This window comes from Vigna radiata, chromosome 6 (genome assembly GCF_000741045.1).
Source record: "Vigna radiata var. radiata cultivar VC1973A chromosome 6, Vradiata_ver6, whole genome shotgun sequence".
Lineage (NCBI taxonomy): Eukaryota > Viridiplantae > Streptophyta > Magnoliopsida > Fabales > Fabaceae > Vigna > Vigna radiata.
This window is the reverse complement of record NC_028356.1, coordinates 16787317-16859405: the sequence shown is the minus strand read 5'-3', so window position 1 is coordinate 16859405 and position 72089 is coordinate 16787317. Positions and strand designations below refer to the sequence as shown.

Below are 72089 nucleotides of genomic sequence, written 5' to 3'. Positions count from 1 at the left end.
TACGGCAAGCACAAATATATATAATTTATTCTAATCAAAGGGTATTTTCATATCTATCTTTGCTATAAAATATCCTTTTGCCACATCATAGGGACATTTAACGTTGTTCTTACCAACTTAACGGATAGGACTGATTTGATACATTTTCCATATCATAGGGACCAAAAGTATACACTTTTAAAAGCGGGGACTAAACTGAACATTAACACTTAACGTAGGGACAAAAAAATATTTAAACCTATATTTATTAGTGCTACCATTGTCATTTAAACAATTATTTATATGAATAGGATTGTATAGGAGTCATTAGTGGAACTCATGTTTGAGTAAATATTCCAAGATCAGATGTTGTCTGATATCGAGGGAGGAAAGATTGATACACACAAAATTTGCAACAAATGACTTCAACATGAAATTCACATATGTATTAGGTGGGTGAGTGGAGAGAATGTAACAACCTAAATCAGGTCATTACTAGATAATAATATTCAGTACAAAAGTGTAAATCTATATAATATGTATTTAGAGTTCTCCAAATTTTCAAGTAAATTTTTTTTAAATAATAATATCTCTTCTTAAGAAGGAGACACTATCAAATTTATGAGTACATAAATATATACATGCATTCATTCTATTTAGAACATCACAAGGTCATTGTAGATTCTAAATACTATTTGTGAAATATTTACTTCCGTATATATAAACATACATATATGATTATCGTAGATGAAAATCACAATCATAAAATGTAATAATAAACTAATGAAATTAAAATAATACTATAAAAAAATAAATTAAATTTATTTAATTTAATATTGACAAATAATATACTATAATAATTTCACACACATTAATTCAATATTATAAATCACTCATTATTTAAATTCTAGGATTATTTCAATAAATTTATCCACATTGAATTACCTATACACCTCAAACTACAATAAATCAAATTATATATTGTATTTTGTGATGGGTTGTTAGGATAAACGATATTATTTAAATCCCAAAGGTTTATACCTCCGACTACAATAGATATGTATTATATTTTATAATGACTAGTCAAGATAAATGAGCTAATACTACTTGGTCTTACCAAGATCTTGAGCGTAGATTTGTAGACAAATGACAATATCCTATCGGTGGCTTGAATGCTCTTGAAAGTCGAAATGAGATTCTTTACTACTTAAAGGGGGGAGATTGACTTGCAAAAAATTCTCTAATGTTTAAGTTAGTAAGAGAGTTTAGGATCTATGAATATGAGTATAAGATATTGGGTGAGTATTAAGTGAGTATTCCTTGAGAAATACTAGCTGTATTTATAAAATCAACATGAGTAAACATGAGTCGTGGGTCTATGTTCCCATTAGAGTAATACTTATCTCAAACATATAATAACAATGCAGTTAATAATAACAAAATGATATCTCATCATAAATAATAACTGTAATACCAAATTGTCAAGATTAATTATTATATATAAATATTACTCAAATAGATGTTATTGAAACACTACTTATTTAAATCTCCAACTTTTCACACCTTCTACTACAATAAATCAAATTATATATTGAATTTTGTAATAACTAATCATGATAAAGGAGTTGTTAATACTACTCATTTAAATCTCCAAGGTTTATACCTCCAACTACAATAAGTCGAATTATATATTATATTTTATACTAGCTAATCAGAATAAATAAACTAATACTACTCATTTAAATTCTTAAGGTTTATACCTCCAACTATAATAGATTAAATTATACATTATATTATGTAATGGCTAATCGAAATAAATGAACTAATATTACTTATTTAAATTCCCAAGATTTACCCATCTAATTACAATAATTAAAGGATGTACTTTTGTACATAGAATTTCTAATACTCATACATATATGAAAAGTCTCCGGAATTACTTTCAAAACAAATCACATTTATACGAATATACGTATTTTTTCTGGAATTACCTTTTAAGTATGCAAAACTAATTATGTACCAAGAAAAAATTATTGGATTATTTATTCTCATAATATATACGATTATTATTTTTTACAAAATTGTATATTAAAATAAAATTTTAAAAAACATGTAAATAACTTATATAAATTTTCATAATAAAATGTTATTTATATAAATTTACAAAAATTAAAATATTTATGCTACACTTTAATTATATTTTAAAAAGTATAAATTCATATAATAAATATATTATTTTTAAAAAAATGCACAGTTACAAAATACTCGTGATGTACATTTCTCTTGCCGATATACAAGGCAAGGGAATTTTATTCCAGTATATATATAATTCTTTTAGATCATTCCCTATTGTTGTGCATTGAAAAGTAGTATGACTGCATTAGTTTCCGTTTCTCCTCAAGTTCCAAGGCTATTTTTTAACCTTACATGTTTTTTTGAAGAAACTGAAGTATCATCTTCACTTGTGTCTATTTACTCATGATCCACCACCCTCTAAAATAAAACTGCTCTAGTATCAGCTACCTAATCCGTGGAAGACCCTTACAATCGGGTTGCAATTTGCATTTGAATTGAAAGAATACGTACAAATAATAATCTTGGCCTAAATTGACACGTGGTGTCAATTAATGTTGTCCCTTTTATTTTGTTCATGTAGATATCATCAAAAGATCCATGTACATCAAGAATGATTAAAACGGCATGACAGATTTACATATTTCAGAATCCATTAATTCTCTTTCAGGTGTATTTGTTCTACCAATAATCGTTACAAGAACAATGACCATCTTTAAAATGGTGTAAACAATTTGAATCGCTTAAATATATTTCACATCCATATGCCAACGATATGTATTTAGCTGTGTCATGGCAGTCCTTACACATTCTCAAATTCTTTACTATCCGTAAAATTTGAGGTGTGTGATGAGAACCTATTAATGCAAACGCAATCGCAAGCTTTTCACTATGTACACTACCAATCTCTTCCTTCTCCTCTTCCTCAATGCAAAGCCCATGGTCAGAAATATGTGCCTTGACATTTACACCTACCCGTTTTAGCCAAGAATGTAGCTTCTCCAAATATGGTTTTGACTGATCACCAACAACAAAAGTATGGACCATGTTATTCATTTCAATCCAGCTTTGCCCAACTATAAACTTTTCTTTCTCCAGCTTTGTCATTTTGGGAGCTTCCATAGACTTCCCACATAAAGTATATGCCTGTGAAAGTAAATGCTGAGTTATAATATTTTCAGGATCCAACTCAAGCAGACGTTCTCCAGCAAAGATTGCCATTCCGAAATTCTTATGAATTCTGCAGGCAGTCAGAAAGGCGGTCCATACAGAAAAATTTGGTTCAACGGGCATGTTCAGAATAAACTTCAATGCTTCGGCAAGCTTACCCGAACGACCCAGCAAATATACCATAGCGGAATAATGTTCCAGATCAAGTCTGATCTTAAAGTCTTCACTCATGTTGGAGAAAGCATGTTTTCCCTCATCCACCATTCCAGCATGACTATAAGCTGAGATAATACTTGCAAGAGTAACTCTATTTGGATGGAGTCTATCATCCTTCTTCATCTGATCAAAAAGATCAAGTGCAGACTCTGAACAGCCGTGTAAAACATAACCTGAAAGCAGAGAGTTCCAACTAATGATATCTTTTGGGGATAATCCATCAAATACTTTTCTGGAGTACATTATATTTCCCGACTTAGCATAATTATCAATGAATGTATTTGATACATAAAGTTCAGACACTATATTTCTACGTATTGCACAACAATGAATTTCTTTCACTTTCTTAGCAGCCACTAGGTTTGCACAGGCAGGAAGGATGGTAAGCACTGTAACTAAGTTGGGAGCCATATTGGAGAACTGCATCCGCCGAAATATCTGCAATGCCTTTTCCTTTTGTCCACTCAGCAAGAAACCAGAAATTAAAGAGTTCCATGATGCTACATTTGGTTTAATATTCCCATCTTTCTCAATTCTTTGAAAAAGATCCAATGCCTCGTCCTCGGCACCATTCTGCATAAATCCTGTGATCATTACATTCCATGTCACAACGTTAGGTGGTGAATCAGACTCCTGCATTTTCAGAAATAACTCGTGAGCTTTGCCACAGAAACCAGCTTGGCAATACCCTCCAATAATGGAGTTCCAAGAATATACATCTCTCTTTAACATCACATCAAAAATGCGTTGAGCAGCTTCCAGATTGCCACCTTTGGCATACATATCAATCAGTGAATTACCAATTAGCATATCATCAACCAAACCTATCTTAACAGCTAGAGAATGGACTTCTGATCCCATACTTAGTGATTTTACTGATGCACATGCCGACACTGCACTAGCAATTGTAATACTGTTGGCCTCAACCCCCACTATAAACATCTCCCTCAACAAATCTAAAGCATCATTGATCCTTCCCTTTTGAGTAAACCCAGAAATCAAAGAAGTCCAAGTATATACATCAGGAGTAATCCTAAAACTCTGCATCTTCCTCATTAAATCAATTGCAATCTCACAATGCCCCAACTGACTATAACTGGCGATCAAAATGTTCCATGTTACCAATCCTGGTTCAATCCCTTCCTCCTGCATTGCATCAAAATACTTCCGAGCTTGTTCGATCTCACCCTTCTGACAATATCCAGTTATTATCACATTCCAGGAAACATAGCTCTTCTCATCCATTCTTCTAAAAAGCTTCTCTGCATAACTCATCTCCCCACACTTAGCATACACAGCCAGAATTGAATTGATCACGCGCAAAGAAGAGCACCTTCCTCTACGGATCACCAAAGAATGGATCAACCTCCCGGCTTCAAAATCCCTGCACTTTCCGCAAGCTTTCAAAATCTTTGGTAACAAAAAATCATCAGGCAAAACCCCATTTTGCATCATATCATAAAAAAGCTCCACAACTTCCTCCCACTTAAGGTCTCTGGAGCAAGCACCAATCATAGCAGACCAAGTGAACAAATTCCTCTCACGCATTTCATCAAACACTTTCCGTGCTTCCTCCAAGAGCCCACATTTAGCATACATGCTGACCAACTTGGTCTCCACAAAAGGGTCCACCTTTCTCACCAACCCAACCCTGGCATGCAACTCCCTACCCACCCAAATGCAGTCTCTGTCTATACAAGCCTGAAGCAAGTTAATGAAGGTCATGGGTCTGACCTTAGACCCTTGTTGGGCCAAGGAGTCAAGAATTGCCACAGCCTCACTCAGCTGACCATTGACACATAGTTGATTCAACTGGGTATCTATCAATTTTGGGTGTGACAAATTGATCATAGAGACACTGTTGGAGCTTGCAAGGACCCTTGTCGAGCCCTGCCACTCTAAGTGGGTGGCACTGTGAGAAGGTATTAACAGGGAAGGCCATGGTTTACTATGTAGAATAATAAGGTTCTTCTCCATCGTCTTCTTTGTTTGCCACGCTTCCCAAATGCCCTTATCTCCTTTGGGCTTCACACAAACATGTGGAGATGAGTTTACCAAATAACATTAGATAAGATACATCTTTGTTTTTGCTTTAAATAAATAAATAAATACATTTTATATGTATATAATCAATAAACAACAAATACATATTATATATTTTGTTAATTCTTCAAAAATATTGGAATTTATTTTAAAAGTATTCAAATTTATTGTGAATACTTCTAAATATTTTGATCCTTCCTTATTTATATGAACAAATACCGATTCTTTTTGTGTTTGGATCCAAAAATGATGCTCCAAATTTAGTAAACTTTCATACCATTTGTCCAATTCAGAAATTAGAAACAAACACTTTTTAAGTAGTGATTTGTTTCTTTATTCATTGTGAATTAGGTTTGTGTGTTGTTTATTCATTGCGAATCACATTGTTCTTTCTTACAATAGGTTTCTTTTCTATTTCACCACTGGATTTCTGTATGTTCTAACGAGGCTGGTGTTGGGTGAAACTGAAATCTATCTTCTGTTAAAGATTTTCTTTTGATATGTTCGAAGATTGCTGAACCCTTTTGTAAGTTATTTTCTTATCATCCTATTTTTCACTTTCTTCCGATCTGTTGTGAACTTTTTCTATTGTTAATTGGCTGGTTCATACATCAAATTTCTTATCAGTGATTATCAACATGATTCATCAAATCGAGATTTTTCTTGTTTGGTTGAAGAGATTGAATAATTTGGTTTATAAACAGATCAGAATATGGAAATGTTGTCACAATACTTATACGAAAAGTTGAATATCTTGTTTGATGCAAACATTGAATTGTTTTTGTTTTTTATAATTTACTTCATGCATGCGTGATATCATTGAAAATTTCAATAGATGTTGATTAGTAGGAGTTAAATAAGTAATTGTAAATCCATTTATATCTGTTTAACTCATATTATCAAACTTCAATTGAAATCTTCAATGTTATTACTCTTCATTTATTGTTTTGTGTTTCATTATTTTTAAGTTATTATTATGATATGTAAATTAAATTAAAAATAATAGTTGTCTCTTTTTATGAAATTTTTTGTTAAATGACAACTAAATTAGATTTCCTTGTATTATTAGTTTAATATAAAAAATATCATTTTTAAAATTTCAATATTTCTCATGAATTAGTTTTCATAAACTAAATTATAAAAAAATATCATACATATTTTTAAAGTTTTAATTTTTATTTTAACATAAGTTAATTTTACTTTAAAATAATTTAATTTAATTTTTCTCTCATTCGGCCAAATAAACTACTTATATTTCTATAATACCCCAAAAAAAAGAGAAACAATTAGAAATAAAAAAAGTACCACGATGAGATTTCAAAACTATTTATGATTTTTTTAAAATTTTACATGTTGCTGAACACATTATATCTGCAAAGTTGCATAAAGTATTAAAATAGTCATTAAATGGTAAATTGACAGAATTAGAAATTAATTTAACACAAATCTCAAATCTTATGTGAAATAATAAGATTCAAATAGGTTGAATGAGTCAAATTGAAAATAATAGTAAAAAAAAGTGATGTTATATATTATATATATATATATATAATGTTTGACTGGTAGTGAACATTCACATTTAATGAATTTTTTTATTATGTGCATGTGACATTCAAATAGAGCATTAATTACGGGAAAACACATTAATGATGTTCATTGAATCTTTCATTCCTGGTAATAAATTCAAAGAGTGGGATTAATTTTGTTGAATAAATAAGTTTGATCCAAAATAAAAGGAAGAAAAAAAATATTTGCAAATGAGAAACACAATGTATGATCGTTGTTTTTCTAGAACTATCCGCCTTGGTTTGTGAGTTGTTATAGGCAAAGCAACGTAAATAGTGGAGAAGCAAATGAAGTAAAAGTAGAATGTATGTTTGAGTGTTATTATTATATTAATATTATTATTACTACTGTTACAAGCTGCGGTTATAGGTAAATTTTTCAAAGATTTATGCTTGTTGGATTGTTTGGACTCCAGAGCATAAAGCCACTACCCCACTCACCCACCACACATTCCTGAATCCGAGAAGCTCTGAACCTAGCAGCAATGGTTAAAGACACAGAGCCTTTAGCCTATGCTGCAAATGGGCACCCCAAAGATTTTGACCCTAGTGCTCCTCCACCGTTCAAGATTGCTGAGATAAGAGCAGCCATACCAGAACATTGCTGGGTCAAGAACCCTTGGAGATCTCTCAGTTATGTTCTCAGGGATGTGTTGGTTATTGCTGCATTGGCGGCGGCAGCAATTCGCTTCGACAACTGGTTTATCTGGCTCCTCTATTGGCCTATTCAGGGAACAATGTTCTGGGCTATATTTGTGCTTGGACATGATTGGTAATGTCTTGCTTTTGTTTTCAGTCTCGCACATTGTTTAGGATGTTTCTGTTTTCTACATGGTAAAGTTTTTCTTTCTGCATTCAACAGTGGCCATGGAAGCTTTTCAAACAGCTCTTTGCTCAACAACCTCGTCGGACACATCTTGCATTCCTCAATTCTTGTTCCATATAATGGATGGTTGGTTCTTCGCATCTCTTTTCTTTTTCATTTGTCCTTCGATTTGAAGTTCTTTAAGATTTTATAGCATGTTTTGAAAATCCGTTTGAGTAAAACTTACATCTGGGATGTGAAGGTTTTACTGCTATCAATTTCTGAGTGAACCTGAAAAATCACATCTGAGCTGTGTAACCGAACACTTTTGACAACCAAATTGATTCCGTTCTCATGGATTTTGCAGGAGAGTTAGTCACAGAACTCACCATCAAAACCATGGACACATTGAGAAGGACGAGTCATGGGTGCCAGTATGTGATTAATTGCCTCTATAGTGATTCAATTGTTACATATGTTTTGTAGTCCCAATAAAAAGGGCACCTTTATTATACTTCACGAGGCTGTTCTTGAACATGGTTTTCTTTATCTGTCATTGTCTTAGTTAACAGAGAAGATTTACAAGAATCTAGACTACATGACAAGACTTGCTAGATTCACTGTGCCATTTCCATTGTTTGCCTATCCAATTTATTTGGTGAGTCCTTTTTTTACCAGGAACCGAGACAACAATACATTGCTATTATTCTAAATACACAGTTCAAAGTAAGTATTGAGTTTTGTTTGTGATGGAAACTCATTTCAGTTTGGAAGAAGCCCCGGAAAGGAAGGATCTCACTTCAATCCCTACAGCAATCTGTTCCCACCTAATGAGAGAAAAGGAATAGCAATTTCAACACTGTGTTGGCTTATCATGTTTTCACTGCTTATCTATCTATCATTCATCATTAGTCCACTTCTGTTGCTCAAGGTCTATGGTATTCCATATTGGGTAAATCACCACTCCTACACTGTCACTTCTTTTTTCCTCTTCTTTTTTTAACTCTGCAATTGAAAATTTGAATCAGCTACCAATTCTTCTCCATTAACTATATAATTATTTGAGCATAGCAGATTTTTGTTATGTGGCTGGACTTTGTAACATACTTGCATCACCATGGTCACCCCAAGAAACTACCTTGGTACCGCGGCCAGGTAACAAATTCAGTTCATCCTATTGAAACTAGTTATAGATGTTTAGTTTAGGTGAGGGGTGTGTTTTGAATTGGACAGGAATGGAGTTATTTAAGAGGAGGTCTAACAACTGTGGATCGTGACTATGGCTGGATCAACAACATTCACCATGACATTGGAACCCACGTTATCCATCATCTCTTCCCTCAAATCCCTCACTATAACCTTGTTCAAGCGGTACAGTTTTTATTCCCCCAAAAAAGCATAAACACTATTGAATTGCTACTTTTGTTTTATCTCCTGTTACTCACTGTTTTCCATGTAAACTTTCCCTTGTTTTTAAACCCAGTTGGATTTTTATAATGAAAATTTGAAGTTGGTTTGAAGTGTGATGAATGTTTATTATTAGAGTTGTGAGATGTGTTTTGAAATGAGTGCAGACAAAGGCAGCAAAAGGAGTTCTTGGAGAGTATTACCGTGAGCCAGAGAGATCTGCACCAATTCCATTTCATCTAATAAAGTATTTGTTGCAGAGCATGAGAGAAGACCACTTTGTGAGTGACAGTGGAGACGTTGTTTATTATCAGACTGATCCTCACTTGCACCAAGACTGACTTCAAATTTTGGTCCATCTATTGTTTTCTAGCTACTCAACTTACTTCTTTCTTCAATGTTACATTTTGGAGTTTAACGTTTTCTGAACAACTTGCATAGAGAGAGAGACAGGAATATAGAGTGGGGCTCAATGGAATAATACTATTTCAAATTTGTGTGCTCAAATAAATATTGAACTGTCAGTTTTCATTTGTCACCATTTTCACAGACCCTTCACATGGGACCATTATAAACTTTCTAAACCCCCGTTACTCTTTTATTTATTTTTTTTTTATTTTTTTTTACTACATTCTAAACAAATTCAACTAATTCATACTTTTTTACTTTATTTTTTAATTTTAAATTACCCATCAATTAAATAAAATATTACTTTCCGTTGTTAGTTTTCTTACAAACAATTTAATATGTTTTTTTTAAACAACTATAATGCTAGATCCACAATAGTTATTTCAACAACCCGTTATTCTATTGACTAGGAAAACTTTCTCCAATTGATTCAGTTACTTTGAAACTAAGCAGCATCTAGGTTTGGAACATTATAAACCGTTTGATTAAATTAATGTTTTAAACTGTGCCGTGTGTTTTTTTTTGTAATAAAAATAATAATAAATGACTTGTTAATTGTTTTGCTTAGCTTGTATATTTTATTTGAGAATGGAAATCAGTTTTTAGTCCTGTGACATGAAAAATTATTGATAATGATGAAGTGAGTTCTAACCTAGTAGGTTAAGCTTGTTCATCATAGATTTTAGCTAGATTAAGTTAAAGAAAAAAAAATTAGTGTAAGCCAATTTAGGTTTGACTTATTTAGTCTGTGAGTTAGACAAATCAAATCAGGTTGAGATGAGTTCATCTGTAATTTATCACCAACAATTCTTTATTGATTATTTTATATTTTTTTATAACATTTTTATCATAATTATTTATTATTTTTAATTAGATTGACAATTTGATATTTTTAGATACTAAAATGATTATCAATATATTTAAATAGTATGAATATTTAATTTATTTATTTATTATGGAATTTGATATTTTAATTTTTAATTTATTTTTATAATAATATTTGATAAAATAGGTAAATCATTTCATTATCTTGCTGTAAAATAATGTTATAAATAAGGACTTTGATGTTTAATCAACATGTTTGAATCGAATTAATTTATTTTGACACTTCTACTAAAAAATTACGATGTAAATTTGATAATGAATACTTTTTAAAATAATTATTTCTTAAAAAAAAAGCATTTTATTAGCAAATTGGTAAAAAAAAAAAATAAGAAATTTTACTACTGAGTAAAATCAAATATACAGAAGAGTTTGATTTGTTAGCCACTATTTTGATTTAGTAAAGAAATGTGGGAGACTTGTATTAGCTAACTTTAATTTATTTATTTTAACTTACAGTAAATTATTATGATTAATGGTTGAATTCTATAGACAATAATAAAAGGTATAAAATTGTGAAACATGAATAACTTAAATGTGTAATTCTACATATACAATATAAAAGTAGTACATAAAATTGTTGGGTAATCTTAACTTCTATATATACATACATACATACATATATATATATATATATATATATATATATATATATATATATANAAGTATCTTATATATATATATATATATATATATATATATATATATATATATATATATATATATATATATATATATATATATATATATATATTAACATAGGAAGGAATAGAGTGGTGGTAAATGCTATGTTGTTAGCTTTAAGGATAAAATGCGTTAATAAAATTAAATATTAGTGGAAAAAAATAAATTAAGGGGATTGGTTTTGACGCTTATGTTTTGAATTTCGTATCACATAGTTTTTTTTTTTTAAATTATAAGAGATAAATTATAGGAGTTATTTGGTATTAGAAAAAAATATTAATAAATAATTTTTTTCTTGTGTAATTTTGACTTAGTGATTTCGTAACAAAGTAAAAGTATTAAAATCATTAAAGTATCTTAAGTTTTTCGAATAGCCGTATGTGTTTTGTTTTTGTACTAAATATCTTGCAATATCTATCTTCAAATGATATTTTGTGCTTGAGATAAATAATAAGATAGTGTTTTAAGTAAGAATGATAATAAGATGGGTTAAGTGGTTTGACTATCTTATCTCTATCTTTATTTATTAAGTAAAAATAGTTTACATTTTCATATTTGCTTTTAATTATATAATTTTTTTTTTTCATCTCCATTCTTATTGAGAAAAGGATATATTTGTCCACATCCATACTTATTACTTCACTATTTCAAATATTAATTAATTATATGTTTACAAAAATAAAAATTACAACAAATAAAATATGATATTATCAAGTATTTTATTGTTATAATGATACATATTTTTTCTCTATTGTAGAAAAAATTAAAATTGTAAGAATATCAAATAAGAGTATTAAATAACAATTAGATGATGATCAAATAATTATGAAAAAAAGTAAAAATATCAAATGAATGTTTTAGAAAATAAGTTATTAAACTAATAATAAACAAAAATGAATATAAGTTTTTTATATTATCTAATAAATTAAATATGTTTTAGTAATTTAGAATAGAGACGAGTTGAGAAATAAGAAGAGTATAAGGACATAGAACGGGATCATGTGGATATGGATATGTACATGTTCATCCCTATCTCCATATTTATTTAAAAATATAGATATTACTCATATTCATACCAGATATAGGATTATCTTTAGATCCTTTAGAAGAAGAACATAAAGAAAAAATTATTACAATTCAAAAGGACTTATGACAAGGTTAAGGGGTATACACTTGAAAGAACAAATCTCTTTGAAACTCATGATACTCCATGAATATTGAAATTCAAAGGATGTGAAGATCATGGCTTAGAGCACAATTACAGAATAGTTTATGTAATTAAAAGTATTTGTAATTTTCTTTTAATTTTTAAATAGTTCGATTTTTAAATTTTCAAGTTATTTTTAGGCTTGATGCCTTTGGACTTTCTTTTAGGGTTTATTATGTGGTTTAAACGTTTGTTCCTATATATAGGGACACCAAATACATATGTAGACACCTTGGTTGATCAATATATGAATTTTGAATTCAGTAAGAGAGGATTCTCTTAGTTCTTGGATTAAAATTCTGATTCTTATCAAATATGAATTTCTTTGTGGCAATCTTCCATGACTTATCAATTTGTTAGATTGTACTGTCTACAACTTTGGATCTTATCAAATATGACAATCTTTGTGGTGAATCTTTATTGACTTATCAATCTGCTAGATTGTGGCATCTTCATCTCTGTCTTATTATGTGTTTTTCTCTATTTTATTTTTGTTTGTCTCTTGAGAATTCAAATTCAAAAGGATTGTACTCTTTCCTAGATAGTATCATATCATTTGGCACCACAATGTATCATTTGGCACCATAACGTATCATTTGGTATGTATAACAAGGTTTCTGGTTTGATTTCCTCTTCTATCTATCTTATTTTATGTTGTATAAGGAAAACTTTTTTTTTTAATGTTAGTGTTATGAGTTTTGTTTTGAAATTTTGTTCCATTCATTGTTTCTAGAATTTGTATGGAGTAAAACCTTCAAGGTTTTATCCAATTTCGTTGTGTTTTTAATTTTTTGTGTTCTTCATTTAATTTGTGCATTCAACATTTGATTTGTGAAAATTAGTTGTTTTTGTGTTTTTTTGTTAATTGTACTCTCAATTAATTGTGTACTTTGATTTTGCATGAGTTTTGATGTTTGAAGGAAAATTTTTTTAGTTTTCTTTGTTTGTGTGTTGAACTACAAAATTGAAGATAAAAAAATAATAGTGGATCCAAGTCAAAAGAAAACAAATATATAATGAAAGAAAACAAAAAGTAAAGATCCAAGAGCAAAAAAAAAAACATAATTGAAGAGTTCAACACAAATTTTTGCTAAGAATTTTATTTGTGGTTTATTGATCTATTGAATTGCAGTCAGTCTTCTTTTAGAGTCTCTACATTGTCTCATTTAACTTTTTTTGGCAGTTTTATCATTTTCTAATTTTATTATTACTAAAAGTTTCTTGCAAGATATGGCTTCTTCCAAGAATAGTGATCCTCATCACCTAAGACTGTGATAATATTGGTTGCAGTTGAGAAGCTCCACTTACAAATGGCTTAAATGCAACAACACACTTAACTATAGTTTGAAAGGCTCCAAAAGTATAATAAAGATATGAATGTGAGATTAAAAGGAGTGGAGAGAAAGAGAAGGAGACATAATGATTCAGACTATTCTTTTCATCATGATGAAGAGGAGCATGTTTATAACCAAAGGAGTGACCAAAGATGAGAAGAGTTTGGAAACTGCATACCTATGACAATAATAATGAAGAGGAGCATGGTTTTAGACCAAGGCGAGGCCAAAGACGAGAAAAGTTTAGGAACCACATGCCTATAGATGAATTGTGTTTTTATTATGTATGTGAATGGGGTATTTATACAAGATGAGCACTACATAATAGGAAGAGATATTATATTGATAATAGTAGATCCTAGAATATCTCTTTATTATGATTCCTGAAATCTCTCTGTAACTTTATGATAAAATCAAGCACATTAATGACAAATTGTTGTTGTTGATCATTTATCAATAACATTCCCCCGCAAGTTGGACGATCGGTAGAATAGATGCAACTTGGACAGTAGATAGTCGAACTTTGTGCGTGGTAATGGTTTGGTTAGAAGATCTGCATGTTGATCTTCTGTGGAGACATAGGAGACACGAAAAGTACCCTTCTGGACTTGTTCTCTAACAAAGTGATAAGCAAGGGCAATATGTTTCTTGCGAGAGTGAAAAACTGGATTGGCACTGAGACTTGTGGCACCGAGATTGTCACAATAGATGATCGGTTAAGCGTTGATAGTATGCCCAAGTTCCCCAAATAGGGAGATCACCCATAACATTTCAGCAGCAGTGTCTGCAAGTGCTTTGTACTCAGATCCGGTGGATGATCGTGCAACTGACCGTTGCTTGCGTGAACTCCAGGAGATTGGAGTGCCACCAAGATAAAGAATATAGCCTGTGGTCGACACATAGTCATTCGTATCACCTACCCAGTCAGCGTTAGAGTATGCATGAAAAACCAAGGGAGAGGAGGCATATATATGAGTGCCATGAGTGGACATCCCAGCCAAATACCGAAGGAGTCGCTTGAGAGCAGACCAGTGAGTCGTCGTCGGAGCCTGCATAAATTGCGATAATTTATTTGTAGCAAAAGCTACATCCGGTCTAGTGATACTGAGATATTGAAGACTTCCCACAAGTTGGCGGTATTCAGTAGGTGAAGATAATGGGGTGCTACTGGTACGGGTAAGAGGAACTGATGCACAAAGAGGTGTTGAGGTCGGTTTGGTGTCAAGCATACCAGCCTGAACAAGCAAGTCCTGGACATATTTTCGTTACATGAGGAACAAGCCATCAGGAGACGCCAAGACTTCAACACCAAGGAAATAAGTCAGGTTGCCCAGATCCTTCAAGGAGAATTTGGCAGCAAGACGAGAAATAAGAGTAGATATTGCATCAGGGGAGCTGCCCGTGACAATAATGTCATCAACATAGACTAACAAGTATAATGTGGTTATTCCATGTCGAAAAATGTATAATGAGGCATCGGCAACGGAGTTCAGGAATCCTAAGGACAATAGAAATGTGCGAAGCTCATTGTACCAAGCACGTGGTGCCTGTTTAAGACCATACAATGCTTTCCAAAGACGACAAACATGAGTAGGATGAGCCTTGTCAACAAACCTTGGTGGTTGACTTAAGAAGACTTCCTCAGAATGAGAGCCCTGTAAGAAAGCATTGTTAATGTCAAGTTGTCGAAGGGACCACCCACGACTGATAGCAAGTGTAAGAATGACCCGAACCGTCATAGGCTTGATAACAGGACTAAATGTGTCACTAAAATCTTGACCAGGGCGTTGATGAAAGCCTTTTGCTACTAGGCGAGCTTTATATCGATCAATTGAACCATCAGGAAGGCGTTTGATACGAAAAATCCATTTGCAACCAACAATGTTCTGACCAGTAGATGAAGGAACAAGGTCCCAAGTGTTATTTCTGCAAAGGGCATCATACTCCATTTTCATAGCAGCCCGCCAGTCAGGATCCCGAAGAGCTTGGGTGATGGTGGAAGGTTCGGTTGGTTGTTTGGTGGTGAGGTGGAGGTTAAGTTTGGATATGGGTTTGGTTATGTTGTTTTTGGATCTGGTTACTATACCGGTAGGTATAGGTGGCTGTGGGTGGGAAACTTGAGGGGGTGCTAGAGAAGAGGAAGATGGGACTGTAGTGTGGGTAGATGGGACCGTAGTGTCTGGATATGGGATTGTAGTAGGAGATTGGGGTGGATTTGAGTTGGAGATGGAGGATATGGTGGTAGATTGAGCTGGTATTAGAGGGAGGGAAATGTGGGTTATGGGGATAGTGAGGTTAGTCCGTGTGGAGACGGGTGTGGGTAGTGGGGGTTGGATGGACATGGTGGAGAAGGGAAAGGTGGTTTCAACAAACCTAACATGACGAGACACATAGATGCGTCCTGTAGAGGGATCAAGGCATTGGTACGCATTTTGATCAGCTGCATAACCTACAAAAAGCACACATGGTAGATCTTGCAACAAGCTTATGATCAGCATAAGGTTTAAGCCAAGGAAAGCACAAACATCCAAAACTCTTAAGCTTATCATAATTTGGGGTGGTGTTGAGGAGTTTGGAAAATGATGATTTATATCCAAGTATGGGTGTAGGGAGGCGATTTATGAGATATGCAGCAGTTGTCATTGCATAGGGCCAATATGTAAGAGGTACACTAGAGTGTGTTAAGAGAGAAAGACCAGTTTCAGCAATATGACGATTTCGTCTCTCAGCAATGCCATTATGTTCAGGGGTGTGGGGTGGTGTTGTTTTGTGGCTTATACCATGATCACCCAAGAATGAACGTAACCCAATGTATTCTCCACCATTATCAGTGTAAAGAATTTTGATATTATGTTTAAAATACTTTTCAACAAGGGATTTAAATTTAGGAAAAATTGATTGAACATCAGATTTCTTGCGCATTGGATAAAGCCAAATATAGCGAGTAAAGTGATCAACAAACATACAATAATATTTGAGGCCATCATTAGATAAAATAGGAGAAGTCCATACATCTGAGAATATTATTTCTAATGGAAATGACGACACAAGGGAAGATTCATGAAAGGGAAGTTTGTGACTTTTGCTTATTTGACAAGATGAGCAATCTGATTGGTGAAATTGCTGAGACCCTAAGGAAAATTCACGTTGAAGAAGACTGAAAATTGAGGAGGAGGGATGGCCCAACTTGTGGTGCCAACCGACTGATTTATTTAGTTGAAGATGGTTGACAGATGGAGATGACGATGGCCAAACGTAAACATCATTAACACATGGTCCTTTAAGCTTCGTGTGGCCGGTTTGGAGATCCTTCATAACAAAAGAATCAGGTAAGAAAATAAGGGCAGAATTGGTTTCTTTGGTTAGTTTGGAAACTGAAAGAACATTTTGTTTCATGGAAGGGACACATAGGATATTAGGCAAAGAGATATCATGAAGCTTAAGAGTACCAGAATGAGAAATGTGCAAACCTGAACTGTCACCCATGAATAGCGAGTCAGGACCAGTGTAGGGGTGGTAGACAGCAAGATTGTTTAGATCTGTAGTGACATGATGTGTGGCTCCACTATCAAGTAAGTAATGACGATTGGAAGGGCCTGTGGTCATGGTGTGCGCCCGCGGCATAGTGTAGTGATTTTGCTGACGAGGTGGATTTTGCGGAACTTGAATGGTGGGATGGAGTTCACGGAAAATTGGGCATTGCGGCAACAAATGTCCAACGTTTTTGCACCATTGACATTTTCCTAAGTAGGGTCGTGGTCCTTGTCCTGTTGAACGAGAAGTGTACTGTTGTTGCGACAGCACAGACCAAGAGATATTGGGTGGAGGAGACGACCACTGTGACTGTGTAGATGGCCTTGGTTTGGGTTTGTTAGGTTTAGCTTGGGCAGTGAGTGTCGTTGTGGGACCTAGGGTTATTTGGTGAGTGGTTTTCAGGTGAAGTTCATGTTGGAGAAGCTTCTCATGGAGTTCATCAAAAGCAATGGGGTTGTCCTGGGCATTAACCCCATCAATGACGGGCTTAAAAGTTTCACCAAGACCACGAAGAACGTGATCGGCAACATCCTCGACGGAGACGGAGTGACCGATGGAGGCAAGTAAATCAACAACTATTTTGATGTTGTTCATGAATTTTGTAACTAAAAGTGTACCTTTCACCGTGGAACGTAAACGGTCCTTGAGTTGCTTGACGTGTCCATGAGAGGCACGTGCGAAAGTGCCCTTGAGAGTTGACCAGAGAGCAGCGGAGGTTTTGGTCTGGGTAACCAGCAAGGCAACGAAATCCGAGAGAGTTGTAAGAAGAGCGTCATACATGAGACGATCTTGGCGTTTCCAGGAAAGATACGCGGGGTTGGCTTGACTGACAGGTGGGGTATCGGTGTTGTTGATGAAGGTTGTCGGTGCTGGGTGAGACCCGTCAGAAATTTGTAGAGGTCAAGACCATCCATAATTGCTTCTATTTGTAACTGCCAGTTGAGATATTTTGACTGTGTCAGTTTGACGACACCTGATAGAGGAACAATGGAGAAGGGCTTTGTGGGTTCATGGGGGTTGGGGAAAGTGAAACTGGATTCCGCAGCCATTTGTGAAGAGAGGGAGCGACGCCCTCGAACTGAAGGAAAAAAAATTGAAGATGGGAGAGGTAGGATCAGTAAGATATATCTGATACCATATAGATGAATTGTGTTTTTATTATGTATGTGAATGAGGTATTTATACAAGATGAGCACTACATAATAGGAAGAGATATTATATTGATAACAGTAGATCCTAGAATATCTCTTTATTATGATTCCTAAAATCTCTCTGTAACTTTATGATAAAATCAAGCACATTAATGACAAATTGTTGTTGCTGATCATTTATCAATAACAATGCCGAGAATATAATTATGTGGAAAAAGATTATAATCCTTAAATTTAATGGAACTAACGGCCCAAAAACCTACCTGGCATGGGAAATGAAGCTTGACCATATATTTGACTCTTATGATTATGAAGATGATGATAAAGTTCTTATGATATCCTTAGAGTTTGAAGGTTATGTTATGAATTGGTGGAATTAAATTACCATGTACATAGTTGGAAAGTGAAGGTTGTCGATATCTATATATGAACAACTAAAGGTATTTATGAAGGAAACCTTTGTGCCTCCTTATTATAAAAAGGAGATCTTCAACACATTACAAAGACTTACATAAGAAAATAGGAGTGTTGAAGAATATGTCCAAGAGATGGAGGTCACCTTGATAAAAGCTAACGTATAAGAAACACATACGACTACAATTGCTAGATTCTTGACTGGTTTAAATTGGGAGATTCAAGATGTGGTGGAAATGCATCATTATGAGACCTTGGAGTATCTTATTCACCAAGCCACCAAAGTTGAACGACATCTCAAGAGAAAAAGATTCTACAATAAGTCATCCACCTCATGGAGAGATAAGGGGAAATCTAAGAAAGAGGGAGTTGCTTCTACCATTCCTAAATCTAAGGAGGAGTATTCAAGTGGTAAAGTAACTTCTCAATCTAATAGTAATGATTTTTTACTTTCTAGTTAAAAAGGATGTTTTAAATGTTTGGATAAAGGACATATAGCAACTGAATGTCCCAACAAAAGAACTATGATGTTGTTGGAGAATAAGGAGTACATTAGTGAGCATTCCATGGTAAATCATCTAACAATGATCAAGAGGACAAGGAGTGTGAAGTATCACTTTTTGAGGGAGATATTTTGTTGGTTAGGAGGTTGTTGATTAGTATGAATAAGGAAGAGAGAAGTGTGTTCATGGGAAAAGTGTGTTCACTCATCATTGATGGAGGAAGTTGTCCAAATGTATCAAGTAAACAACTAGTGAAGAAGCATGTTTTGGTACATCTATACATCTAGTCCTTATGTTTTGCAATGATTGAGTGAGGATGGAGAATTGGTGATGGATAAGTAGTTGAAGATTAATTTCTCTATAAGTAAATATGTCAATGAGTTAGTATGTGATGTGATACCTATGGAGATGAGTCACTTGTAGTTGGAAGACCTTGGCAATATGATAGAAAGGCAACCCATGATGGTTTAACCAATAAGCATACTTTCTTATTTAAATAGCAGAAGGTGTCCATAACAATTTTATCTCCTAGGGTGGTTTGTAAGGATCAAATTAAGATGAGAGTGATAATAGAGAAAAAGAGAAAATAAGGAAGAGAGAAAATTCCAAAAAAAAATGCAAGAAAAAGGAAAGTGAAAAAAAAAATAAAGAGTGACAAAATACATTTCTTGAGAAAAAAAGATGTAAACAGAGGATTGGTTAAGAAATAACCTTTATATTTGTTTATGCCTAACAATATTTGTTTGTCTTCTATGTAATCTTCTTTGTCTTTAGGTATGGAACAACTTCTCAAGGAGTATGAGAATGTCTTCCCTAAAGACATTCTTTATGGCTTACTTCCTAAAAAGGGTATTGAGCACAATATGGATGTCATTTCGGACACATCACTTCCTAATAGGTCAGTCTATAAGAGAAATATGAAAGAGAGTAAAGAAATACAAAAGCAAGTGGAACAAGTCATGGAGAAAGGTTGGGTTAGGGAGAGCTTGAGCCCATGTGTAATGTCGATCATCCTTATTTCTAAGAATGATGGATCATGGAGGATGTGTGTTGACTGTTAGGCCAATATAACATCACCATTACGTAGAGACGTCTTATTCCTATACTTAATGATTTTCTTGATGAAATTCATGATGCTTGTTATTTTTCAAAGATAGATTTGAAAAGTGGTTATTACAAAATTAGGGTGAGAGAGGGATATGAATGAAAAATTGCTTTCAGAACTAAATTTGGATTGTATGAATGGATGGTTTTTCCTTTTGGGCTAACCAATGCACCTTGTACCTTTATGAGATTGACGAATCATGTTTTGAGAAATTTTATTAGTAAGTTTGTTGTTGTGTATTTTAATGACATCTTGATATATAACAAAACACTTTATTCACACATTGGGGTACTTAAGAGAAGTTATTGAAGTTCTTAGGAAGAAGAAATTATATGATAATATTGAAAAATACATTTTTTGTATAAATGAAGTTGTTTTTCTAGGGTTTGTAGTTGGTTCTAAAGGAGTGCAAGATGATGAAGAAAAAGTCAAGACCATCAGGGATTGGCCCACTCCTAAAAATGTAGTTGAGGTGAGAAATTTTATTAGTAAGTTTGTTGTTGTGTATTTTAATGACATCTTGATATATAACAAAACACTTTATTCACACATTGGGGCACTTAAGAGAAGTTATAGAAGTTCTTAAGAAGAAGAAACTATATGCTAATATTGAAAAATACATTTTTTGTATAAATGAAGTTGTTTTTCTAGGGTTTGTAGTTGGCTCTAAAGGAGTGCAAGATGATGAAGAAAAAGTCAAGACCATCAGGGATTGGCCCACTCCTAAAAATGTAATTTTTGTAGGAGTTTTGTCAAGGATTTTAGCACCATAGCATCCCCATTAAATGAAGTCTTTAAAAAAAATTTCAGTTTCTTAGAATTTTTTTTCATAATTGATTGAGCTCAACTCATTGTTTTAATCAATTAGGTTAATTCCTTAATCGATTAAAACAGAGAGCACATCCCTGGTGTGCCTTTGACTCACTTTAACTGATTGTAAATTGAGTTTAGTCGATTAATACAAAAGAATTGCACTAGATTTATGCAATTTTGCTATTCTATGCAACCAAGACTCTATCCTACATGAATTATGTAACCAAGACTCTATGCTACATGAATTTAGCCTAATCTAACAATTCAAGCACCTAAGAAAGAACATTAATATAATTCATCATCAAAAACATATTTTACCATACTTAAGAGAGCTCCTCCTCTCAACAATTTTCATTCAATGGAAGGTATTTAAGGTGTATCTTACAAAGGAGGCCTTAGGTTTCTTATATAGGTTTAGGAGAAGAAGAAGGTTGAGTGATCTAAGAGATGTGGGATTTGAATGCCTAAAATCTAAATAACACACGGTCAAGACAGTTTTAGATCCCAATTCTTCATCCTCCTAAAGGTATATAAGCTACTTAACTTGCCTAAAGATTGAAACTAAAGTTATACAAGGGACTTGTGTTACAAGCTACTAAGTGAATATTTATCTATTCTTCTTTTCCTTTTATGTTCAAACTATTTGAATTCCCACATTGTTGCAATTTAAAGGAAAGAAGAATATATAAGCTTCTTACAAAAGATAAAGCAACAAAGAAAAAAACAACCTATACTATTAAGCAGAAACAAGGCAAGACAAATGTTGTAATTGATGCCTTATCTAGGAAACATTTCTTATTGTCCATGGTTTATAAAGATTGTGAAAAGGAGATTTTAATGGTTTTCATAAACAATATGACTTTCTTTTTAAGGGAACTGAATTGTATGTGTGTCTAAAAGTTCAATGAGAGAATTATTTGTCAAAGAAGCTTATGAAGGGGGTCGATGAGACAGTTTTGGATTCAAAGACATTAGATATATTACATGATCATTTCTTTTGGTCTCATAAAACATGATGTGCTTTCCTTTCGTTATAGATGCATTATTTGTAAGCGTTCTAAATCTAAATGTATGCCTCATGGAATAGTTATGTCATTACTTATTCCTATCTCTCTTTTGACTAATATTTCGACTGATATGTCTTTAAGATTTCGTAACACATTCCTAAATTATAATGTGTATATTGTGTTTTCTTGATATTCTTCTTCGTCTCGCCACAAATAGGATATCACAAGAAAAATCAACACCATAAGATCTCTTAAAGAGTTTGTCAAAGTTATTTTACGTCAACAATTTCTCATAATGGACAATTTGTCACCTTTACACAGTCCTTCAATCTCACAATAGTGAATTTTCTTAAAAAAAGTTAAAATATATCTTACCTAAGGCCTAATAAGTTACATAAAATATCATAATACTTCTTTAAATAGAAGTTTACATTAAATGTTTAAAGAAGAACATTTAGTACAATCCTCAACATATACTATATAAACACAACTAAATATTATAAAATTTATAAAAATTTCACAAACAATTAAAAAATAATGTAAATGATTATCTTCTCTAGCTTCCCATAAATAGAAGTAATCTTACAAACAATCAAGTTAAAAATATTGTAAATCTAGCATATTCCTAGAACATTGTGGTATTCTTTAGTAACCTTAAAGTGTGACCTCATCTTTTACTTGTTTAAGGACATTACATATATTTTAACTACCAAATATATGATGTTAATTACATTCCTTATAATCCAGTGTTTTAGGAATGATTATTGTTCCAAAAGATACTATGAGTCTTAGGCATATTGTTCCAAAAAATATTCAAGGGTTGTTTAGTCAAGAGTGATTAAGATCCAAACAATGCTTGATTGTTATTTTTAAAGTGATAGTTTACTTAATAAAGCATGATTAGGTTGATCAAGAACTAAACGTGATCTTAATTAATATATAAGTCAGCATAAAAATACAAAACAAACATTTAACTTTTTCAAAGGAAATATTGTTCCTAAAAATGGATGAGCAAGTGAATTTATTTGTTGTTGATTTGAGATAATAAATTTGAGAGAGAATAGAAGGATCTCATTCACGCATGGATGAAGAAATGAGGATGAAAGGCATGGCCTTTTACATATATGTACATCATTTTTTCTTTTTTTCTTTCTTTTTTTTTAATTTCAACTTACCTCACATGCAGCTGATGGAGTTGTTCTTCGTATTCATGGAGTTTGCATGGCTTCTTATGCCTAAGTGCATGACTTCTTGAAACATTGTAATTGTTTCTTAAGGAGGGGAAACCAATTCGTAATCGAGGGAAATTCTCAATCGAGAGAATCGATTTCGCATGGAGGGAATAGATTTTGCTATGTTTTCAAAATATAAAATAAAATTACAAAACCAATTCAAAGAAAAAAAAAAGAAAAAGAAAATAGTAAGATTAATTTGATTTAAATTTGCTATGTTCAAATTGAAATGCATATTAGTGTTAGATTTTATTTAAATTTATTTTTTAATCAACTAAATTAAATCGCACTACAAATATCTTACTTAAAACCTTCTCAAATATAATTTAATTTAATTATGCATTATTATAATTTAAGTATTATTAATTTAAATAATTTTAATCCGGTTAAAATCCTGCTTACTTAAAAAATAATTTTAATCCAGTTAAGTAATTTTTATTTTCTATTTTCTTCCTAATCAACCCTATATGTAAAAGAAATTAATTTACATAATCCAATGTCTGACACAACCAACCCTGTATATGCTCGTGATAGCGTAAATCAGCACGCTCTCCAGAATCATGCAAGCCATGTGACCTCAAACCACATCACATGACTTTAATGTTTCTCTTTCCTCCCAAAATCCATCGTACAAAGACAATATACATCAAATACTAAAAACTTCGATATATTAACGTGGAAAATTAATGTTGCAAAAGTAATTCTTTGACGTCACAATTTATTGTTGACATTGAAATAATACAGTAAATTCTATTATTTTAAATATATTTTTTTTAAAAAGAATAATTTTAGAAGAAAAAAAAAACCAGTGTCATTTGAGTTAATTGACATGCATATCATTGTATCACATCCTTAATGTTGTTTTGTATAAACGATGATAAGAGACATTAATATGATACAAACTAATACACATGTTTAAAACAAGGTACATATTATTAATATTAATTAAGAGTAGTTTAAAATATATATGTTTAAGATCAATTATTGCTAGCTGATAAAAAAATATAACTTATTGCCACTAACTAAATTAGTTAATTTTTAATTATGATGAATTATTGATTATGTTTTCAAGATAAAATCTCAGTAAATATTTAAATATTGTATACTTATATAACATATATAATTAAAAAAAATATATAGAAAATAATGAACGGATTTATCGGGCATTGTTTATATAATAATGACTTAGTAATAGTAAATGACAGTTGGATTATTTAAGGAGTCTTTCTTTACATGTCGATTGGTTGCAGAGCTACAGAAATTTAGTAGTATATATTGATCTTCCAGCCAAGCAATTGATCTCCCCCCTAAAGTTTAGGAAAAAAAAAACTAGGAAGTTTATATTTTTTTTCAGCTGCATTTTCTTTTTATAGAACAGATATCCTACAAAGTAAGTTGTATATAAAATAAATTTTAAAGTGTACATTTAAAATACTTATTAGAATTATGTGTGTTCAGGTATTATGTATGTATTTGTACAAAATATATACATACATACATATATATATATATATATATATATATATATATATATATATATATATATATATATATATATATATATATATATATTAAAATCATTGCAAGGATAATTTTATATATTTCATCTCAATCTCACTCATATATTTTCATAGATATAATTTTAATTCATTTATTAAATATTTATTAGAAATTAAGTATTTATCCCTCAATCAAAAGTTATATCTCATGTCATGAGCTATAGCTAAAAGATTTGCAATTGTCATATTACCTTAATCGAGTTGTCACTATAATAAAGTTACATAATAAAAGGTCAATCCACTTATATCATAGAAAGTTCTTTCAATTCTTATTGTTTAATATTCTTTTTCTATATGATACAAATATAAGTAGAGTCAAGATTATGTTCATCAGAATTTCAAATTCAATATACAATTTAAACATTTTAATATAGTATTCCCCTTCAAAATAAATATGGTCACAAGACATTACATCTTATATCACAACCATAACATCATAGATTTTCATTCATACATATACATTCAACTCATTTAAATGTTAATTGCAATTCATCATCCATTACATTATAATATTTAAACACAATATATTAAAACAAATTTTAGCACTTACAAACATTTAAAAAAACTTTTTCAAAGTTTAGAAAATACTTTTTTTTTGTCAACCAACACTTTGCTCCCATAACGAATGACATGTAATTCGTCCAACCACCATTTTGCTCTCTAAACATGATGTGATTATGTAAAACATAAAGAAAACAAAAGAGTTACAAGAAGCATGACAAAAAGGAACCACCTCATCACATGACTTCTTTACCCTTTTGATAAAAAAGATTAATATAGGATTTTGGGCTTGTATTTCCACCCTTAGTTGTTTAAGAAGTTCTCATCTTCTTTAGCTTATCATTTGTTCTAGTTTGTGATATAAAGAACTTATATATTCTTCTTACCTTATGAGTTCAAGTAATGTGTGACATAACATGACGTGTACTTAAAAGAAGACAAAATACATGTGCTATCCAAACCTAATGGGATCATAGACTGGGCAAAGCATGAAGAAAATAAAAGAATTAGAAGAAGCATGACAAAAGGAAATGACCAAAACTTACTTGCCTTGGCTACCTTGTTGCTCTTCTAGTCTTACATCTCCTAGATTACCATCTCTTCTTCTATCCTAAGGCTATATATAGAACCCCTCTCCCCTCCTCTTGTAAACACTTGATCATTGAATGATATTTTAGTATTAGTGTAGCATTTTAGGCTTGTACTTCCTCCCTTAGTTGTTTAGGACATTCTCTTCTTTTTGGGACATAATATGGCTTGTACTTAAAAGAGAAAACTAATATAAGTCTCCTCCTCTTTGACTTGTATTTTACAGTCTTGTTGCTCTACTAGTCTTACATCTCCTAGATCATCATCTCTTCTTCTATCCTAAAGCTATATATATAGAACCTCTCTCCCCTCCTCTTGTAAACACTCGATCATTAAATGATATTAAGATTATTATTCATTTGCAATATTCTCTTGTAATCTTCTTAGAGATAGAAATTATCGCTTTAGTTTCAATTATTAGGTCTTACCTTCTTTGTGAAGCAAGTGGCGGTCACAAGCACTAACTTACCCATAAATTTTGGTCACCTCACAAAAACTCTACTCTTCCCACAATCAATGTATTTTCAAGTAATTAAAATTTTCTTAACAACTAAATCATTAGAAATTTTTATTTAAACAACTCATCCAACTACCAAAACTTTAGGGTTTTCAATTAATTGAATTTTGCATATCTGCATAATTAAGAAAATCAACATAATATATCAAATGGTCTAAATTGAGATTTTTCTTAATTTATTATGTCTACCATGAAATATTTTGTTTCAAAAATTAACAACTTGAATCAATTCAACTCAATTGAAATATTCCAACTTTAACTACTAAAATATACAACATAACTCATTTAAAATCTATTCTCAAGCTATACAAATTTTATCTTAAATACTTTCAATTCTTTAATATCTCAAGCATATAGTACATAACTAACCAAATTTTCTATAAGTAACATTTAATCATATTACACCATGAACTTCTTCACCATATCATTAAACATTCATCTCAAGATTTAAACATTTTAAATATATCCAACCAATATATATTCTCTTTATAAAATCAAATGTATGATTACATTACTTTCATATCCATATTATCTATCCGAAGGTACTATTGGAAAACATAACAGTCTTATCTTGACTAATAATTTGGAAGGATGAGTAAAATAATATATTCAAACTATGTGTAATTTTCATATTTAATCTTCGTACAAAACTACTAGAGTTCATTCTCTATCAGTCGGTCGCAAGGTAGTGTAGGCCAATTTCTCTCACTACACCAATTTTACCTTACACGTGCAATGATATGAAACAATTGCATTCTCCTTAATCACCAACAATAGTGATCCATGACTTTACTCTTAGCGAACAAACTTCAAAAATGGTGAATGTAAGTTGAGGGATGGAGGCCACCCTATCACATATAAGCTTCGCATTGTAATATCTCTTGCCTTTTTAACTTAATTAAATTAAGTTTAAGCTCTCAATTATGGTTAGAGCTGTCAAAAAGGGTAATCCGACCCGATCCGATCTGACCACCATGGATTGATCACTTAGTGAGCCAATCCAACCCGACTCATTTATTAGCGAGCCGAGAAAATTTGAACTCGACCCGACCCACCATGGGTTGGTGAGTTAAACGGGTTGACTCATTGGCTCACTTAACTTTTTTTCACCCTCTTCTTCTGAGATTCTTATAACATGTTATTTTGATCGATCAAATTGAAACAATAATAATTGGACCAATTGATATAAAATAAAAGGAAAACAAAAGAACTTTATTATTATATATTCTAAGCTATCAAGCATAAAATTTTGCCAATTTAGTTTAATGAGACATAGACAACCGTTTAACCAAGAAACTACATATAGTCGTGAACAAAAATATATAGCAAATGGGAACTTTTTTATAGACAACAGCACAACGCAGCATAAAAAGCTCTACTGTGAAGTAAAGGTTGTGCGTTTTGAATAATTAATTTAATTAATTTGATTTCAATAAAAAAAATAGGATTTGAATAATTAATTAATTAATTTGATTTCAATAAAAAAAAAATAGGTGAGTTGGTGAGCCAACCTGGCTTACCACAGGTTCAACCCAAGTGAGCTAGATTCTTAGCAAGTCAGATCAAAATTGGCTTGCATCAAAGTTTTCACATTTTTTTTCAACCCAACCCGGCTCAAACTCGTGGTAAGCCGAATTAGTTCACGGATTTCAACCCATTTTGACGACACTAATTATGGTACTCTTACAAGAAAGGCATAAAACACTTTAATCAATAATCTAAACATACCCATGTTCTTAAACTAATAAATATTTATATTTTCCTAAAAAATAACACATTTAAACTCTATCCCTAAGCATGCAATCATCTTCATAAAACCAATTAAAAGAAAATAATAAAGATAAACTTATTCAAAAAATAACTTTTAATCCAATAAAAATATTGTACTCTTTATTAAGATCTCTAATATCAAATCTAATACACAAAAAGATTAACATATCTTTTCCAATTATAAAAAAAAAATAAAGGAAAATGCTTTAAAACTATTATGATTTTTGTGAAATAAAATTAAAATAATTAATTTTTTTCTATTTATAAGATTTTTAACTTAAATAATAAAATAATAATACTTTATCTCTTTTAAATATTTTTTTCTCTTAAAGTACATTAACTATATACGCATTAGTATAAAGTGATTAGTTTTAAGTGGATTAAAAACCTAAATACCTTCTTATTCTTCCTATATTTTAAGACAAATAAACCCTAAAAATAAGAAACATGCTTGAGGTACTGTAGAAAAACCAAAATATTCTCAATGTTGTCAGAGCATTCATTTTTCAATCACATGTGTCAATTCATTTTTGGTCCTATGCCATCAAACATGTTGTTTATCTCATTAATCGTGTTCCTTCACCTGTAATTCAAAATAAAACTCCTTATGAGTCATTAAACAAACAACAACAATATTTTTCCATAATTCAAATTTTCAGTTGTTTATGTTATGCATCCACACACACCGTACAAAATTTGACCCACGTTCCAGACGTGGTGTGTTCTTAGGTTTTCAAAATGGCACAAAATTTTACGTTATTTTGGATTTGGATACAAAAGAAATTTTTATTTCTAGAAATGTGTTTTTTCATGAAATGAATTTTCCTTTTGCTCCAGATAAAGAGCCCAATCCATCCTTGTCTCGTCCCAGCCTCAATCAACCCAATCCATCCTTGTCTCAGCCTAGCCCAACTTGGTCTTCATCAGCACTCACCCATTATCACCCAAGAGTCAAAACCAACATTGTGCAGCCCACGTTCCTCTACAGAAAGTGTTTCAGCCCCAAATTCCCCTTTCATGACCGAGCCCAACTCACCTAATTCACCTCTCATGGTCGAGTCTCACAATCAATCCATGTTTGAGCCCAATTTTCCCTTCTTCCTTCCCTCTGGTTTATCCTCCCCAAACGCAACCATGTCGCAGCATAGCGAATCGGACCAAACAACGCCCCTTTTTCGTCGCTCAACTTGCCCACATAACACTCCACCTCACCTTGTTGACTACGTCTGCAATTTTATGCCAACACAATCATCCACAAAGTGTTTACATCCATTGGAATTTGTTCTTAGCTACGCCTTTTTGTCTCCTTCTCACTGTCACTACCTCATGTCATTGTCTTCTGAGCAAGAACCCACTAATTATCAAGAAGCCATAAAGAAATCTTGCTGAAAGAAGGCTATGAAAAGTGAAATAGAGGCCCTAGTGCTGAATAAGAATTTTGGGATATTGTTGAAACTCCTCTGAATGTCAAACCGATTGGGTGCAAGTGGGTGTACGAAATCAAACGACGACCAGATGGGACTGTGGAACGCTACAAAGCCCGACTTGTAGCAAAGGGACATATTGAAGGTATCGATTATTTCAAAACATTCTCTCCCGTTGTAAAGATGACAACCATACGACTTGTTCTTGCTTTGGCTTCTGCCAATAAATGAAATCTTCAATAGCTTGATGTTAGTAATGCGTTCCTACACGATGAACTTTCTGAAGATGTCTACATGGTTGTTCCTCCTGGTGTCATGGGTCATTGCAGTTCACAGTGTTGCAAATTAAAGAAATCTCTCTACGGTCTAAAACAAACGAGTAGGAAATGGTATGAAAAGTTGTCTCTCTTACTCTTATCTTGTGGATATAAAACAAGCTCATGCTGATCACAGCCTTTTCATTAAATCTGATGCGTCTGATTTTACTGCTCTGATCATATACATGGATGACATTGTTTTAATTGGGAATTTTGTGCATGAGATTGCCCACATGAAGCAAATATTACATTCACATTTTCATATAAAAGACCTTGGTCTTTTGAAATATTTTCTGGGTATAGAAGTTGCTCATTTAGATGCAGGAATCTCCTTATGTCAACAGAAGTACTGTTTAGATCTCCTCAAGGATTTTGGTATGACAGGATCCAAACCTTGTTCCACACCCATGGACAGTGCACTTCGTTTGCATCAAGATTCCATTGAACCTCTTGCTAATCCACTTTCATACCGAAGACTTGTTGGTCGTCTATTATATCTTACAAGCACACGTCCTAATATCACTTTCTCCACACAACAACTAAGTCAATTAATGGGTAATCCTACTCAAATGAATCTTCAAGCAACCATGAGGATCATTCATTATCTCAAGAGCAGCCCCGGGAAAGGTCTGATGTTCAAGTGTGATACTCCTATCCAAATTCTTGATTTTAGTGACACGGATTGGGCGACCTGTGTTGATTCAAGAAGGTTTGTTATAGGGTATTGTTTCTTTCTTGGAAATTCCTTAATTTCTTGGAATACAAAGAAGCAAAACATTGTATCTTGCTCATCATCCGAAACTGAATACCGAGCCCTTACTTCAGCTAGTTATGAGTTACAATGACTGAATTTTCTGCTTAGAGATCTAAAAACCCTTTGTTCCAAACAAGTTGTCTTGTACTGTGACAATCAAAGCGCACTGCATAACGCAGCAACTCCTATTTTCCATGAGCTGACAAAACATATGGACATTGATTGTCACCTCGTTCGTGAGAAACTACAAGTTGACTTGATGCGATTAATTCCTGTGTCATCCTCGAACCAGCTAGCAGACATCTTCACAAAAGCTCTCCCTCCAAAGTTGTTCAACTTAAACTTATCCAAGTTGAAGTTAATCAACATCATCCTACCTCCAACTTGTAGGGGGCTAACAGATAAGGAGTCCAATCCATTCCAAAAATAACATTGTGTAGCAATAGAAATGGGCCACAATACACACTCTGCTACCTCATATTTTTGCATTACAGAAATAGCTTAATAATAGTTGTAAATAACTAACATTTTTCTATAGAATATGATGAGCTGTATAGTGGTTATTCTGTTGTACTGTTTTTTGATTCCTTTATTCATTCTTATCCATATGTTATAACACTATATATAATGTACATTTTTTTATCAATTGATAACCAAATTCATTCTAATATTCTTTCTTTCTTTTCTTTCTGTCTTCCTCCTTTTAGAGATAGTATATTTTAAAATAATAAAACTTGATTTATATTAAAACCACCTAATATTAAAATTTTTCAATCTTACTATTTTTAACTCACTATCACTTTTAAAATATGATTTTCTTGATCACATTTTATTTATTATTTTTCTTGTTTCATAATTATCACAAAAATTTCTGGTTTCCATTTTATCACCTCCCATATTCTTGCTGTCATGCTTATTATTCTGTCTAATCAATTCCCAATCCAGCCATCACAAAACTCCGTATTTTCAGGGTTTCTTTGACCAAAAAGTTGACTTATAGTAGAAATTATTTTATATTCGATTTTCTCTAAAAATTTATCCTTATTTCATGTATAAATTGATATTAATTTATTACAAAGTTGATCTAAGAGGTTGTTTTAAAATGATTTTCTACATTTACAGCTAATTATTATTGTAATTACCATTTATTTACACTTTCATCCTCATTTTATTACTGTTAAAAAAAACATAAAGATACACTCTTAACATATTTTAAGAGTTGATTAAAATTTCTATGAAATTAAAAGGTAAATCCTACTAAATTTTATAATTTTTAATAAATTTCAATTAATAATAGAAAACATAAGCAGTATTATATCGTTATACAGTATTATCGACAGAAAGGTATATATTGTTCTAGTTTTTTTAATCTTTTACAATGACAATAATATTATTATTAATTTTTATCACATGTCGACAAACTCTGACTATTTGTCTATGAATGATGTGATTTATCATAGGCAAAATATATAATAATCATTGAATATATTAATTATGTATATATTCAATGGTTAAGATACCTTAGAATCGTTGATATTAATTTTCACCACTTAGCCTCTGTTCTTATGAATAGATTTGGGGGAGATGATTTGAGTGGATTTGAGTGAATTTGAGGGTAATTTTGTTGTTGTTTTTTGAGTAGATTTGTGGGTAATTGAGAGTGGATTTGAGGGTAAAGTTTGTAAGAATTAGTGTAGGATTTGATTGATGTGATAGAATTAAAAAATTTGTTAAATTGGTAGAAATGAAAGATTACCAAAATGCCCCTAATTATTTTAGTAATATAAAATATTTTTTTAAATGTTATATTTAAATTTATAATTGTTAATAAAGAAAGGAAATTAATTTATAATAAGTGAAATTAATTTTTATAATTGTCTCGTGCATGCCACTCCATTTTCATTCACAGTTCCTCCAATAACAGTATCCCCTTTCCTCTTTGCCACANGACGTGCCTCACCTGTTATCATGCTCTCATTCACGTGGCTCTGACCCCAAATGACCAATCCATCGGAAGCCACTTTTGCACCGGGAATGATCTTAATAACATCATTCTTCTGAATCAACCTGCTATCAATTTCCTCCTCACCAACAACATTTCCTTCACTATCCAACGTCAATAATATAGCAGTGTCAGGTGTCAAGTTCATGAGCTTAGCAATTGCATCGGATGTCTTCTCCTTGGCCAAAACCTCAAGGTACTTCCCTAGCAAAATAAACGAAATAAGCATAGCACTGGTCTCAAAGAAATCAGTGCCCTTGAGACCATCAGATGCATCTCTATCATCTCCGTCTCCATGCCAAGCGAAGAAGATTCATCTCCCTGTCCATGCCAAGCGAAGAAGATGATTCGTAGCATCACCATCGACGACCCTGAACACAGTTCACGTAGGTAGCAGTGGCGACGGACCAACCAACGAAGCTCTCCCCAACCGGTGACTGCTACCGGAACCTCCCATGGCTGCCATGCAAAGAGTTTCAAAAAAATCAAATTCTGGAACCGGATACGCACTCCATGTATCCGGATACGCTGCTTTTCAATTTTCTGAACAAACCTGTATCCGGATACAGCAACAGTGTATCCGGATACCTGCACCACATTCACTGCATCTTCATCATCAAGCTTCGTCTTCTTCTTCCGCCGGCGTCATCGGCCTCCTCCTTCGTCTTCATCATCCCCTCTGCACAACCACACCTCTTCCACCTGCAAAAAAGAAGGCTAATGTGTGTGGGAGAAACATACCTAGATCTGCAGAGGTCCTACTCTCCTAATCTCCACACCTGATTTTTTATTTACGTTAAAATGGATGTGCCTTTTTTATTCAGTTGGAATTTTGAGAAATACAGAGGGTAGATGTGTCTTTTCGGATTGAATCATCGCAAATCCTCTCGTTTTTGCGAGATGCTGAGACAATGCATAAAAGTAACAATCTTTGCAAATCATCGCAAATCCGCGTGGAATCCGTTCAAACGAACGCAAAATAAGAAAGTTTCGTCGCTCGCAAATTGGTGTGCACAGTACTATCGGTGCAAAGGAACAAAGCCTTAAAGCTATTTTTGCATATTAGCCCTTTCTTAAAGGGTCTTTATTTCTTGTATTTTGCACATTCTACTATGTTGAACAATTAGGGAACAATATTTTATTTGTCAAATTCTGTTTCTACAAATTTTGTTAAAATAGATTTTGATTATTCTGATATTATTTTAAAAAATAAACTTTTAAATTTTATTTTATTTTTAAAATCAAATTATAAAAAAATATTTGCACAATCTTATATAAATTTGCTCTTAATAGATATACAGATACAACGTATTTGAAAATGAATTAAATGAACGCATAGACAGAAAAAGAAACGCATGTGAACCACGCGGCTATTGTTTTATTTCCAGCAACTCCATTAAGTAATAAATTTATTTAAGGATTAAATATATTTTTATTCTTAATTTTCATGAGAAATGGAATTAGTTTTTTTTTTAAAATTTTAGTCTAATTTAGTTTCTTAATTTTAAAAAATGTATAAATTTAATCTTTTTAATTAAATTTTGTTAATTTTATTTAATATTTCAAACACGTTTAAGATTAAAACAAAAATATATTAAACAATGTAAACAACTCAAATAATATCAGAAAACATGTTTGAAACATCAAAAAAGCCTAACAAAATTTAGTTAGAAGGACTAAATTCATACATTTCTAAAATTAGGGAACTAAATTAGGCCAAAATTTTAAAGAGAGACTAATTAACATTTTCCAACCATTATAGATTTTCCTGTTTTACTTCTTTCTTTCATTTAATCTTCATAAAAATTGTAGTATTAAAACTAATTCTCGTCATAAATTTATCTAACACTTAATCAAAATATAATAAAATAAATCAGGACATTATTTAGTATAAACTAACAAAAGATATATAGTATTAAATAAAATTAAAAATATTTTGTTAGATAAAAAAAAATAAAGTATACATAGAATTAACGATTTGAAGTCATTTTTGTCTTCTTACTTTCCCATTATATTTTTGTTAATTATTAGATAGATTTTTTAAGAGAATAATTTAGCTTCTAATTAAAAAAAAAAAAACTTGTAAATTTGAAAACTTTGGATTAAATTAATGCTAATTTGTAGTGAAGAAGTACTGTGATGATCCTTTAGATCTTGTTTTATATGTTTAAATGTTATTTGAAATAAGAAGGAAGGAATCACTTGCATAATAGAGAATATGCTATGCATCATAAGAATCTTCACGTGGCATTATGTAAGTCTTTAATTTAATACTGGGATTTGGCATAACATTATATTTAACTAAATTAACCTTTTAAATACTAAAAAAGATAAAAAAAAAAAGTTTAAATGAATTTTTCCATATTCTTTGCACTAAACTTACCTTCTTACAAATCAAATATTAAATCACTATATAAGAAATGCAACTACTACCTCTTGTATTTTATAAATATTTAATTAGTTTTTTATTTTTGTTTTGGGAATAGGTAAATAATTATTCCTTCACACTTTTCTCAAAATATTTTAGCATTACATTGCATCTCTATTATAATTATTTTTAGTATTTTGACTTCTATTTTCAAGTCAATTATTTTGAAGTTTAAGTAAGTCAAATATGTTTTGTCAGTTATTATAATAAAATCTTGAATTCACAATAAATACAGTTATTTATCTCTTTATTTTATCTCTATATTTATAAAATTTGAAATAGACTTTTGAATAAAGTTTGTCTAAGATCTAAAAGTCAATAAATATATTTTACCTGTTTTTACTTGTAAAAATGTTGAATTTATGATATTAAACTTTAACAATAATTGACCGATTGAGAAATGATTAGATTTACATAAACTTGAAATTAGGAATTAGGAATCTTCAAGTTCTTTTAAAATGGTTGATGGAGTCATCAATTTTGAAAAATGTTAGCCTAGCGGTTATACAGTATTAATTTTAGTTTTGAATTTTCATTATTTATTTCATAAATCAACTACAATTTTGTTTGCTTATATTTAGATTGGTTAATATGCAAATTCAATGATAAATAAACAGGAGAAGTTATATTTATTAACCTGTTTTATAGATAAAAGGTTACGAGTTGATCACGGACGTATAACTCCTGTATGCAATAATATACATTATTTAAGTAATTCAGCACATCTTTATCATAAAATTGTTTATATAAATATTAAAAAAACATTTTCAAGTAATAATATTTTATTTTATTTTATTTTTCGTTGGTTTTATTTTGGGACGTTTAAACTGAATCAATGCATATTTGTGGCCCATATTATTTAGTATTAGGCCTAAGCTAATAAAAGTAAAATTTCTTTTAGCACTTCTATACTATTTTTTTTCTACACTTTCATGGGCGTGCAAAAAGTCTAAATTGTTTGGGTCAGAAGTATTTTGAATTATATAATTTTTTTTTCAAATTATATGATTTGAAATTTAAAAATATATTTTACATTGTAAAGTTTAAAAATATATTAAGAATTATTAAATTTAAAATACAGATTTAGTTTACAAAATATATTTTAAATTGCATAATTTATAAATGTATTTTAGATTATATAGTCTGAAATATATGTTATAAACTATACAATTTAAAGATTGTATAGTTTAAAATTGTATATTGAATTGTACATTCTGACAGGTTATATTGAAATCTATTTTTGCATTGTATAATTTGAAACATGTTTTTGAATTCCATAATAAAAAGTCTAATAAAGCAGGACAATCTAGATGTTTCCAACATGGAGGTGAATAAAGAAACCATGTAGGTGGGAGAAGAAATAATCTTTCGTTAACTCATTGACCCAATTTAGGGCCCAATCTACTAAATAAAACCCATCATTACTAACCTCTCAGCTGCAACATTTCTCAGAATTAAATTTTTAAAAATCTAAAATTCACATAGAAGTTTATTTCAGATTCATTAAAAAAATCACTTATCATGTTATTTACACATCAAATAATATTGTTAGGGTGAAAATGTATTAAGAAAAACTCAAATCTCGTTAATTAAAAGTAAAGTTTGAAAATTAAGAGATAATCAAACATAATCTCCATTCACCCCAAATACTACTTGTAACGGTTTTTTACCGTTAAAATATATGGAATTCTTATAAAGAGGTAGAGTTGTTATACTTCAAAAAACACATTATTGAATTTGTGAATTCATGTATGGGCTCGTGGTCCTTAAAAAAAAGAGTTTTGTTGTTTACCACGTGAATATAATAAGAAAGGTTTAATCATTTCAGATATCCCTATTTGTGTATGATTGTCTCAAATAGGTTTTCGTATTGTAAATGTTCTTAATTAGGTCTTTTATTGTGAAAAATTGAATCAATTTAGACATCACCGTTAGTTTCGTACTAACACCATTAAAAGAGGTAACACATGTCAGTTCGTGATTTTTTTTGAATTTTTGAATTATTTTTATTTATTTTTAACTTTTTATAAAATAAAATTGTAAAAATGCCACGTGTCAAACTGATATTGTGCCACATGGTAATGATAGTGTGACATGGCAATGACAGTGCCACGTGTCATTGTCAGGCCACGTGTCATTGCATTAATTTCAATTTGATCCCTGTATTTTTATTGTGTCTCAATTTGATCCCTGTAAGGATCTGAAAATTTGAGTTAAGAATTAATAGGTGTATTAAGTTAATAGAACCATACAATTTTATATTAAGACACACAAACGTATAAATAGTTTTCTTTAAAGCCTCTGGTTCATTAGCTCAATCCTCCTATCTCTCTCTAAAACTCAGTTCTTCAATTTTCTCTACCATTTCTCTACAATATCACTAGATTGAACCGTTTGTTTGTTGATTAGGGAGTTCCTAAATGATCCTGAAGCTGAGAGTAACCATCTCCCCTGATTAATTTTTTGTTTCTTCAACGGGTAAGTGCTTCTCTCTCTCCGTGCGTTTTGTGTTGAGATTGTTGACAACACAATATCCATATCACTCTGGTTTTTTATGATGACAACACATTTTTAATAACACACATATGTTGTTGTTGTGTTACATGTTCTTATGTTGATTGATTGATATATTGTTGAACATGCTTCTGTGTTTTACTACTATGTGAATGCATACTTATTGAGCTTGTACATGTTACATCATATCTGGTTGCATTACACATGTTTGAAAGATGAAAACCACATGCACTTTTGTGAACTTATAACTGTGTCACAAAGTTGCAGTGAAGTCGACTCCATTACTAATTGAATTGACTATGCTAAAGTCTTTGTACAAATTTTCAGAAACAGTGCTATATGAGATTTTGTGAAGGAAAGAATTTCAAAATGCTCTGACATGTCGAAGTCGACTATGTGCACCACACATTCAACTGCATTAGTTGTTTGCTTTGAAATTCTGTTATGCTCATGAACAGTAACGACTATATTTTTAAAAGTTAGTTAAGCATTGATTGAAAGTCAACTACATTGAATGAGAATTTATTTTGTTTGACTGAATGCTACTAGTCTGACTTATCTGTTATAACTGTCATAACCTAGTCGACTAGATTAGTAGCATATTCTACTAAGGGAGCGTCTGATTAACAGAATTCTATAAATAGATAGAACCTAAATTTTTTCAAAGAATTTTGGACATTTTTTATTTAACACTTTCAGATCCTGTTTCAGATTGTTTCTTTGAGATTATAGAGCTCCAAGAACTCTTCAAGAAGACGGTGGTGATCTTGCTTGAAGGAGATTCAAAGGTAGACTGATTGCGCGCTCATTGCTTGATCACATATCTGCACATTGAGGTGTCTTCTGGTTGATCAAGATTTTCATTGGCATCCGTGGTGATTGTTGTGGTTACCTGTTGTGATTACAGGCGTGGAGTCTGGTTCACTTTGAGGATTGTTCAAAGTGGTTTTGCAGATTGCAGGAGAGGGGACATCTTGCTGCAATTCTTGTTGTGTGGTTTGCCTATATTTTGGTTAAAGGGTTAGAGAGGTGTTTTATATTTTTGACGTGGAGGTCTTCTATAAAAGCCTTGTTGTAAAAACCTTGACCATTATAGAGCATTTTCTTCCGGGTACAGGAAGGACACTGGATGTAGGCATTGAGGCCGAACCAATATAAAAACCAGTGTTTGAATTTCTCTATCCTTGATCTTTTACTTACAGTCGACTTTATTATTTGTGCAGTCAACTACGTTTTTTCGTTGCATACGAATTTTCATTACTTGCAATTCAATAAAGTTTGTAAAGTTTTCTACTTTGTTTTAAAGATTGCGAAAAGACTCTGATTTTGAAAACCCATCAATTCACCCCCTCTTGGTGTAAAAAGAAGCCTACCTGTTTTCCAACATTTTGAAGTTGTGATCATGCAGCAAATTCTGTTGCATGTAGCTTTCATGTGTTTTCCCTCAATCCTTAACCAAATTTAGGTTCTAAGAAACTGTCCTCTACCATCAATTGATTATTTGTAGGAATTTCTAAGTCTTCTCACAGTGCAAGGGGCTAGTTGGATCATCCTGTGAGATTGGTTGTGTATAAAGGTAAGGGAAGCTAGATATTGCTTACTGTTCTGTATATTAGGGTGTGCATGAGTTGAATTGTTATTTGAAGTGGTAAAAAGAATGCACGTATGATATGTTGTGTACATTGGTATTGTTTGTACTAGACTTAGTAATTTTGTATGTGAACTCAATTGTCCTGTGTTCATCAAATACTGAATTTATGGAATTTGTGCTTAGGAACTTGTATGAGTAAAGTTTGATGTTGATTGTGAGTTGTCGAGTGAATTTTATTCTGTTAAATAAGTTATTAGATCAATAGTTCAGTGAAAATTGGGTGTTTAGGGTCATAGTAGCGGAACCAAGGTGGTCAAATTGAGAACTAGGTATTATAGATTGTGTGGGTCAGTTCAGGTAAATTAGACAAGTCATTTGGGACCTATTTGGACCCATAAAATGTTCAAAATAAGAATCAAAGTGGCAGAATTAGATTTGAGTTCATAGGGTGAGAGATTTTCAATTTTTAAGTAAAAATCGATGCATAAGCACTTTAGAATGATGTTAGAAAAGGTTAGAATCATTTAGACAAGTTTAATTCCACTTATACTTCGAATTAGGAGTGTTAGAAGTTCATCAAAATGCCTAGAACGAGTTTAGGGTGTCTGAGTAGAGTTGTGCAAATCTGCAGAATTTCATTCTGCGGATTATGTAGACTCGTTGTGTGAGAGGATTCGTACAGCGAGTCGCCCTAGCGAGGTGCTCTCTGCCAGGGCATTCGCATAGCACACAAAGTCGTTATGCGAATTTCAGTAGAGGGTTTTCCTCTTTTTGATGAGTCGCCTTGCGAAATTGGTAGCTTTGCCACTTGTACAGGTCTGGGGAAATAATCCAAATAATTAGAATAGCGTATGAAAGGCGCTTTGTAGAAGTGTGAGGCCTGAAACCTTTGTGATTTAATTCGCAATGTGAGGTAATTCGCTATGCGAATTAACTGGGAAGAGTTGCTGCTACCGGTTCAAAAACCGTTAATTTTATACTTAATTTTGATATCAAATGCACCCTTGTTGACTTAGAAACTTGCTTTGACTCATGATTTTGCTTTAGTTTTGTGAACAAGAGAGTTGAGGACATGTTTTATGATTTTATCAATAAATTCCCTTGATTTTGTAGGTTTTTGGAATGATTTGAAAGAATGGTTGAATTATCAAGGAATTGTAGTGTAGAAAAGTTAAACAGAATGCAGAAAAGTCAACTGGTCAACCAGAAAAGTTAACCAGTCAACCATAGTGCAGAAAAAGTCAACAGAATGCAGAAAAAGTCAACCAGATCGTGATTTGATATATTTTCTACGATTTTTATGATTTGTTTGGGCTTGGACCTGTTTTCTATTATTTTTATGTCCTATTTAAAGACCTAGACATTCTAGGGTTTGTATCTTTTGGTAGAAAGGACACATAAACACTCTTTTCACCCCTTGGAGGAGTATTTTGGATGTGGGAGCTCCAATTTACCAATTCTAGGGTTCACTCTTTCATTCTTTCCATTAATTCCATCTAATTTCACCATGTCCATGGTGAACTAAATCCTTTGTTGTTGGGGAACAATGTAGTCCTTTTGAAATTCTCTTGTATCAAATTTCTTATTTTATTCATATGCTTTTCTTATCAATAGTTTGAGTTTTCTTTTCTGCGGGTAGAGCTTGCATCATTTAACTCATTTGGTGTCATGATCTTTGATTTTGTCGATACGAGGACGTATGGAGAAATCTAGAACTGGGAAGAATTCTCTTGATTATGAAATACTACCTAAGGATAGGAGTAGGACGGTTAATTGCTTTAAGCTTCTGTAATTAATGCATTAGTAACTAAGGAGGCTAGGGATAGTAAACTAGTAATTATGGTAATAGGCTCTTTTCACTAAGGGATCGAGTTTAGAGTAATTTAGAAAGTTGCATGAACATTGATAATAAAGCGAATTTAATAAGAATAATATATATAAGAGGGTGGATAAGGATGAAATTGTAAACCCCAACAACTTCATTCATTCATACCTTAATTCGCCAATTGATCAAGTTTGCATTTGCATGTTTCAATTCAGTTTTTGCATTACAACTACAAATTATTCTTCTTTCAAGTCTTATGCAATCAATTCACATGAACGTCAAGGCCACTGAGTCCCTTGGGAAACAATATCTGGACTTACTATCTATTATTACTTGATACGATCTAGTACACTTGCCAGGGTCTTAACAGTTGCCTCTGTGTGGTGGCTCGCATAGCGCATGGGGTGCGCTATGTGAAAAACCTCTGGTCACACCTTGCGACCTTGTACGCTAAGCGATTTGACTCGATATGAGTTGATCTTTTCTTCTTCTGTTTAAATGCTTGATGATGTGTGACGTTTACATGACTTGATATGATAGTATATGTGATTATGTAAATAGGAGATGGTATGTTAACGATTCACAGAGGATTATAATATGATTAAGATGGTGAGATGGAGTATGAGAATAAGATCTCTTGGTGAGGTCATGGTAGTGTTTGGAATGAATATAGGAGCTCAGTCTTGGGAGTTATCCTAACACTCTAATGATATTTCATTCTCACATAGAGAAGATTGATCCATGTGGTGAGAGTAGTAGGAGGTCCTAGTGTTGTCGCTTCTTGGAGGCCTATTGCGCGGTAACGGATTTATCTTGTGTGTGGTAGGGTGAAACCCATTGGCAATGGTTTTGCAAAGCAGTAGAGGCCACCACAAGTGCACAACCCGCCATAGTTCGATATTCATTCTAAGTCCGGACGAGTCTAGTTTGAGTTATAACATGATGAGATGTTGTGTTTATTTACTTGTATGAATATGCTTTTACATTTCAAATGCTATAAGATAACACATATGTTTTTCAACCTAGCTTACCCTTGTTGCTTGTTTGTATTTTATGTGTTTGTGTGCTTCCTTTTGCAATGATCATCCACTTGGATGTGAGCAGAGGAAGATGAGGTACCTCTAGAGCAAGCATTGGAGGGTGACGACACAACCCCTAGTTCTTAGGATTCTTCTTAGCTATCTCCTTTATTTTGAAATACTCTTATATATGTAAAGTTTTAAATGTATGGCCAATTTTCGGATGATTGTAAACTTATAACTCTATCTACATCCTTAAACTATTTTATCACATTATAATGTTAATCATTCAATATTATATAATTTCATATAATTTTTGGGATGTTACAATCCTCGTATTTTTATTTTGTTTCAATTTAGTCTTAATTTTAAAAATTAAACAATTTTGTCCCTCCTCAATTTCAAACAAAATTTAAATTGTATATAAATCTTAACAAATATTTTTATTAAAATTGATATTTTTAGCAAGATTAAGTTTAATTATATTTATATTTACTTAATCATATTAATTTTAATTATAAGGGTTTAAAAAAAGAGTGACATAACATGCTAGTGTGAATTTTCGTAGTGAAAGTTTCCATGAAAAATCATGAAAGAAGAAACTACCTTTAATTATCGTTTTCACGAAAACTTTCTCCAATTTTTTATTTAAAAAAAAGTGAAATTTCACATTAATAATTTGTTTCAATGAGCTAAATCATTTGGAAAATTCCCACCACATTGAACAAATTATTAATGTGAAATTTCACTTTTTTTAAATAAAAAATTGGAGAAAGTTTTCAACAAAACGGTAATTAAAGGTAGTTTCTTCTTTCATGATTTTTCATGGAAACTTTCACTACCAAAATTCACACCACCATGTTATGTCAGTATTTTTTTTAACCCTTACAGGTATATTTAAATAACATAATTAACATTTACATAATTAAGTAAATATAAATATAATTAAACTTATATACAATTTAAATTTTATTTGAATTTGAGGAGGAACAAAATTGTTTAATTTTTAAAATTAAGACTAAATTGAGACAAAATAAAAATACAGGGATCAAATTGAGACACAATCAAAATACAGAGACCAAATTGAGACTAATGCAATAACACTTGACCTCACGATGACACGTGGCACTGTCAGTGCCATGTCACACTATCATTGCCAGGTGGCACAATATCAGATTGACACGTGACATTTTTTTAATTTTATTTTTAAAAAATTAAAAATAAAAAAATACAAATAATTAAAAAATTCAAAAAAACCATGAATTGATACGTGTCACCTCCTTTAACGGTGGTAGTATGGAACTAACCGTGAGGTCTAAATTGATTCAATTTTTCACAATAAGGGACCTAATTAAGAGCACTTACAATACGAGGACCTATTTAAGACGATCCTGCACAAATAGGGATGTCTAAAATGATTAAACCTAAAAAAATGTTATATATCATAGTTTTAAAAGATGTGGTAATGTTTTAGTTGATCTAATTTTCTAAACAATAGATTTTTTTTTTCTTTTGCTTATCATATATATATATATATATATATATATATATATATATATATATATATATATATATATATAAATATATAAAAATATAAAAAAAATTATTGGATTANATATATATATATATATATATATATATATATATATATATATATATATTGAAATATATAAAAATATAAAAAAAATTATTGGATTAATATATGTCAGAACCCATAAATTCAGTAGCATAGTGGGATCCAGGTGGCTACAAAAGAGTGGACCGAGTGGCTTTTGATGGTGGTATAAATGTTGGGATTTTAAATTTCCAGCCACTTCCAACATGCACCTTTTTTCCCAAGCTTTTGCAACTTTTGTTTTCTCCTCCCTCTCTCTAGAATCCTCCATCGTCTATCTAAAAATTCTCATCCTTTTCTACTTTTGATCACCATTCAGGCGACATTTGAGTCTTCCTAGTGCAAAGGGCTTCACTTTGCACCGACCGGATTTCAGTTGTAAGTTGGTAAGTTCAAAGTCTCTTCGTCCTTTGAGGTGTTGTGTTTCTGATGCATGCTAGCTAGAGTTGTCAAAACGGGTAACCCGGCTCGACCCGACCCGGCCCACTACGGGTTGGTCACTTAGTGAGCCAACCCAACCCAGCTCATTTATTAGTGAGCCAGAAAAACTTGAACCCGGCCCGACCCACCACGGGTTGGTGGGTAAACGGGTTGGCTCACTAGCCCATTTAATTATATATTTTTTAAAATAAAAAAAATACAAACTTTCTGTAATTTAAATTTAAACAAATTTCACTCCCAAAAAATTATGTTAAAGACAATTCAAAATAATAATAAAAAGTACAATATAATCCAAATGTCATCCAAAAACAACACACAAAAAACATACAAATAAGTTTCTTATATTCATTTTTTGTTCCTTATCCATTTACGATATTAGAATCTTGAATAAATATTCTGCTCTCTTGAATCATCTTCTTCATCAATTGTTGTAACCCTTGACCCTTGTTCTTGTTGTCTCCAAATTCACTAATAAAGATTTTCCTAATATCAGAACAATTTCGACAATCAATAAAAAAATATTAGTAAAAAAAAAGAGAACCAGTACTCAATAACATCAATAAAAAATTAATAGTTTAATCTATAACATAATTTCCCAAATTCAGAGATATAAAAAAAAAGTTTGTTCAAATAATGTATACTCAAATTGTTTAAATAAAATGAACAAAATCTGATACAAGCATGTCAGAACATGAAAAAAATCATTCATGTCTTCAAATCCCCCAGAACAAAAAATAAATTTGCAAACCCCTATTTTTGTCATTATAGGGTTTTTGAAAAAAAAAAAGAAAGAGAAGTGAGAAAACAAAAATGTGGAGAAAAGAGAAGAATAAAGGAAGGGTGTTTTACTTGCTCCTTGAAGAATTTCAGTGAAGTGAGGGTGAGGGGGCACCGTCAAATGAGAGCAAGTAAGTGATTTGTGAGAGCAGAGCTTACTTTTTTGGTATACACAGTGAGTGAAGAGAGTATTTTAATTTTTAAGGTTTCATAAATAAAATAATAAATTAAAAAAATAAAATTAGGTAGGTGGGTTAGTGGGCCAACTCGGCTCACCACGGGTTCAACCCGCATGAGTCGGGTCTAAATGAGCCGGGTTGAAATCTAACCCGTATATAAGTGGGTTGTATTTTTCAAACCAAACCCGGCCCAAACCCGTGACGGGCCGGGTTGGCTCGCGGGTTGTGACCCATTTTGACGGCTCTAATGCTAGCACTATTTGGCTTGCATGTGTTCATCATTTCATTTTCTGAGAACTGTTTTGTACCCTGATTCTAGGATTGGTCTCTTTTCAGCAATCAAAAGTCTCAAAGAATCCATAGAAGTAACTTGCGGGTTAGGCAATACTTGGAAGTAAAGAGATTGTCCAGTTTATTCGAGGTAAGGGAAGCTTGTATAATTTAATTATGATTCTCTATTTTGAATGATGTTTTGTTTGGATATTTGATGGATATGAAATATTGGTGTTACTCCATGTTCGTCTGAAGGTGTGGATGATTGATAAATGGCGTGAACTGGGTAAGAATATGCATCTCTCGTTCGGTCTTGTTCATAGATTAAGTTAAGCTCTTTCGTTCGGTTGTATTCGACGATGATGATTGATTTACTGTTTGGTTTAGTTTTACTTATGTATGTATATTGGATGAGGAAGGATGTGGATATTTCAAGTGGTTTGGAAGAGAATTCCAAGGAGGAAGGTCTTAGTGATTGGTTATTGAATTAGTAAAGTATGAATATGGATAGTGAAATTCACGGCGTTCATCCTGCAATTCTAATGATTACCAATTCTCAAGTAGAGATGGGTAAGTCATGTGGTGAGAATGGGAGGAGACCCTAGTCTAAGGGGGGTCCTTAGGTGAGGTATAACGGGCTAACCTCAGGTGGCAGCTGAGGAGTTTCCAGTTACTACACCACCCGGGTATAGGAACGACCATGAACTACATATTCATACAATCTAGATGGTCGAGTTGAGTAGTCGGTCTTTGTATGTATGCTATGTTCGGTTTTTGTTGGAAATGAATGTTTAATGATTGCCTATTATTGTGTTGAAATGTATGATTATGTAATTGGATTATATTCATATGATTAATGAAATTACACTAACTTACCCTTCTTTTCCTGTCATGTCATGTTGTCCGTTCGGTCGTCCTTGTCACTACAATGATCACCCTGTAGGTGTGAGCAGAAGGTGTTAAAGGTGCGTTGGATCAAGCGTTGGAAAGAGAAGGCAGCTTCCTCTAGAGTAAGACTGTTCGGTCTTGTAATTCTTTGTCTTGATTTAGGACCGTTCGATTTATACTTGATTTGTATGACCGTACAATTTGTATTTGTAATAGTTTAGTATAAGTTTTCAGTAAAATTTTAAATTTATGGTTATTTTAGAATAACTGTAACTTAACTTAATTTTTTCCATGTAAGGACTCTTAAATATAGTCTATAGTTACATTTTTGGGATATTACAATATATATATATATATTAGTTTGGATAATGAAAAAAAAAATATTTAGAATTGGAATTCTGAAAGATATTTACGTTTATGATATAGGATAATATAAAATAATAGTAGATTTTGGTTTGATTCATGATTGATCAAAAGAGAATTTAAAACATTTAAACCATCTAATTTCCAATATTTCTTTGAAACATTAATGAAATCTAATAAATTTATTTAGATTAATTGTATTCATATGTTATAAAAGAATAAGAAAAGATGAACGTGAGCTTTAAAAAAAATTAGGGGTTCAAGTTGAGTGTACTAACTCTTTGTTTGTGAGGTTTTAGAGAATAATTTCAATTTCGATTGAAATTTAAATAAAAAAAAAAATAGTATCATACCATATCTAACTAGCACCTCCATCTTGTTCCAATAGTCTAGGTAGGACCTCCATCCACTTCGCCATTCTCTTACACCACCTATGGTGGCTTATTCTCCATCATTATTCAATGATGAACACCTACTCAAATCAATGTTTGTTATTAACTTCCAACATGGGAAGACACTTGAGCTCTTTGCAAGTTCTCTAGCATTGAAACCCACAACGAGGAAGGGAGGTGGTTCCAATAGTTTTATAGCATTTAATAAACGAAAAACATTGGAAAGAGAACGTCAAACCTTAATTAGGTAGATTAAGGATGTTTATAACTCATGAATATAAATTCTATTTAAAACCTTTCCAATTTTAGTTAGGACATAATTAAGTTGAAGTAGTACTCCTAATTTCAACTAAATTTAACTAACCATGATATAAATTTTGATTTCAATCGTTAAAACTAAAAGGAAACACGTCACTAACTCCTTTATTTAGTTTGAAATCCAAATTCTTAACCCACCTTTTTCAGGTTCTAACTTTCAGAATTTAAACACTGGATTCTAAAAGGAAAAAGAAACTCGAATAATTGTTTTATCTTTTTGTGACTTTTGAAACGTTTTTAAAACTTCAAAACTCTCACTATGTATAAACATTTTGCTGCAAAAACATTATCTGTTAAGAAAAATGCAAAAATGTAAGAGCTTCTGAAAATCCATTAATTACTTTGTATTGTAAACCAAATTAGATGGAAACAGAGTTTCCAGAACTTGTGGGGACTAGTTACTCTTACCACATCATTGTACTGTTGTTATCAACCTTCCTTCCTTTCTTACAACCCTTCTCTCCAAAGGCCAAAACAGTGTTTATGTTGGAACAAACACAACCAAAAGTCAGTATCTTCGGCTGCAGAACCCAAGAGAATTTGGCCAGGCCACTGACATTACCAGCTACTCTGACATGAAAAAACAAACACATTCTGTCAATGTTTCATCCTCCACACAAAACTACAAACTATACTGTCACTGCTATGCTTAGATGTTAGACCAACCACGCAATCTGACCCTCACCATCTATCATCAAAATCAATACTCTTATTAGCTGAATTCGCTGTATCTCTCAACAGATAACATTTTCATTCATACAAACTTTAATTTCTAATGGTCTGTTTAAAGACTAAGATTATTTATCAATCTGGAAACTATCAGATTTTGAAAATAAAATCTAAAATTAAGCATTATGTCTGTGAAATCAAACACCTAATAGTTAGAAAATCAGTGTGCTAAAACCATATATATAAAAGCCAGTCGTTTTTCATTCTTTTTTTCCTTTCCCAGTGTTTGAACTTGAATGAAGGTAGTAAAAGTGGCACCTCAACGTGCCCCGAGAGAAGGCTTTTGTTTGCACCAAGCAAGGAAATAAAAGGACAAATATAGGCATGAAGTAAGAACTGACTTGTCAATGGTCAAAAGCAAAGTAGTTACCCCACTCTAACTTGCTACCTCTCACAAACATTCAAATGCAGATCCCGCCACCCTTTTCTCTGATATAGCGAAATTCAAATCTCACTTTTGATTGCTCCCATTTCGTAACCATTGCAACTTTCTCTTTGGAGAGTTCGAAATCCAAAAAGAAAATCATTCCCCTTTTTTCATCATTCTATTCTCTTTAGCTCTTTTTCTTGTTTACTAGATCCTTCAACATGAAGCTCTTGATATCACCATCTTATTCATCTACACCGTCATCTTCATCCACCCTTAGCTTGGATCCATCTTTGTGCAACTCCAAAAGTGCCACAGCAGGGTGTCTCACTGCCATCTTGCGCAGGATTCTCTGCTCTGGTGGCCTTCCAACACACCCATCAGACCAATTAAGAGAACTTGATTCAATGTCAAAGATGGGTGGAAAAGTTCAAGAATTGAAGACTAAACCAGACAAGGAATCTACCACCACTACTACTATTACTCCTGGGTTAGTGGAAAGATTAATGGGTTTGGAACCAATGGGTGAGAGAGAGAGACCCATTGAATCAAGTTCTTCACTTTCACGTAGCAAATCCATGAACTCTGTGGACTACTTGGGGGAATGCAAGCGAATGGAGGGTCTTCAGAATCATGCCAAATCTTCATCATTCCGCGAGTTCCCAACTATGCTTGAAAATGAGAACTTCTTGGTACTCAGCTTCGAACGTGGATGTGATGATGGAGAATTCAGGTCCAAAGAGAGGAAGAAAGAAAAGGGTTTGAAAGATAGAGGCGAGTTCAAGAGAAACAAGAGAGAAAAGGTGCATGATGAGAAGGGGAACTTATCAGACATGTCTTCTGCCAATGTTGGAAATGATGGCGAACACAAAATTCAATTTGCCAACACTTCTACATTGTTCATGGCTTATTTTGAAAAGGAGTACCTTGATTCAGAAACGGCGAAATTCTCACACAACATGAACCGCAAGGAAGTAACCAATGGTGAGAAAGTGAAGAGGAGAAAGAAGGGAACAACGTGTTATGCAGAAAAGAAGGTGGACACTGAATGTGGTTCAGAAGATTCAAGTCCGGTTTCTATCTTTGATTTTGAGCGGGAAGCTCCTGGAACAGGTTTGTTTCTTTAAGTTGAGTTCAATTTTGAATAATTCTAAATCCTATAACCAATGTGTTCAATTTTCCAATACATTAAATATTTTAACTTTTTTATTTAGAGGTTCTTTGATTGCATGTTGCAGATTAGATTTTCCAGGTTTAATGAGAAGTTAATGGCAACAGATTGCATGTTTTTGGAATTAATAGACTAATTGTTTATCTTCTGACGAGTTTCTAAATATGCAGTTAATACTTTATTAAGTAGTACGAAGATATGATCTGATCAAATTTTCCTTGTATGGTCATAGTAGTTGTGTATTTAGCTTTAGATTCATCATGTCAGTTAAGAGTTTTTTCCCACAAGTTTTAAATTTGATAACTTATTATACATAAACTGGTTGTAGGTGTGGATTCCTTTGGTGTTGATACGAGTTGGAGAAGAAAATTGTCACCGGAGCTTGAGAATGACAAGCTTTGTGTTTTGAATTGTGATAGTAACATGATGATTGAGGAGATGAACAAACTTGAAGGATCTAAGAGAACAGAGAAGCAAAGCCAAGATTGTGTAGATATTTGGGGAGAAATTTGTAGGCTAGTTGAAGGTGAAATGGAATCAAACAAGTTAGAGACAGGATTGAAGAAACAAGGTGATTTTGAATGTTTATGTGCTGATTTTGAGTCAGAAATTTTTGATCAATTGTTACAGGAGTTCATCTTAGATCAACTTGCAGGGAATCCCTTGAAAGCATTGCAACTTCAAAATTTGTAAAAGAAGAAAATCAATGAAGTGTAAAAAGATTTTGATTCTCCCTCTCGTTTTGTTTAAATTATGATTCTGTCTGTCACATCTTGCATGAAGGAAGATTGTTCATCTTTTTGCTAGTTTGAATGCTGCCATGTGTTTCAATCGAGCTTTATCTAAATATGACACATGGCACGAGACAAGACCACAGCTTTAGCCTTATTGAAATGTCATATAATAAAATTAAAACTATAATTCAAAAGTAAAAACTGCTTTATATATTTTATCTAACAAATTAAAAATCATCATTTTATTTACATCATTCTTATATCTATAAGCCATGATCACTCTTGCTTATCTTTAACTTACTAATAGTTAAATAATTGTAAAGATGATTAAAAAGCATTTTGATGTTGGATTTGGGAATAAAAGCTTAGATTAACATTCACACTGGACAAGGCACTAGCTAGCAAGTCAAATTCATTTCCAAGAGGCAACTGCGAAGATTTTTCTTTGTTTTTTTTCTCTCCTTTTCCTACACAATAAGCCAAAATGATGTATCCACTATGTTAAAGCGACCTTGGAGGCACTTTTTTCTGTCTTTAAATTCCTAACGAGAAAAAAAGATTGAAATTATAAAAGCATGGATGTGGAAATAACAAAGTTCATCTTGAAATGCACTTCACATAGCACAAGCAAGTCAACTTCATTTCCATGAGGAAGTTACAAGTGTAATGCAGATGGGTTTTTTCTACACAAGAGTCCAAATGTTGCAGTGTCCACCAAAATATTAAATTAAAGCTACCATCGATTTTGAGTACCAAAAATCAACCCTTCAATCAATACGAAAACCAAAATCACTTTTTTTTTTTTTTTCTATTTGTCACTAGCTGAGTTGTATTTTAACCTCATCTGTGATTTTGGTCTCTTTCTTCTTTATGTAAATCATATAGATTCCTGCATTTTCGTCTCTCATGAAATAGTAAAACTCTTTCATTTGTAAACAAGGGGCCAAATGCTGTACCAACTACAATATAAAAGCTACTTGAAAAAGACCAAAGAAACATACATGGGTGAAGAAACATATAAAAATGTAAATGTTAGCCAAAGTTTTACATGGATGTTCATGTTGGCTTAAATTATTAAAGACCAAAGAAAATTAATACTGACTATGTTGGTAATCATTCTTAAAAATTTTACTTGGTATCTGTTTTAAGAACTTACTTGAATTGACTCTGAATAATCTGAAAGAAATCTAATAGAAAAGGCTATTTAAGTAAACTAAAAGATAGTTCAATAACTTTTTTGTTTTGTGTCTGTACATCATTATCACTGTTATAGATATAATGTGAATTCCAAACAGTTACTAACTTAGCTCAAATTTAACTTGCAATGATATTTACTACCTTAGCTTGGAATCCAACAAACCAATTATTTTGATATTTAAGTTTTCAGTTTAGGTTGAATATAGTCTAAAAGGATCAATGAGTCAAATAAAAGCAGCTTAAAAGCTGCGTAACCTATTTCTATTCCTCACCCCAGTACTTCTCTGTCATTAAACAAGTTTCCACGTCTAACAACCATGAACCAAAATATTTTTAGAGGTCTGAAGTAGCAAAACTGTTCAATGAGCAAATTAAAAAAGATTGATAAAAGCCAAGTGCAATACGTTAGCTTTTGGGAATGCTTTTTCTTAGTGCTTTACAATCCTCCACATTCATAACAAAGAACCAATAAATGTAACCTTTGATTGAAAAAAGGTAGCAGGAAGAATCCACCAAGGAGTGGGTGGAGCATGTGGAAAAAAGATTTTCGAAAAACACACACAATAAGTTGTTAGAGACCATATAACAAAAATAAAGCTATCCCATTTCTTAGAAAGAAGGTAACTTAAACTTCCTAGTACTATTGTACAAACAAAATCCTTATTGTCTACTGCACTCTATGAAAACTGCATCAGCAAGTCAGCTTAGACCAGATTTCACACAGAGGCTTGATCAATGCTCAGGCTTATGTATCAATCCCAAAATCTAAATTCTACAAACCAAATCTTTATATCTGCACACTACAAGTGTCACACACAGTGTTGCAGCATTTAATAGTTTTACTTTAGCTCACCTAAGATATAACTAGAGTGGACCCACTTAATCATTCGTGTATGGCTAAGGGAAAAATCAGAATCGCCAATATTGACTGATAATAATGTATTATTTTCCTATTTGTCAGTTGGAAGGACTTAAACACCCGTTTACCCCGCACAGAGACATTAATGAGTCACCATTTGTAAGCATCAGAACTCATGCAATGTCAAAACATGCAAACGCTGACTGACATATTGTAATGGTGCAGCAGTATGAAAACAAGAGTTAACAACACACTTTTACCAAGTCATTTTTCATAATAATTGAAAGTTGTTTACAACTACAAAATCATAAATGAAAGTCACTACATGATAAATAAAAACTTGATTATTTAATGGTTTCGGTGAATATCAATCAATAATAATATACTTTAAAAAGTATATTAAAAAGTGTTGCTGACTTTTCTCTGATAAGAATGATGACTTACAAACACAACAAAACATCCACCAAGAAACTTATGCAGAGAATAGAAGGAATAGGCCATGAATACATGATATGCAAATTTAGAATGGGCATAAATAAGATTATTACATCTCCAGTCTCATTATATTGAATACTATATCCCCCCCACTACATTGTTGTGATTCAGTCAATGGAAAGTTACAACTTACAACTCAATAGAACATATATAAGAAAAAAAGATCAGGAAAAAATGGAATCAATTAACCCAGTAACGGGTAGTTACTGAAGCAGAAAACTTGCGTCCTGCCCATTTTCTATATCCTAGCCTTGGTAGACCATTTCACCTTTCTTTTTGCAAATTGTCACCGTCTAAGTAAATTCTATAAAATTCAAAAAACAAATCATTAAATAAATAAAGTTTTGAGTTGTAATAAGGAGCTGCTACTACGGGAAAGAGAATTTAAATCATGCCACCATTTGCTCCTGATCCAAGTACATTTGCTCCAACCACGCTGGAATTGCTTCTGTTCCATTATGGCATTGTTTTCGCTGATCTTCGACTCCAGCTTCTGGTGGAGCATCCTTAACGAGAGAGTTAACCCAAGACACGTCTGGCTCATCATCAACATTTGCAGGCATTGTGGTTGAATCCTTTGTAAGAGGACTGTTGCTGCTTCGAAACCCAAAGGAAGAAGATTTCCTCAGCTTATTCAGCTCATCTCCATTCATGGTCCAATCCAGTTTTCCATCAGGTGAGCCCCAGTGAGAGAAAGTAGAGACCTTTGGAGAAGGAAGCTCAGAATGATGGTTCACCATGCTTCGCTCGATAAAGCTATGGCTACGCTTAGCAAAAGCAGCAGCTCTTGGATTCAAAACCACCGAGGCTCCTTCAGCAGATGGATCAACCCTGAAGGATCTTGATCCAACCATGTTTGAGGTGGAAAGGCCCGAGGAATAGCCCCCCAGCTGCTGGTTCATATTTGAACGCATTTGGATTCCAGTTGGAGATTGTAACTGAGGTCCTGCAACATCAAGTGAGATTCCATGGAATTTAGACAAAATTGATTGTTCAAGAGATCCAAAGGTATCATCAAGGTTTGATGGCTTCACCCCTGAAAGCCTGTTTAACTCCCCAATGTGATCACTCATAGAAACAGGAAAAGATGGACTATTAGGCATGGAATTTTTCCAGTTAGGAGAGGAAAGACCAGACATGTCATCCATCATCAGCTGTTGTCTACGCCGATGAGCTTCAAGTCCAAGCAGTTCAAAATCCAAATCAATGTCTCTTGCAGTTGAAGCAGTCTTCAATCTGCTTTTGGGCAGCAGCAGGGTGGGGACTGCAACATTAGATTGAGACCAAATGGAACCAGTAATAGGAGAAGATGCTCCAGATGGAGTCAAAGGTGGTGTTGAGGAAGTTGGTATCAAGACAGATGGAGAACCAAGTGCAATTGGGCTAATTGAACCCATCTCCAATGCAGAAGCACCAGCAGAATAGGACCTTGGAGAAGGAATAGCAGAACCAGTAGAAGCATACAAGGGGCGAAGCTCCTCTGGCTTGTGTGCAAAGAAGCAAACTCTCCTTGTGCATCCACTCTCATCCTTGCAGAGCCTTGTCCGGTACTGGGCAGGGTGAAGCCAGCACTCAAAAATACCATGAGCATACTCACAGGCATCCCCTTTGCTGCAAGATCCCTTCCTAAACTCAGGACAAGGGACACAGCTGTAATGGTACTTCCTTGGATCACGTCGCCTAGCGTTCTCCCCTGGATGAACAAAGGGGCATTCAGTCCAGTCATGAGAATAGGCCCTGGAACAAGGCTTCACTTTGAATGTATACATCCTAAACTCATCAGTGCCATATATCCCATTCTTTATGTCTGGAAGGGAGAGATCAATGGGATAATCTTTTGAAACACGAGATGTGGTCATTTCTTGCCTTTGTTCCTCAATTTGGTCAATCACTTGAGGAAGTGAGAAATATGTCTGATCAGCAGCAGCAGCATCACAGGTACCCTCCAGGAGGGCCGCTAGCACCCTGGCCCTTGGACTGAAGATAGAATTAGCCACAGAGACAATCAAGTCAATTGGCCTGTTACCATCAGCATCAACAGCATTAACCTCAGCAGATGCATCAAGCAAAAGCTTGACAACCTCAACAGAAGCAGCAGAACCCCCAGCAACAGCACAATGAAGAGCAGTAGCCCCATCTGACCTACTGGCCCTGTTAACGTCAACACCACCCGTTCCAAGAATATAAGCAGACACATCAAGGCTTCCAAACGTAGCAGCAACCATGAGAGGAGTCCTCTCTTCATAACCTATTTTCTTTGAGCCAGCACGCCTTCCATACCACAGCCCCACCCCATCAACATCCTGACCCTCCTTTTCAACAGCGTCTTTGAAGCCAATTAGATCATCCGCAGCAGAAAACTCAAGCAAAGCAGAAATTCTATGATGCATCTCTTCTTTTACACACTCGTCCTCCATCACTAGACCAATTTGAGGTTTCCCCTTGGAAACACAGCACATGGAGTTATGTAATATATTCCCCTAAAACTTCAGCAGAATCTGAAAAATCACAGCACAAAAACAGGCTTAACACGCTATGCACCAGAAAACAAATTCAAATTTAAGCCACGGAAAACACAATCTAAGATAACAAAAATAAAAACAGATGAATGCAAACTAAGAAGCAGATTCTCCCCAATTTGAGAGACAATGAACGACTTTGAAAGCTATTTACAACAAGCATACATCAAATAGATAAAGATTGATAGTACTTTACAATTAGATAGGAACAGCTATAAAAATTAGCGCAATCCAGGTAACAAAAATGATAACAAAAATGAGAAATCCTGGCAAACAGAAACAGAATGGCATGTACAACCTGTCCTTTTTTTTCCTTGTCAGAGACAAAAAAAACACAAAATTTTTAACATGGTTCACATGAATTTCCACCACCAATCATCCCTCTCAGGCAAAAAACATTCCACCATCTTCAGAATTTTTCTTGACAAGCAAGGGAAAAATTACAGTAGTCTCAAAAACTAGAAATGAATAATTTTTTAACAGAAACTGGAAGAACCATCAGGGTGAACAAGAGAAGAGAGGAACAAGAACAGGAAAAACATACCTTTGGAGACAGAAACACACAAAACAAGGAAGGCAGGCTCTGGTTTTGTGCCTGCTCTTTAATACTTGCAAAGCTTTTTAGAGAGTGGAAGACTTTTCTGCTACCCTTGTTCTTATTTTTATTTATTTTATTTCTCTTTAATGTTTGGGTCAAAAAAGTGGACCCCACCTGGCTTAGTACCAGTCACCAGTTCCTCTTCTTGCTTTGCTACTTCATTTATGGTTGTTTTAGTTTCTCTTTCTTTATTGAAAAATTACTTTTATTTACTAGAAAAACTTTTTTAGATGTTCTTGATGTGCTGGCTTAAACATTTAAACAATTTGAAAGAAAATAAATAAATATTAATTATTTTAAAAGGTTGGTTTGAATATTTCTAAGAAAAACAAATTATACCAACATTAATTTTAAACATTAAAAAATAAAACAAAATAGTTTTTCAACTTTTACTTTTCAAAAACATGTAAAACGTAGATTACTTTTTCTTATATTACTTTCCAAATAAATAAAAAAACTGAAAAGTTTTCAATTCTTACCAGAATTTTCTAAACCATTTTCTTTTATTTTTGCAGTAGTTTTGTCATGATGTCATGTGTTTTTTTTTTTTTAAATTAGTGCACAGTTTTGTTTTAGAACAAAAAATTTTATTTTTATAATTATTTATTTCAGTTAATAATGTCTACAATAAATTATGCTTAAAATTGATTTTGCTTTACTTAAAAATTAGTATTTATGCTTTAAAGAAACACTTTGAAAAAAAAAAGACTTTTCTTAAATTTAAGAAAATGAGTGTCACCTAATATTATCTTGAGTGGTAGATTTGTTGAAAGTAATCTGATTTCTTGAAATCTAGAAACTCAACAGGAAACCACCTGTCATGCTATTTTTTTCTAAAATTAAAGTTCTTTTATAATAAGATTTAATACAAATAAAAGATAAAGATAAATAATGAAGGAGGAGAGAAAGAAAAACCAAATCTTTATTCATTTATATGACTGAATGAAAAAAATAAACTTAGAATAAATCAATTTAAAGTGTTATTAATTTCTTTTTGTAATTTATAAGATAGTTTGATTAATATTTTATCTTATAAATATTTTAAAATAATTTATTTGTGAGTTTTTAATATATATTTATATATTATAAATTATTTGAGTTAGAATGTAATTTATTTAATTTATTATTATTATTTGTATTTTTATCATTTGTTTGTTTCTTTTTATTATTATTTTTTATAAATATAATTAGTTATTGTATTACTTTTTATAATTGTTTAGTTACTTTACATTTTTATGCAGTTTAAACTAAAAAAAGTTAACAACACAAATTAAAATAATTAATATTTAATTACATAATATTATATAATAAATTATTTATTTAAGGTTAAAGTCTTTTTTTCTAATTTTTTTAAAAAAATCAATCTAATTATTTGATTTTTAAAAATAATCCAATTAAGTATTTCATTAATTTTTTTTTTATAATTTATATATTAAATCACTTATATAAATACTCACCATTACTTTGTAATAGTGAATACCATCTGTCATGCTATTTCTTCTATAATTAAAATCCTTGTAATAAGATTTAATACAAATAAAAAATAAAGATAAACGATTAATGAATGAAGAGAGAGAACTAAAGAAAAAAAAACGAAAGAAAATTTAATACTAATAAAAGATAAAGATAAATAATGAATGAGGAAAGACAAATAAAAAAAAAAAACTTATACTTTGTAAAAAGATTTAATGCAAATTAAAGATAAATAATGAATGAGGAAAGACAAATAAAAAAAAAAAACTTATACTTTGTAAAAAGATTTAATGCAAATTAAAGATAAATAATGAATGAGGAAAGAAAAATATAGATAAAAAAACAAATAACATCTTAATTTATTTTCAAACAACAATAAATATTCATATGAGTGATATAATGTATAAATTAGTCAAATCAAAATGTGTTAAAATTTGCGGATCAATTGGATTGATCATAAGTTTGGGTCGGATTGAGTTTGAAAAAAATGAAATTTTTTTTATATAGGTTAATTTTCAACTCGACTCATCTGAGTTAAATTTGTGGTAAGTCGAATTAACTCACCAACTTACCTAATTTAATTTAATTATTTATTATTTTATATTTCAATATTATTAATTAACATTTTTTAGTGTTTAAATGAAAATAAAGAAAAAAAATGTTTCAATAGAACTAAAGAAAAAAAAAAACGTAAGAAAATTTAATACTAATAAAAGATAAAGATAAATAATGAATGAGGAAAGACAAATAAAATAAAAAAGAAAACTCATAATTTGTAATAAGATTTAATGCAAATTAAAGATAAATAATGAATGAGGAAAGAGAAATATAGATAAAAAAACAAATAACATCTTAATTTATTTTTAAACAACAATAAATATTCATATGAGTGATATAATGTATAAATTAGTTTAATCAAAATGTGTTAAAATTCGCAGATCAATCCGGTTGATCATAAGTTTGGGTCGGATTGAGTTTGAAAAAATGAAATTTTTTTATACGGATCAATATTCAACTCGACTCATTTAGAACTCGGCTCATCTGGGTTAAACCCGTGGTGAGTCAGGCTAGCTCACCAACCAATCTAGTTTAATTTAATTATTTATTATTTTATGTTTCAATATTATTAGTTAACATTTTTTTATTGTGTTGTAAATGAAAATAAAGAAAAAAATGTTTCAATAGAACAAAATATTATACATTTATTCATTCAAAACTCTAATCTTATTAAAGGGATAAATGACATAAAATTACTAATATTATAAACTTATTTATTTGCTTTCTGGGTTTGCTTTTGAATTACATTCGAATGGTATGTTAATTTTTTTTATTTTGAATTATCTTTAGAATGAAATTATTTAAATTTGAATTAAAAAAAATGTGATTTTTTTATTTAAAAAAACTTTTAATTAAGTGACTACTGAACCGACTTGTTTAATTCACCAACTCGAACTGATTTGAATTTTTTTGACTCACTAATAAATAGGCCGGGTTGGATTGACTCACTAAGTGATCGGTGATCGGAGTGAACCGGGTTGTACCGGATTATCCATTATGACAACACTACAAATTACAATAAAAATTTAACACCAATTAAAAAAGACTTAGTTGAATATTTTAAAAAATAAAAAATTAAATTGAACCAAATAAAAATTAAGGATTCAGTTGAATTTTTTTTATAAAAATTAAAGGATAAAAACAATTTTAACTTTTTTTGTAATAGAAAATATAAAATTCTTTTTTTAAAAACAAATAAAATTTAATTAATTCATAGTACTGTTAATGCATTAAATAAAATATTTTATTCTGATAAAAATATATAGTTTTTAGAACCTTGATAAAAATGTCATTAGTTTGAGAATAATTTAAAATCATAATTAAATAATAAAATATTTTTCTTTTAAAAGCATAGATTTTATTTATACTATATACTATTTTATTTTATGTCATTTTATATTTATCAACTAATATATTTATTATGTTTAATAAACATCTTCAATCTAATAAATTAACTTATAATTTCTAAATTCGGAGTTTAACAACTATAAACTTTTTCTTTTCAAACACGATATAATTCTTTACAAGACTTAAAATTGTTTTTTTTTTATTGAAATTTTATCGTGTTTAAATCTGAAAAGCAACTCAATTGATAAAAGAAAAAAGTTAAAAGTAAGAGAAAATATATTGAAACATAATAGATAATAATTATTAAAAAAAACTATTATTACTTATATTATAATATTTTTTATAATTCTTATTTTTTTTATCTATAGATATATGTTTTAAACTTTATTTTAATAAAACTCATCATTGTAATATATTTAATATTTATTGACTTATTTTCAAATTTTAAATGTATAAGTTAAAAAGGTGTAACAGTTATAAAATGAGGAAATTAATAATTCATTAATGATGCTTAGGTGAAGTATGAAATTGAAAAACTAGTTTAAATTGATAAATAAAAATATATTTGTTATTTTTAATTATTATAAAAACTTATTTTTTATTTCTAGATAAATTATAAAATATTTATTTCCTAATTTTATAAAAACATATTTCATAATTTTATAAAAACATATCTTATAATTTAATTTATAAAATATCTATAAAATTAGAAACTTTATAATTTAATTTAAAAATAAAACACAATTTTTAGAGATAAAAACATATTTAATTTTAAAAAAATATCTTAGTATAAAATAAAATCACATAACCTTGAAAAATAAAAATTTGAAAAATTAATATTAATTTCATTATTTAAAAAAATTGAATTTATAAATAAATAATAATATATTTTTATAAAAAACAATTTTTATTTATGTGATAAAATTTATGACATTATGCTTTAATATATTATTTTAGGTCTAGTAACTAATTGATCAGTTACATCAGACACTTCTTTTAATATAATAAGTTACTTTATTTTCTAATAATTTATAAATCACCATTTGTATCAACCAAATTGTCAGTTCATTTCATTAGTATTACTGTTATTTTGGACATCAAGTTTCAATATTTTAGAACTGAAATTAATTTTAATAAAATAAAATTTGTGGCTTTTTAGTTTCGCTTATCAACTAAATATAAAGATTTTTATTATATTTTTGTTTTAGAATTAAGATAAGAAATCATAAATACTAAAAAAATATTAAAAATTACGAATTAAACGTTGACTCAAATAATAATTGAAGTCTAATTATTTTTATTTAAAAATTATTTAATTTTTAAAAATATTTTGTATTGATATAAGAATTGAGACTAAACATTCTTAACACTAAATAATATTTTAAATAAAGAATGTATTAGATTTTGGTCTTTAAAAAACAAAGTCAAATACTATTTTATGTTTTGTTTATAGTTATAACTGAATGTTAATGTAAGCGTCTGTTTTAATATTTTTTATTTTTGTTTTTTTTTTTCTTTTTACATATTAAATTTGTATAAAATACTACAGAAACAACACATTATATTTATCAAGAATAAGTCAGAATTTATTTACAAGAATATCTTATCTTATATTAAATAAATGTGTTAAATATTAATGTAATATATAACAAAAATAAAAAAATGCTTTAAAAAATTTTAACATAAATATACAAAAATAAAATATTAAAAATATATTTACAAAATAATTTTTTTTTTGAGCTTGGGAGCACAAAACAAGTTAGAATCGGAAGCCTCACAAATCTTCGGAGTACCAAGTGATAAATTGCGTCTATTGTGAAGAATTTAAATAAAAAGTAATTGTATTAACCTTTTAAATAAAAAAAAAAACAAAACAAAACTTAAATGAATCTCTCTTGCGATTTTGAAAAGGAAACAAAGTGAAAGTTAAGAAGTTGAAGATGTGGAATGGGATGAAAGAGAGGATAATAGAAGAGTGGTGGCAATGGTGAAGGGATGACGTGGTGATGTTTGATGACAAAAAACATGAAGGATGGTGGCAAAACGACATTTGCAAAGAACCAAAATTATGGAGAAAGATAGAAAATAGTAGTGCCTTCGTTGAAACTCAACTAGGCAGCGTATCGGGGGATACCAAGAGTGCCTAGGGATACTCAATTGTAATCTTGTTGAAGATTATAGTGGAACCCTCTGAAGATAGAGGAAACTGGACATAACTCATTTGGAGTGAACAAGTATAAAAATATTTGTGCATTTATTGTTTACTTCTATCTCAACGCTTCTCTCATAAAGCCTGCAGTTGCATTTTAGTTTCGAATACAAGAGCTTCTTATTCTAAACAATTGTTTATTAAAAAGGTAGTTCTTACAAGCACTGCATTGAATATCCTGAATAGCACGTGAAAAAAATTCATTGTTTAAAATCATTTACGAGGTCAAGCGTTTAACAACAACTTGAAAATCTTGTACTCGAAAAAAGTGTTATATCAGGAATGTTGATAAGGGGAGCTATGTAAAGACAAACCCATATGTCACATATGTGTTTTTTATTATCACAACATAAATGTTTTGTAGTTTGTTGCACAACAATATGGCAAAATTGTTGCTTGTTTATATCTGTGTATGTGCTTGAACTCTCTGTGATGTGTATTCATTGTTTACAAATGAATCATTGATTGTAACACTTTGAACATTCCATATTTGTATGAATTAATTAATTTCACTGTTTACATAATCCGTTAGATTCATCATATATCAATGTATGCTTAATTGTGACAAAACATCAAGTTTTAACTGATTAGATTATGGGTATAATCGATTAAAGCTCGTGGTTATGAATGCACTTGTTTACTGAGTGCATTGATGTGTTTTTCAATGAAAGTTTTCAAAATATGCTTAAGTATGGAACTTAATCAATTACATAAATTTCTTAATCGGTTAATATGCGTTTTACATGAAAACAATTTTCATGAATAACCATAACTATCATAACGGTCATATTTTTAAATATTGTGGCTTATATGTTTTGGTTAATTGATTGCATGCACTACTTAATCTATTAAATGATCTGAAATGTAAATTTGTTAATTGCTTACCCAATTACATTATATGCATAATCGATTCAAATGTGTTAACCATGAGAAATCTATAAATAGATGCATTACTCTCTGTATTCAATAACTTTTACCATTCATAACTTTCATATATCATTTGTTTGTTGAGATATTATTGTAGGAGCGTCCTGATTGCTTCTAGAATCAAGATTGTCATATTTGGAAATTCACAAAGATTCTTTGAAGAAATATGAGCTTCAACATTGTTGATCACTTTCTGCACTTCAAGATGTATTATACCATATCAGAGTTATCTACAAAAGGCTGATTATGATCCCTGCACTTCAAGAAGTTCTAGTGACTTAGAGTGGGGTATCTCTAAGAGTTGACAGAAAAGTAGTTGTTCTTTCTGGGTTACTATATTGGATTTGGAATTAGAGAGGAGACTAGATTAGGAAGGTTGTCTCTGTATGTCTTGCTTGTAAGAACCCAATCAAAATAGTGAAATCCTTTCAATCTAAGGTTGATTGAAAGAAGACTGGATGTAGATAGGTTGGCCGAACCAGTATAAATTGTAGTGTTAATCTCTCTTTCCCTACACTTTTACATTGCTTTCACATTGCTTTTATTCTTTATTGATTACATTCCAAGAAATCTCAAAAGACTTTGAAAAGATTTTAAAAGAACATATTTTTATAAAGGGAACTAGTTCACCCCCCCTCTTGGTTGAGACACTTGGCCTATCTTTTTCTACAAGGTAGATTGGAAAAAAGTTTTTCCATTAACATTATTCAACCCCCCTCCCCCCACCGCTCCCTCCCTTTTTAGTATTTTTCAGGTACTTCAACATTTTCATGAAATTTACCCAATATGACATTGAAACATGAGAATTTCGACGTCTAATGAGCATATAAATTCTGACATCTAAATTGAGCGTTTATTTACAAAAATGCCATTGTGATGGAATACACCTAAGAACCCTTTGTCTTTTTGTATTTTACATTTTTCAGTGTATTGTATTATTAGCTTGTAGGAAGCATGGGCCTTATAAATACCTATCTCCACCATTGTATGAAACACTTTTGAGAATATTGAATTGTGATTTCTGTAGAGAAAATCCAGACACAATTCTCTCTTGAAAGTCAAGTTAGAGAGTCAAAGAGATCCGCCTCTAGCCACCTTCCAAGCACACTACTTCCATTTCATTTCCATTTCTTCACTGTGCTTCCATACAATCTCTTTCCTCCACGCCGCATCCTCCACCGCCACGTCCTTACACGCGTTTGCGCTTCATTGTGTCAACATTCAGTGTATCAGCCACACATATCTTCATTTGGCTTTCCTTCCATCTCCCAGAAACTACATTCTCGTTCTCGCCTTCGACGTCCATGGGAGCGTTCGTCTTCTTTGAGAGCTCGCATCATCCGTAAGCATCCTTCCTTCACAAATTTGCACATCTTCTTTGTTTCTCCTCCATTTTTATCACCATTTCCTTCCATTACACCGATTCCTTCTTTGATCTATGGCCTCCGCTAGGGTTTCCTTCATCCTTTTCCATTTTCCTTCAAATTTAGCTGATTAAAACCATTTTCTATCCTTTAAACACTTTTACACCGATCAAACCCATATTTCCACTGTTTAATCAGTCTGATTCGAGTCTCTCCCCACTTTTAGGGTTTCCTTCTTTATCTTAGGGTTTTCCTTGTGTTCGCTCTCGGTTTCCTCTTCGATCTCGAGTTCCTAATTATTCCACTACATCTTTACTCGTCGGAGAAGCTTCAAGGAGCCTTACCTGCGTTGCTAATCGGTCACCTCCTCAGGCTCTTCCATCACATTGGTAATTTTTAAAGTTGTTTTTTTTTGTATTCTAACGTTGAACGAGAGACGTTGAAGCCTTATTTTACATTAGTGTTAGTATTGTTTATCCAACCATTTTTACTCGTTCCTTAGTTCAAAATCACATCCTTTCAAGGTCAAAAATATAATAGATAGACCAAATTGACCAAAATATTTCATCTTAGATAATTTAACAATCACACTACCATTTTAATCACTCTATGTCACAAAAAGTTGAACACACACATAATCATTTCAAACAATATTAACTGAATCTCAAGGATAACTTAATCAAAATCACATGTCATGCAAGCATACCCATTCATTAATCCTTAACACAATAAATCCTACCAATTAAGCATAAACATGAATAAAAATTTTAATAGCTTCCTTACCTGGATAAATGCTCTTAAACTTAAAAGGTGTTTCACTCAGCTCAATTCTCAAAGGCTCCATTGACTCTACCTCATATAGGTTGTTCTACCTACACATAAAGAACTCTGATCAATGATAAGAATATACCTTAACATTCCTAATATAACAAAGATTTATCTCAATCTTTTTAATGTCACAAGCAAACAAGTTTCTTAAAAGACAAAAAAGAAGCACATAAGATTAACTTATTGTACTTAAGAAATGAATTGGATAAGATTATAGCCCTTAACACCAAGATTCCTATGGTTTAATCCAATCTTCAAACAACAATGTAGATTAATCAAAATATTAAAGAGAAGTCAGAAAAAGAAAAATGAATAGTTTTATAGATATTCTTATCTTTATAAAATGAAGTTTGATTAATTGATAATTATATTTATAAGCTCAACAATCCGTCTTCTTTTTTGAAAACCACTTTTACTCTTAGTAATTTTCTAGGTCCTTAAATTCTTCCCAACAAGAAAAACTTTTGCTCTAAAATATTCACTTACTAGGAAAGTGGTAAGGATACATTTTTCTTATTTCCTTTAATAAATTGCACCTAGATTTGTCTTATCTATTGTTTCACAACACCTTTACCATATTGATAACCTTCCTCTAAGTTGTTTTGGTTCGGTGATCAACAATTCAAATTGGTCTAGTTCTCCCTTCCAAGAACAATTTATGCTTTAACTTGCAACATCATCTTCTCGTACTACATGACTAAGATTAGACTTGTACATTAGCAGTTGAGAAACATTGTAGATTGGACATATGAGGGGGTAAAGTAACTCACACATTAGTACATCAATCTTCCAAAAGAATCTTATATGGACCAATAAATTCAGGAGACAACTTTGTGGATCTTAACATTTTTCCTATCCTTGTGGTAGTTATCACCCAAAGAAACACATTATTCGCTACCTTAATTCTAACAGTTTTCTTCCTTAGTTAGCATAAAACTTTTATCCTAATGATAGGTGTCACCAAAAGAAACACATGATTCCCTACCTTAATTCTAAGAGTTTTATTCCTTGGTCAGCATAAAACTTTTATACTAGTGGTAAGTGTCCCCCGAAGAAACACGTGATTCCCTACTTTAATTCTAAGAGTTTTCTTCCTTGGTCAGCATGAAACTTTTATCTACTCTAAGATACACTTATCCAATTTTATATCATTTTCACCTTCTGTATGACCCACTGTAACAACTGAAGCCCTACCATTGTTGTTTCACCATCTTGAAATCAACACAAGGGAGTCTTATACCTCTTTCCATACAAAGCTTTATTGGGAGCCATTCTAAGAGTAGCACAAAATTTATTATTATAGTTGAACCCCACCAAAGGTAACAACTCATCCCAACTCCTAGGGTGATCTAACACACAAGCTCTTAGCATATCATGCAAAGTCTGGATGTTTCTCTTAATTTAACCGTTAGTCTGAGGATAATAAGTTGAACTCATCCATAACTCGTTCCCATTGCCTCTTACAAGGTTTACAAAACTCTAAAGATAAATCTCGAGTCTCTATTTGAAAGTATGTTATTTGGCACTCCCTACAACCTTACTATCTTCTTGATGTACAACTATGTCAACTTTGCCTTAGACAACTTTTGATTCAATGGCAAAAAGTGGGCATTATTGGTTAGCTCATCCATTATCACCCATATAACATTATATCTGTCGATTGACCTTGGTAAATAGGTAACAAAATTCATAGCAATGTTATCCCATTTTCAAACCGGAATCTCTAACTGTTGCAATGTACCACTAGGCTTTTGGTGCTCTACCTTAACCTTCTGACATACCAAACATGTAGCAAAAAATAATTAACTTTTCTTTTTATTCTTGAACACCAAAAGGATTTCTTCAAATCAATAGTAGCATGGAAATTATTATTATACGTGAACTCCACCAAAGGTGCAAACTCATCTCAACTCATAAGGTGATTCAACACACATGCTCTTAGTATATCTTCCATCGATTTAAGGATGATAAGTTCAACTCATCCTAAACCTGCTCCCCAAAACCTCTTACATGGTTTTCCAAAATCTAAAGGCAAGCCTCAGGTCTCTATCTGAAAATATTCTAGTTGGCACTCCCTACAACCTTAATAACTCCTTGATGTGTAACTGTGTCATCTTTGTAATAAACAACTTCTAATTCACTGACAAAAAGTGGTTAACTTGGTCAACCCATCCATTGTCACCCATATAACATCATGCTCTTTGACTAACCTTGGCAAGTAGGTAACAATATTCATAACAATGTTATCCCATTTTTAAACTAGAACTTTTAATTTTTGCAACATACCACTAGACTTTTGATGTTACACCTTGGCCTTCTGATATACCAAACATATAGTCACAAACCGAGCAATTTCCTTCTTCATCCCTGAACACCAAAGGAATCTTTAAAATCCTCATACATTTTAGTCATGCTTGGATGTATGTTAAAACAACTTTTGTGTCCCTTCTCTAAGATCATCCTTCTTAACTTTTCATTATTAGGAACACAAAACTCTCCCTTGAACCTAAGAACCTTAACTACATCTAACTTGAAGTCATTAGCTTGATCAATACTAGAAGTTTTATGGTACGTCTCAAACTAGAATTATCTAACTGTTTTTCCTTAACCATTTTAAAGAATTAATTAGTTATAGTTAACTGACTACAACTAATGTGATCTTTGTGTAGTTCAAATTCGATTCCTAAACTTCTCAACAAGCTTCAACTCCTTTGTCATCAAGGTAGTAACTTAAATCCTTTTCTGCTTAAGGATTTGCTACCACATTTGTCTTTCTAGGATGGTACAATAACTTGAAGTCAAAATCTTTAAGGAACTCCATTCACTTCCTTTATCACATGTTCAAATCTTTTTTATCAAACAAATGTTTCAACTTTTATGGTTATTGAACACCTTAAATTAAGTCTCATAAAAATAATGCCTCGATTGTTTTAAGGTGAATACAACTACTACAAGCTTAATGAAAGAGCATGATGGTTCTTTTCATGAAACTTCAACTTCATAGTAGCATAAGCCACAACCTCTTCTCTTGCATCCCAACTACAATAAACCTTAAAATGTTTCCTTGTGTTAAGTATGATTAGTATTAGAGCATTTGTCACTCTCTTCTTCAATCTTAGAAACTCTCTTCATAATTCTCCTGCCACACAATGGATTGAAGTTAAATAATTAATTTTTAAATACTTATAGTTTTAGATTTTTAAAAAATAATTAATTTCGTAATAAACTTTGCTATTTTTATTTAGGTTTAATCATTATGATAGTCTCTATTTTCGGTGATTTTTTTCAATTAGGTCCCTCATTTTTTCTTTTTCTCAATTGGGTCCCTATTTTTGAAAAATTGAAGCAATTAGGTCACTGTAGTTAGTTCCGTACTAACACCGTTAAAAAGGGTGACACGTGTCAGCTCGTGATTTTTTTGAATTTTTTAAATATATTTTTATTTTTTATTTTTTTTTCTTTTAAAAATAAATTTTGCCACGTGTCAAGTTGACATTATGCCACGCAACAATGACAGTGTGAGGTGGCACTAACAGGGCCACGTGTCACTGTCAAACCACGTGTCATTTCGTTTGTTTCAATTTGGTCCCTGTATTTTTATTTTGTTCCAATTGGGTCCTTGTATTTTTATTTTGTCTCAATTTAGTCCTAATTTTTTTAAAAATTTTAAAAAATTTGTTCCTTCCCAAATAAAATACTGTATGTATATTTTCCAAATTTTTCCTTAAATTTGTTTCTGTTAAGCAAATTATTAGTAATGATGTATTTCAAATCGAAATATTTAACTCTAGAAACTTTTTATGAATTGTTGAGGAAGTATTGAGACTATACTTGCGTAGATTACCTTTACAAAAATATTTATTATTGAGATGTTAACTTTTATAGGTTACTCATTCATATTATTTAGGTTAAATGATTTCTTTACTACTATATAAATAAAAATGTGTCATATGTTAGTTTGTAATTTTTTTATTTTTCTAATAAAAAAATTAATTTGTATAAATTTCTTTGTAAAGATTTATATACAAATAAATTTTGTTTGAACTTGGAGAGAAACAAAATTGTTTAGTTTTTTAAAAAAGTAGGACTAAATTAAGACAAAATAAGAATACATAGACCAAATTGAGACAAATTAAAAATATAGGGACCAAATTGAGACAAATCTAATGACACGTGGTCTGATAGTGACATGTGGCACTATCAGTGCCACCTCACATTGTCATTGCCACGTGGCTCAATGTCAACTTGACACATGACAATTTTTTTTAAATAAATAAAAAAATAAAAAATAAAAATAAAAATAATTAAAAATATATTTAAAAAAATTAAGAAAAATCACGACCTGACACGTGTCACCCTTTTTAACGGTGTTAGTACGAAACTAACGACAGTGACCTAATTGCTTCAAATTTTCAAAAATAGGAACCTAATTAAGAAAAAGAAAAAAATGAGGGACCTAATTGAAAAATATCACCGAAAATAGAGACTATCATAATGATTAAACCTTTTATTTATTTTAAAAATATTATATGTGATTTATTTGTACAAGTAATTTAATCTAAATTAATTTATCCAATGAATATTAATTAAATTGACTTTATTTAATTTAATTTAAATTTTAGTACATTTTGAATTTTTTTTTCTACCATTTTTATTATTCATAATTTTCACAGTACAGGTAATAAATTATTAGTTGTTTCAATTTAAAAGGTTAAATTTTTTAAAATTTGACTTGTGTAAAATTAAAAAAGTATCTCATTTAATATTAAAAATATTAAAACATTAAAACAAATATTTAATACAATTTCAATTTAAAATTAATTATTTTTTCTGTACATAATAAAGTTAGATAATAACAAGAAAAAATAAATTAAAGATAATAAAAATATTTTAAATTAAAAATTTAGTTAGTATTTTGATCATAATATTCATCGGATTAATTCAATATGGTTTATAATTTTTTTTTTCTCAATTTATTATTCATTTTATTTAACAGATTTAATGTACAGAACATGATATATTAATAATTTTTTTTAACAATTTTTTGACAATAAATTATGTGTCACTGTTTCATTGGTTCATATATTTGAAAATAATCAATCATAAACTATTTCATAGATGGTTGAAAAAAAATTATAGAAAAAATTGTTAGAAAAACATTTTTCTTTAATATACTCTATTTGATTAAATTTAGGTTAACTCGAGTATGTACAATTTTTTGTATTCTTTTTCATCTCTTTTCATCTTCTTTTATCATTAACAATCCACCATTTTCCACCACACCTCACTCAAATAACATTAATTATAGGACTAGATGATTTTTAGTATGACAAATCATAAGATGAAATTAAATAAAATATTTTACCTTTATTATATTTACTTATTCACAACATAAATGAATAAGAAGCGCTAAGGAAAATGAGAAAAATCACAGCACAACAAAAACGATGGAAGGAGCATGGGAAGAGTAAAAATTTTCTAATACGTTGGTAAAGTGTATAGTGGAAAAAAGAGGTAAAAGTAAAAGATGAAGAAAGAAGAAAAGATAAAATAAAAATAACGGCACATGATAATACTAAAATACTAATTAAACCTAAATTATAAAAATGATAATAAAATAAATAAAAAAATTATAAGTTATAATAAACTAATACAATTAATTAATAGTTTATATGTTAAAATAAAAAATTACTTTAAGATATTTTTTCTAACAGATAAAAATAATTTATAAAGTAATAAATAAGCTAATAAATAATTTATTAGCCTTCTCAAAACAGACTATAAAAAAATTTGGATACTGAGATATAATTTTATTAACTGTTGTTGTTTGAAATAGATAATAATAAAAAAAAAAAAATTTGAACACAAGCAAAACCAGAGGTTGGAAAACAGAGGTCTGTGGGCCCGGCGGCGCATAATATCCAAAGCTCCTTCCAATAGTAGACATCCATGTGTCAGTCTAAATCTACGAACGGCCGCACTAAAGCGACCCTACCTCATACGCCCTATGCTCACGCCTTTCGCGTTTTGGATTTTGTGCACTTTAACTTGTGTCACCGACTGTCAGTCTTGGAAGGTCACAGTTCCCCTTGCTGACGATGTGAACATGTTTCATTGGTCCGTCGTCTTGCTTTGGTGGGTGAAGACTAATAATATCTGTGTTTTAATCATTTATTTATTTATTCGTTTCTTATTATTTTGGGAAGAGGAATTCAATGAAGATAATACCAACAATAAAAAATAATTTTTGAGTTTGGAGATATTGATGTTATCGAATTGGTGTGATGAGGATGTTGGTGTTTTCTAGAAGATCTTTGTCCTCTGTAAACGTTCTTTTATAACATTAAATTTTAATTGACGGCTTCGCCAATTTATACCTTTTTTAAGATTAAAAATATAACATATAACTTGTGACCAAAACATCAAGTTGTACTAGTCAAGTACAAAATATTAAGTTTATTACATTGTAAGGAAATGGATAATAATAGTTTGAGAATATTTTTTATAATATTTTAATATTATTTATATATTATTTTGTAAGGTATTTATAATTATTATAATTGATTATGAAGTAATTTTGGACCAATCATAGAATGACACGTAAATATTATTAAAATATTGTAAAAAAAGTGTTGTCTAAATATCATTATACTAAATAAATTTATGTTAAATCATATATTTATAAATGCTTATCATCAAACGCACACAATAATATTTTTTTCAAATCAAAAAACAAAGAAACCCGCCAAAACTGATCAACAAAGACAGCGTCTAACGGAGTTAAACTTAGTTTCTTCCGATTTCTTTATGCTTAATTTTGTTTCTAAAAACTGACATATTTTGAAAAGAATTGTGTGTAAAAAAAAAGATGCTTATAAAAAACAGTTAAAAGTATAAAACATCTATGTTAAAATCGATTGAAGATGAATTTCGGAAAAGGAAATTGAGATTGTTTGATTATGATTTGAGAAGAAAGAAAAGTAAAAATGAAATTGTGTGATTAAGAAAAATGACGAGAAATAAAAAAATGAAAGGAAAGTTTCTTATTAATATAATTAATTTGATAGATTAAGAAAATGTTTTAATTAATAAAATTATAATATTATAATTTTATCTTCGAATTTTAA

The 72089-nt window shown here is 31.3% G+C and overlaps 5 protein-coding genes across 5 annotated transcripts; 2 read left to right on the top strand and 3 right to left on the bottom strand.

Moving 5' to 3' along the window:
- Positions 1 to 2666: 2666 nt before the first annotated feature.
- On the bottom strand, positions 2667 to 5482 carry LOC106762969 (pentatricopeptide repeat-containing protein At1g19720). The gene has a single exon (XM_014647109.2). The coding sequence runs from the start codon at positions 5413 to 5415 to the stop codon at positions 2734 to 2736; it is 2682 nt and encodes an 893-aa protein (XP_014502595.1). The 5' UTR covers positions 5416 to 5482; the 3' UTR covers positions 2667 to 2733.
- A 1901-nt stretch (positions 5483 to 7383) lies between these two features.
- LOC106765282 (omega-3 fatty acid desaturase, endoplasmic reticulum) lies at positions 7384 to 9799 on the top strand. The gene is made up of 8 exons (XM_014649851.2): positions 7384 to 7818; positions 7909 to 7998; positions 8219 to 8285; positions 8417 to 8509; positions 8618 to 8803; positions 8926 to 9006; positions 9085 to 9222; positions 9426 to 9799. Exons 1-8 carry the CDS (start codon positions 7532 to 7534, stop codon positions 9597 to 9599), a joined length of 1116 nt encoding a protein of 371 aa, XP_014505337.1. The 5' UTR covers positions 7384 to 7531; the 3' UTR covers positions 9600 to 9799.
- A 22990-nt stretch (positions 9800 to 32789) lies between these two features.
- On the bottom strand, positions 32790 to 33904 carry LOC111241794 (probable copper-transporting ATPase HMA5). The gene is made up of 3 exons (XM_022781672.1): positions 33518 to 33904; positions 33373 to 33423; positions 32790 to 33168 (listed from the first exon to the last, which is right to left on the bottom strand). Exons 1-3 carry the CDS (start codon positions 33561 to 33563, stop codon positions 32831 to 32833), a joined length of 435 nt encoding a protein of 144 aa, XP_022637393.1. The 5' UTR covers positions 33564 to 33904; the 3' UTR covers positions 32790 to 32830.
- A 14644-nt stretch (positions 33905 to 48548) lies between these two features.
- LOC106764439 lies at positions 48549 to 50585 on the top strand. Its single transcript, XM_014648724.2, has 2 exons — positions 48549 to 49796; positions 50183 to 50585. The coding sequence occupies exons 1-2, from the start codon at positions 48905 to 48907 to the stop codon at positions 50545 to 50547; spliced, it is 1257 nt and encodes a 418-aa protein (XP_014504210.1). The 5' UTR covers positions 48549 to 48904; the 3' UTR covers positions 50548 to 50585.
- Positions 50586 to 53152: 2567 nt separating this feature from the next.
- Positions 53153 to 56302, bottom strand: LOC106765089 (zinc finger CCCH domain-containing protein 66). The gene is made up of 2 exons (XM_014649587.2): positions 56203 to 56302; positions 53153 to 55637 (listed from the first exon to the last, which is right to left on the bottom strand). The coding sequence occupies exon 2, from the start codon at positions 55596 to 55598 to the stop codon at positions 53529 to 53531; it is 2070 nt and encodes a 689-aa protein (XP_014505073.1). The 5' UTR covers positions 55599 to 55637; positions 56203 to 56302; the 3' UTR covers positions 53153 to 53528.
- Between the last annotated feature and the right edge of the window lie 15787 nt (positions 56303 to 72089).

Bases quoted from the DNA above. Each gene is read 5' to 3' on its own strand.
- LOC106762969 (XM_014647109.2), bottom strand. From the start codon at position 5,415: ATGGAGAAGAACCTTATTATTCTACATAGTAAACCATGGCCTTCCCTG.
- LOC106765282 (XM_014649851.2), top strand. From the start codon at position 7,532: ATGGTTAAAGACACAGAGCCTTTAGCCTATGCTGCAAATGGGCACCCC. The intron at 7,999-8,218 runs GTTGGTTCTTCG...TGGATTTTGCAG, and splicing joins CTTGTTCCATATAATGGATG to GAGAGTTAGTCACAGAACTC. The intron at 9,223-9,425 runs GTACAGTTTTTA...AAATGAGTGCAG, and splicing joins ACTATAACCTTGTTCAAGCG to ACAAAGGCAGCAAAAGGAGT.
- LOC106764439 (XM_014648724.2), top strand. From the start codon at position 48,905: ATGAAGCTCTTGATATCACCATCTTATTCATCTACACCGTCATCTTCA. The intron at 49,797-50,182 runs GTTTGTTTCTTT...AACTGGTTGTAG, and splicing joins GCGGGAAGCTCCTGGAACAG to GTGTGGATTCCTTTGGTGTT.
- LOC106765089 (XM_014649587.2), bottom strand. From the start codon at position 55,598: ATGTGCTGTGTTTCCAAGGGGAAACCTCAAATTGGTCTAGTGATGGAG.